Source organism: Quercus lobata, chromosome 6 (genome assembly GCF_001633185.2).
Source record: "Quercus lobata isolate SW786 chromosome 6, ValleyOak3.0 Primary Assembly, whole genome shotgun sequence".
Classification (NCBI taxonomy): Eukaryota; Viridiplantae; Streptophyta; class Magnoliopsida; order Fagales; family Fagaceae; genus Quercus; species Quercus lobata.
In genome coordinates, this window is record NC_044909.1 from 35,479,972 (window position 1) to 35,552,060 (window position 72,089).

The following is a 72,089-nucleotide window of genomic DNA, read 5'->3' on the forward strand; positions in this document are numbered from 1 at the left end:
TCTATCGAGACTTAATGAAGTAAGCTCGACAGAAGCTGAATCTGTCGAGATCTACGAAATCAGAATTTCCAAATCTGATTTTTGGCTCATGCTGACATTTATGTGTAGGGTTTCTTTTCTTATAACCTAGACATATATAAGGCTTATTTTAAAGGTCGTTATACATAGAGAACACATGCAGAAAGTGACCTAGTACCGTATTCTCTCTACAAGAAGTTACTGCGTCTTTTGCACCTTAGGGTTTTGTAACCAAGTACTTCTTGATCTTCATTGTTGATGAAGTGAATAACTTTGCAGCCAACAACATCTTCAAGTTGCTGGAGTTAGTCATGTACTGGGAGTTGTGCATCTTTGTTTAGTCACATATTGGGATCCATGCAAAAGGGTGGCGTTTATATATTGAAGAGTTCAGAAGTTCTGAAGCAGTAGAAGGTGTCTACTGTAAGTTCATCTATGGGGATTGTAGAGTCTAGGGACAAAGGTTTTGTACTAGATCTGAAATTTCTCTGTACTATAGTGAATTGCTTTTCGAGAAGGTTTCCCCCTAGATTTTTTACTGTGAAACTAGTTTGTTTTATTGGTTTTCCTGTGTCATCATATCTTGTCTTATTTACTATTCCGCTGTATATGATATTGACATGATATTGATATTTGTTTGTTTTAACAAGGCTTACTCATAATAAATCTAATTAACAACTTCAGTTTAAAACTTGTTAATTCTATCAACCGGGGTCTAAATTTCCCAACAAGTGATATCAGAGCAAGTACACTTTGATTGGATTAATTTCTTGAGTGTGATCCTTGACCCCGTGATGTCATAAATCGTGGACAATCTCTTTTAATTCCTCCTTTATTTTATGGCACTAATTATGCGTACTGGGAAATTCGTATGAAAGTTTTTTTGCAAGCTCTAGGTGAAAAAGTATGGCAAGCTGTTGAAGTTGGCTGGATTAAGTCAAAGGAAGTGCCGATGGATTGGGATGAAGCAACAATCAAAGCAGCAAATTTCAACAATAGGGCCTTGAATGCTTTGTTTAGTGGGGTGACCAATGAGGAATTCTAGAAAATATTATCCACGAAAGTTGCCAAGGAAGCATGGACCATTCTTGAGACAACCTATGAAGGTACCAAGGCAGTAAAGATTGTGAAGTTTCAAAAACTCAATAGTAATTTTGAAGAAATAAGGATGGAGGAGGATGAAACCTTTGATGAGTTTATGCTAAACTCAAGGATATTGTGAATTTTTCCTTCAACCTTGGAGAATCTATAGCAGAATCCAAATTTGTTAGGAAAATCCTTAGGTCCTTACCTGAAAGATTCCATGCCAAGATCACTGCCATTGAAGAAGTGAAGGACATTGATCAAATTTCTTTGACTGAGTTTGTAGGGAACCTTCAAACCTATGAGATGGGATTAGATTTAATGGGAAAAGGTGGAAAGAGTAGAAACTTGGCTCTTAAGGGTATAGAGGAAGAGATTGATGACTCTGAAGATGAAGATAAAAGCGAAGATGAAGATGATGACGAGGATGAGGATCTAACCTTCATAGCTAATGAGATTATCAAGCTTCTTTAATATGGGAAAAAGGATAAGAACAAATCTCCTAGAAAATCTAAATCCTCTAGGAAGGGTAAGAATGAGAAACCCTTCATCCAATGCCATGAATGCAAAGGTTTTGGTCATATGAGGATAAAGTGCCCAAACTATCTTATGAAGGAAAAATCCAAAAAGTCAAAAGATAAAGGGTCGGTTGCTACCTAGAGTGATACTGAGAATGACTCTTCTGATGAGTATGTAGATGAATGTGGTCACTTTATGGCTTTTTCTTACACAACTGATAAGGTGATTGTGGAGAGTGCTAGTGACAGTAAGGATTCTTTTGATGATGAAGTACCCAAGAAGTTGACCATCCAGAAAGCCTATGATAAGCTATGCACTGAATTTATAAAATCTGAAAAGACTTCTCATCTTTGTAGAAAAGAGCTTAATGAGGTAAAAACTGAAAAGGCTGAATTGTTAGTCAAGCTAGGTGAGACTATAAGGTTAGTTGAAACTCTTGTTGTGGAGAATACCTCATTAGAAGAGAAGGTCAAGAATCTTTAAGTTGAGCTTAGTCAAGCTAGAACTCAAATAGAGAGGATGTCTAGTGCAAAGCTTGATAAGGTATTGAGTGCTCAAAAGCCTAGTTCCGATAAGACTGGCTTAGGATATGTTGTTTCCTCTGGCCTCTCCTCTTCCACGGCTTTTGGATCAAAGACTATCTTTATGCCCAAATCTGAGAAAGGTGATAAAAGTATGAAATCCAAAACTGATTTGGCTAATTCTAAATCCTTTGTTAGACCTAATGTTTGTCACCATTCTGATGTTTCTGGACACATTCCTCCTAATTGCTTTAAGTTATATCCTTAAAAGTAAGTGTCCAAACGGTCACAGGTTTTCTCTCAAAGAACTATACCTTTGTTTGGAGAGTTATTAAAAGTTATGAGCTTTTTAACTCAATTTCAAGAGAATTCTAATACTTCTATGTCCTTTAGTAGACATACTCGGACACGTGTCTTTTCATCTTCACGGCCAAAGACTCGTGTTGTGTGGGTGATAAAGGAGCCTAAGACTTAAATGTCTTTTTTGTTGTCCTCTGCTTTAATTCTTTCTATTTAAAGTATGACTCTCTTTGCTTGATTTCTTATCTACTTTTGGAATCATGCTTTCATGCATTTGCATCTATCTTTATTCTTTCATATTGTTTGTCTGTTTTTATTTGGTTGTTTAGTTTTTTTTTTTTTCAAAATAAATAAATAAAAATAAGAAAAATACAAAAACAACATGTGTTTGTGTGCATTGTTATTTGTTTACCTTGGATGGCCATTGAAACAAAGTTTTCTAAATTTTATATCTCTTGTAGCTTAGATGAGCATCTCAATGCACAACTAAGCAAGTGAGCTTTGTGACTCGCGTTTGTGATGAGTACGATTAAGTAATCTCTTATACTTAACACTCATATCACTCTTTTTGACGGGAATGACTAAAAAATACTAAGAGAAATGCATAAATAACCATCTCTCCACTAAAGCCTGCCAATCATCTATAACATATGTATGCTTCGACATAACAAAATTGTGATGTTTAAGCTTACATAATTGGGTATTTCTTCTCTCTCCCTTATATGCCCATGCATGATATGCTCAAAAAGAAAAATATGCAAAGAAAAACAAAAACAAAAAGAATCAAAATGCTGTTAAATATGATTGCAAGCGTGTTTCTAGGAAATGTGGGAGTTATAGGATGTACCTCGAAGATGATAGTCTCCATCAAGCAGTTATGATTGTGTGTGAGTGTATTTGGTTTTCTCATTTCTCAAATTGTCGTAATATGAGACATTTATGCACTCTTGCTATGTTTTCACACACAACACGCAAATTCTTTCTACTTTTGATACATGTGAAGGTACAATGTGATTTGGCCATATGAATACATGTGTTAATGTATGCTCACTTAACTGTCATAACTTGTTTTTGAAATATAAAATTGGTTAGACTTGTTTAGTATAAGTGTATGTTTTGGATTTTTTGAATGCTTTGCATACATGTTGAGATATGTTTTGAGAGCTTAATATGTTGATTGGATCTTTGTTTGAGTAGCTTGCTTGTTGCATTAATCTCTATGTGTTTTTTTCTTCTTGAAAAACCTTTTTTCTTCAAGCTCGACAACTTCTCGACAGATCCTCGACAAATTCACTTTTATCGAGCCCATTTTTCTTCTTTTTTCAGAAGTTAACGCAATTTCGATCCATCGAGATTTCTAGAATTCTTCTCGATAGAATCTCGACAACTTCTTCGATCCATCAAGAAACTTTCTGTCTGGCTGATAGATCCTTGATAGATTCTTGATCCATCGAGGTTGGCTTTTGCCCGATAGCAACTCGACAGCTTCTTGATCTGTCGAGACCCTCTTGCATGCATTGTTTTTCACATGTTTTGCATCTTTCTATTATCTTGTCATCCATAACATCTTGTTTCATTACATTCGTGCATTTTTATGGATTCCTTTTGCCCCCTTGATCTCTTTGATCATCTTTATGTTTCTCGGGTGAAGTTTTATAGTTTCTTGTACCCTTTGTCAATAATGACAAAAAGGGGGAGAAAATGTGGTTTCTTTTAAAGATTCTACATGTTAGGGGAAGAAATACATGCCTTTGTAAGGGGGAGTTGTGTTTCATTTTGTTAGAGGGAATGTTTACCTCTTTTGTTGTTATAGGAGGTTCTTTTAGCTTCTTGTACATTGGTCTTGTGACCATTTTTACATTTATTGTGCTTATCTTTGATATATGTATATATTTATGATGATGATGTATATTTCTTCACCTACCCCTATATGTGTTGTTTCTTTTCTATCTTTATACACATGTTTCTTTATGTACGCAATCTTTATTTCTGTTTCACACATGATGCCTTGATGAGTTTTGTTTAAGTGCTTCAGAAAGATAGGTAGTGAAAGTCTACCGTGCCATGAATTCTCTTCTTGCAAAGTTTTTCAAGAGTTTATAGTAGGGTTAGATTTGTTTTGTAATCCAACAAGTGGTTATGAGTCTAATGATTTAACACTTCTCTTATAATTCATTTGTTTGTTGTGGTTTTGTCATAAATTGCCAAAGGGGGATATTTTTAGGGACATATTTTATATAATTGGCTAAACCTTTGACAAAATGCACTTTACTTGTAATTGGATAGATCTAGGATGTGTTTAGTACTTCAAGAAACATGTTGTTCAAGCCAAGTATTAAAGCCATGAAGATTGGACCAAGAAACAAGCGAAGAAAAGCTGTTCATTAAAACTCGACAAATACCACGACAGAATCTCGATAGAAATAGTATCTATTGAGACTTAATGAAGTAAGCTCGACAGAAGCTGAATCTGTCGAGATCTATGAAATCAGAATTTCCAAATCTGATTTTTAGCTCATGCTGACATGTATGTGTATGGTTTCTTGTTTTACAATCCTAGACATATATAAGACTTATTTTAAATGCCGTTATACAAAGAGAACACATGCAGAAAGTGACCTAGTGCCTTATTCTCTCTGCAAGAAGTTATTGCGTCTTTTGCGCCTTAGGGTTTTGTAACCAAGTACTTCTTGATCTTCATTGTTAATGAAGTGAAGAACTTTGCAACCAACAACATCTTCAAGTTGCTAGAATTAGTCACATACTGGAAGTCATGCATCTTTGGTTAGTTACGTACTGGTATCCATGCAAAAGGGTGGCGTTCATATATTGAAGAGTTCAAAGGTTTTGAAGCGGTAGAAGGTTTCTATTGTAAATTCATCTACAGGAATTGTAGAGTCTAGGGACAAAGGTTTTGTACTAGATTTGAAACTTCTCTTTACTATAGTGAATTGCTTTTCAGGAAGGTTTCCCCCTAGGTTTTTTTTTACTGTGAAACTAGTTTGTTTCATTGGTTTTCCTAGGTCATCATATCTTGTCTTATTTACTATTCTGCTGTGTATGATATTGACGTGATAGTGATGTTTGTTTGTTTTAACAAGGTTTATTCATAATAAATCTAATTAACAACTTGAGTTTAAAACTTGTTAATTCTATCAACCGGGGTCTAAATTTCCCAACAAAATTCATTGATGAAGGTCAATTATTTGCAATGTATGTACATAATGTACATTACAACTCATTCAAATTCTTTGCTTGGACTTTTTACAGAAAACAGTAAAATCTATGACCAAACCCATCGCAGAGGAAGCTATAACCAATCTCTATTGCAGCACTTTGCCAAGGAGCCTAGCCATTGCAGACTTGGGTTGTTCTTCTGGACCAAATACTTTATTTATGGTTTCTGAACTTATTAAGGAAGTAGACAAGCTTGGCCAAAAGCTTGGCCCTGAATCACCTGAATATCAAGTGTTTTTGAATGATCTTCTAGGGAATGACTTTAATACCATTTTCAAGTCATTACCAAGCTTTCAGAAAGAAATAATGAGCTATCAACTGGGGCCTGGCGCTGGTCCATGTTTGTTTTCAGGAACTCCTGGTTCCTTCTATGGCAGGCTTTTTCCAAGCAATAGTCTGCATTTTGTCCATTCTTCTTTTAGTCTCCACTGGTTGTCTCAGGTAACTTATTCTTTAAACACAAAAGGATTAATGTGATTAATTATATCCATAATCAAGTGATATGTGGTTAAATCTCACTTCTATTAGAAGTGATTATACAATACACCTACTATTGTGTGAGAGGAGGAAATACAACATTATTGTACTATAGAATTATTGTTATAATTTTCCTTATCTCAGACTAGTGAGGGAACCGGGATTTTAGTTTTGGGAGATCAAAGTATGAACTATGAATCATTTTTTTTAAAAGAAAAAAATTTAATAAAAAATACTAAAATTCAAGACTAAATATACTATGAAAAATCAAAGTTGTATCTTTTCAATTAAGAAAAAGGAAAAACCTCATTGTTAACGTGAAGAGGGTAATTTATATTTCAACCACACAAATTTGACCTTTGCATTACATTAACCTTAAATATATATTGGAACACAAGACCTTTTTTTTTTTTGAGGCCGCTTGATAATTATTTGCATGCCATTAACACTTGATAGCTTTTTTAGGTCGCTAGAGATAGGTATTAACATTTGCATTCCATTAAATATAATTAAAAATGTATATTAAATTCTTTATAATGAAATATGTGTATTATAAAAATTATATATATTAAACTTGATAAATTGTGTCAATGTTTAACAAAAGATTTGATATTTTTAACCTATGTCTTTAATAAAAAATCATTTAAGCAATAGAAAATATGCAATAATTTAAATAATTGATATATAAAACTTGTCACTAAAGAAATTGTGACTCGATGTATTTAAATGAATATAAATATCCCCAAATTTTCTTATAAAAACCATTTTTTAAAGAAATTAATAAAAATTTTAAATGCTTAAATTTTAATTAAGATTTAAGATGTCATAAGCTTAGTTATTTTGCTCATTCATATTCATAAGCATGTGTGCTTAAAATTTTATATATAATTAGTTTTTTTTTTTTTTTTTTTAAAGAATACATACATATAATTTTTATTTTAAATTTTGGGGGCTACACCTACATACTTAATATTTCTAAAAAATTTTAGACCTAACATGGCTTTGCCATTGCCTGCAAGTGGATTGAGTTATTGCAACAAAAGTGTTGTTTTAATGTTAACTGATCCATGCAATGATAAATTGATATGGGTTCACACTCAATTTGCATCACATTAAAAAACACATTAATAAATGTTTATCTTATTGTACATTTGGTTCCGGAAAGGTCGGATAATAACAAAGGAAACATTTACATGGCATCTACAAGCCCTCCATGTGTACTTAAAGCGTATTACAAGCAATTCCAAAGAGATTTTTCAATATTTTTGAAGTGTCGTGCAGGGGAGTTGGTGGCTGGAGGGAGAATAGTATTGACACTGTTGCGAAGAAGAAGCGAAGATCCATCTAGCAAAGAATGCTGTTACGGCTGGGAGCTTATGGCTATGGCACTCAATGACATGGTCTCAGAGGTAACATTAACATATGCTACTATAAATCCAACTCTAGCTAGTAAATGATGGAAATGTTATTATTAGTTGCACTTAATTATGATTGGTAAACATATAACTAATTATTTCCTAAATTTTGATTACCTAATCTAAAATTTGATAAATTGATCGAAACTAAATAACAAAATTAGATTCTTCTAAGCAAAACGGATCATTCACCTTCAATAAAATATGCTTCATAATAAATTTAATATATAATTAATCTTGCTAAGAGTCTTGTAACTTAACTAATTGACACCTTTTGCAACATAGACATCCCAAATTCAAATCTACACTTTCCCAACTATCAAATTATCAAAAAAAAAAAAAAATATATATATATATATATATATGATTGATTTTCAAAAAATATGTTTTAGACCAATAGGAGTTTCTTAACCATGAACTAACAAGCGATTGACTACTAACTAGCTATCTTTTTTTCTTTTTTTCCTTTTTTTCTTTTTCCTTATAACAAGTGAGAGAGGAGGGATTGAAACCCAAGGTTTTCTCAATGGGATCAGACAATACTAATGACCCATACGGCCACTAACAAATGATCTTGGATTAAGATCTGACGCAAAGATGGGAGATTCAAACACATCTTTTCCCAATGGGATCAAACAGTACTCAAAAGTCTCTTGGCTACTAATTAACAAATGATCTTGTACTGCGATCCAGTGCTAGCTAGACCTCTCACCCCTTTCATGAAAATTTCTTTACTTGTCATCCTTCTACATTTTGTTTTTTCTTTTTATTCAAAGGCTAAAATTAAAAGTTAACTTTTTAACTTTTAATCTCATTCCTTTAAAAATATTACACTCGGTGAAATTATACCCTAGCAAATTTTGATTTATTGCGTCCAATCTTAATCAAATGATATTTCTTCTTAACGATCAATATATTTTGATATATTATAAGTTAAAAAAAAAGGTCTTGGATTGAGATCTAGGAATTGCACCTAGTGCAATACGCCTCATCCCTTTCATAATATTTTTCACTTAATTTTGATTATTTACCCTTTAACTTTTTGCACCTTTTTCCTTGTTTAATGATTGAGATTAAAATTTAACTTTTAACTTTTAATCAAAACCTTTAAAACTATTGTATCCGGTGTAATTCCCAAGCAAATTTGATATATTGCTCTAGATCTTAATCCCATGATCGATCGTTCTTTTTATCCTTATATTTTGATATATTAATTATAAGTGATAGGCCAAAAATGAATTGACCCCCTTGTGATTAATTAATTGATTAATTAGCCAAGTTTATTAATTAATCAAATTAATATGCAAACATGTGGTAGCACAAACAAATCACCAATAAACTAATTATGCAGCGGAAAATAAATTTGACACGGTAATTTGTTTACAAATGGGGAAAACCTAACGGCAAAAATCCCATCGAATGATTTTCAGGTCACCACTACCGAAATTTCACTATTATCAAAACAAATGGTTACAAGTAAAGGAATTTCAGTACCTTATACCAACCTACAATTAAACCCTTACCCCAATACCCAATTGGACTTGTTTTATAGTGACAATTTCCCCTTTTGATGCACGGCTTCCAAGTACGTTGTTAGGTTCTAAAGACTTAGGATTTTATGTATTTAGAACTCTAATTTGTATTGTTAGCAAACCATGATCAAAACAATGTGTTTAGAAATGTTTTAGTCTAGCTTAAAGTTGTGCATTTATGTAAAGTTGGAATCGAGTTAAAGTAGGAAAGCATTGTGCCTTTCGGCCTGGCTCGATCGATCGAAGCTCGGGCAGAATGATTTTCTGCAGATTTTTCCAACTTAGCCCTAGGTGTTTTAAAACGTTTTTAGGGTTTCTTATTTGTCCTAAGTATAAAAGGTAAACCCTAGTCACGTTTTAATGTTGCTCATATTGCGGTTTGTGTAAATCTCTTGTGAGATCTAGAGGAGCTTTCCTTTACACAAACTTAGGATTTTCAAGGAGAAGATTTATCTACACCTTGATGATCAATTCAGTTGCTGCCATTGAAGCTTAAAGAAAACACAAGCGGGTGTGCTTGTATCTGGTGGTGAATCCAAGAAAGAAGGAGTCCGTGGATTCGAAGCTTGCACGTGGTCGTGTCAGTAAGTTCTACTGGTTGGTAGCAATAAGAAGTCGAGCGTGGGGGCTTGTAAGTTTTATTGTATGAACTTCAATTCTTTCAAAATAGTGGATTCAAGTTTACCTTGAGGATAGCTAGGTCAAATCCTCCCCAGGTTTTTACCGGTTTGGTTTCCTAGGTGATTATATCTTGTATTATTTATTTTCCGCTGCTTTGCATGATTTGATCTTTGTTATTGTGATAACCTAATCTTGTTTAATTGGACTAAGTAACAACTTGGCTAATTACCTAGGTTAAATTAATTGTTTAAGGGGTCTAAAAACTATCATACTTGACTAACCAATGCGCGGATCCCAGTACGCGACTTCAATCACTAACTAGAAAAGGTTGTTGGCTGCAAAGTTCTTCAGTTTATCCCAACGATGAAGATTAAGAAGATGTTTGGTCACGAAACCCTACAGTGCACATACATAACAACTTCTTCATAAGAATGATGAACTAAGGCAAAACTTTGTTTTCGGTTAAAAATTTTTTGAACAAACTTTGCTCAACACTTGTGCAACTTGTGTACACTTTGAAGGCCCTTAAAATAATCATTTTATATGTCTAGGGATAGAAGAAAAGAAAACCCAAACACATAATCACGGATTAGAGTCAAAACAGAATTGGAATTTTGTTTTTCATAAAACTCGATAGATACCTATTTGTCGAGATGTTGTCGAGCAACTGTCGAGCCATAGGGCTGGAACAGCTTCTTAAACTCGATGGATAGCTAGTTGTCGAGTTTTAATGAACAGCACTTCTTTAACTTGAATCTTGAACAGACTTGCATGTTCTAAACACCTGATCTTGAAACACAGTTTTTTGAAGTACTAAACACATCTTAGATCTACCCAAATACAAGTAAAATACGTTTTGTCAAATGATAAGCCAATTACATAAAATAGTGACATATGTTCCTAATACGTGAATCACATATGTCCTAACAATCTCCTCCTTTGGCAATTTGTGACAAAACCACAACAAACAAATGAACATATGAGAGAAGTCATAAATCACTCAACTCATATTCACTTGTTGAATACAATAAAATCGATCCTAACACAAACTCTTGAAAAATTTTGCAAGAAGAGAGTTTATGGCAAGTAGACTTTGACAACCTGTATTTCTGAAACACTTTAAACAAAACTCATCAAGACATCTTTGTGTGAAACAGAAATAATAGATTGCATACACGTAATAAGAGGCATGTGCATAAAGAGAGAAAAGAAACAACACATATAAGAGTAGGTGAAAGAAACATAAATCAACATATATAAAGAAGATAAGTACAATGTATGTCAAAAATGGTCACAAGACCCATGTACAAGAACAAATGTATCTAAAATAGAGAAAAGAAAAAGATACAAGTAATCCTCACTACATCCCTCAGATATCAACACTGCCCCTAATAAAATGTCCTATACTAACTCTACTCCTAGGAATGACTACTCTCATATCCAAAACTACTCTCCCTTTTTGTCACGAGTGACAAAGGATAAAAGTGTCAAGTAGACATCTCATCGGTAGAGCTAGCATCTCCATTATCATCATCCGAAGCATCATCATCATCACCATCACCATCATCCTCATCCTCAGAATCAAAAGCCACTGGAGGAGGTAGTGGAAGAGAAGCCTCAAGAGGAGAAGCCTTAAGAGTATAACCACCCATGGTCGCCTGTCACCGTGCAATATGATCGACACGAATGTTCACTTGATACAACTCTATAGAGAGTGCATCAAGGTGAGCATCCATGCGCTGCAGCTACGCCATGATGTCTCCTAGAGTCACATCGCCTAAAGAAGAGGAGAGAGCAAATGTGGTGGAGCAGAACGAGACAGAGCTGAACAGGAGGGAGGAGCTACTGAATCCAACTGTCGAGACCTAAACTACGCTTTGCTACATTTAACGATAGCGTAGTCTATGGCACACATGACAGAAAAATGGTCGGAAGAGGAAAAGGGAACAAAAAAATGGCATAGAATCCGCATGATAGCCGAAGGGAAAATGAGCTTATCACAGGTAGCCGAATCCCTATACACATCTAAGATAGAAAGAATAAAATGTGAAGGAAAATCTATAGTTAGATGCTCTAATAAAGAAAGCAAAAATCGAGCACAAGGCTCTATGATAGAGTTATAATAAGAGAGTGGGTGCAAAATAAAAGTCATCACCATGTTTATGAATCTAGGACCTTTAGCAAAGGCTTTACATGGTGTAAACTGACGATCACCCCAATCTGCGGGACGCTCACAGAAAGCGGAAATCATCTCGTCTTTGGACACAGTCCTCAGACGCTCATAAACGGGGTAGTTAGGATGCTTTACCCTCGGAACATAAAGCACATTCGCAACAAGCTATGGTGTGACTACAATGCGCGTACCCCAAACGCTAGTAGAAAAGAGAGGTACTGAAAAATCGAATCCATGTATGTTAGAGTAAAACTCCTAGATCAGCACGGATGGACAAGTGACCGGGACGTCACACAGTGACTCCCATCCCCGACTATAAATGACAGTGGAAAGGTCAGTGTCAGCGAAGTCTGCCAAAATGACTCGGCGTTCCGAATGAACACCTCGTCGAGAAAAGTTCTCCGAAAAGTCCTTTCGGGCGTCCTTATCATAGAACCGAATATGAGAAGGAGTAGGATCAAAAGAAGACGATGCCCTAGAGCGCAAAGGGTTCTGGGACGGAGCTAACTTACACTTAGGTGCCATAGACAAGATTAACGTAAACAGAAAGAGAGGGAGAGAAAGAAAGACAATCAGAAAAATCCCAAAGCAAATCAAATATAACAAGTATATTGAAAAGAGAGTATGTATGCATGGGGAATGCATAAACATGTGATATGCAAAAGAATTTGCATCATGGGCTTAGCCCAATCTAATCCTACTAGCATACAATTAATTTGCACACATCTAAATGCATGATAATACAGTTATAATGCACATGGAATGCAATGCATGAAGTTTTTAAGATTGAATCATCAAAACCCATCCCAAAAATTACACAAAAACATCTTTGATTTGAAAAACCCCAAATTTTGCAAAAATCCCAAAAGCTTAGGTTTCAAAGAATGAAATGCATGAAAATGAGAGAATCAAAACTTACCAAGTGAAGAAAAGCTTGATTAATCTCGAAAAAAAATGCTTAAGGAAGAGGTTAGAAGTGAAAGAGAGAGTGTTTAGGAAATGAACAGGTGCGAACAGATCGAGAGAGATCGAAGAAATGAGAACCGGATTGCGAAGAACGAATATATAGATCCTCACTAATTCTCGAAAGATAGAGGTGTCGAGCCATCTGTCGAGGAAGGTGTCGAGAAAAACAACATCGACAGATACAGCTATTGAGAAGGTGTCAAGAAACATAGCAAAGACACAAAAAGAGAAGCTCAATTGATCCACCAGCTGTCGAGAAGCTATCGAGGGTCCAGGAACTTTTTCGATCGATCCACTAGTTGTCGAGAATCTGTCGAGATTGTGATAAGAAAACACCTTAAGATCTCGACAGATAGCAAGGTGTCGAGGAGGTGTCAAGATTGCTTAAAAACCGTTTTTCAAGAAGGGAAAAACACAGATATGAATGCAATCAAGCATACAACTCAAGCAAAGATCCAATCAACATTTTAAACTCTCAAAATCATCTCTCAACAAAAAAAATTTTAAGCACAATGATCCCAAAAACACACACACACACACTAAACAAGTCTAACCAATTTTATATTTCAAAAACAAGTTAAGACAGTTTAGTGAGCATACATTAACACATGTAAAATCTTGTGATGGCCAAATCACATTGTACCTACACATGTATCAAAATATTGCGTGTTGTGTGTGAAAAACATCGCAAGATTGCATAAGTGTATACATGTTATGATGATTTAAGATATGAGAAAATCACTTTAACTCACACACAATCATAACTGTTTGATGGGGACTATCACTTTCAAGGTACATCCTATAACTTTCACATCTCCAAGAATACACACTTGCAATCATATTTAAAGCATTTTTGATCTTTTTGCTTTTCATTTTCTTTGCATATTTTTATTTAAGCAAATCATGCATAGGCATATAAGAAAGAGGAAAGAAATACCCAATGATGGTAAGCATTTGACATTCCAATTTTGCTATGCCGAAGCACACAAATGTCATTGACACTGCACTTTTGCTATGCCGAAGTATACGTGTGTCATATTATGATTGGCAGGTAATAGTGGTGAGATGGTTATTTATGCATTTCTCTTAGGATTTTCTAGTTCTTCCTGTCAAAAAGAGTGATACGAGTGTTAAGTAGAAGAGATTACTTAATTTTACTCATCACAAACACGAGCCACAAAGCTCACTTGCTTAGTTGTGTATAGAGATGCTCATCTAAGCTACAAGAGATATAGAGTTTAGAAAACTTTATTTCAATGGTCATTCAAGATACACAAGTACCAATGTATACAAAATACACACTGTTTTTGTATTTTTCTGATTTTTCAATTTTTTATTATTTTAATATTAAAAACAAAATAAACAAAACTGAAAACAAACAAAAACATGTTAAACAATGCAAAGTCTAAAAACTAGACTGACTCAAAACTTGAAAGCAAAACACACAAGTAATACACACACAAAAACAAGAAAAGAGAAAGAGAAAAGTGATGGAATCACTTGGAGCCCTTTTCCTTCCACACCTTAGAAGAGCCTTTCCTTTGATTAAACCTTTGAATCAGCGGTGAGGGGGGAGAATTTAAGGTTTTGAGAAGATCTCCAAGGGGAGCAAGAGAGGATTAAAGCTGATTCTAGCTTCCAGATGTTATCATGCCATTCCTCTGTTGCATGGCTAACCACTTATAGCGATTTGGTCGAGTATGACCGGCAGCTCCACAATGATGATAGAGATGCTGCCTCTTTTGTTTAGACTTTTGAGAGTTAGCCTTCTTAGCCCTAGGGTTCTTAGCTTCCTTCTTATCTTGCTTAGGGGGTGCTCCTAAGATAGATTTGCCTTTGTCTAAGTTCTCACTAGCTAAATCAGTTTTAACATCATTGTTCTCAATTTCAACATTATTACTAGGAGGAACAAAAACTATAGTACTAGTAGAAGCAGTATTAGAGGAAGAGAAACCATACCCTAGAACTATTCAATCAGAAGCAGATTTCTGAAGACTGAGCATCTCATCAAGCTTTGCACTTGAAGTCTTCTCCAATTGAGCTCTGACTTGAAACAGCTCCGCTTCAAGTTTCTTAGTCTTCTCAACCAGGAAATTATTCTCGAACCTCAGTGCTCCAATAGTCTGATTAGCTTCATCAAACTTTGTGGAAAGCTCCTCACGATCAAGTTCCACATCACTGAGCTTCTTGGTGGTCAGCCTATATAGTTTCTCATACTTCTTAGAAAGCTTGTACAGCTTCTGATAGGCTGTATGGATGTCATCCTGATCATCCATCTTCTCAAACTTGGACTCTACCAATTCCTCTTCTTCATCCACATCTTCAACAATCCCATCAGTAGGATTGACAGTGGCAGTGAAGGCATTCAAGATTCTGTCATCCTTATTTTTGGAATCATCCTCAGGCTCGATGTCGCTTAAGGTAGCTGCAAGTGCCTTGCTCTTCCTAATGCTCTTGAGATATGTAAGACACTCTTGTTTTATATGACCGAAGCCTTGACAGCCAAAGCACTTAGGTCCTGCGAGAATGGTATACTGACCGCCATCCCTTGCATCCTTCTTCCCTTTGTCTTGGATCTTGAACTGAGAAGAACTAGATTGCCTACGGTCCTTGTCGAAGCCCTTCCCATTGGCATTCTTTATGAACTTCTTGAATTGCTTGGCGATGTAGGACTTCATCTTAGAATCTTTATCGTCTGAAGACTCATCTGTGTCACTGCTCTTGGCTTTCAAAGCCATGCTCTTGCTCTTGCCTGACTTACCAATCCTTGTTAACCCTAACTCGTAAGTTTGCAGATTTCCAACCAGCTGTGTCAAAGGAATCTTGTCAATGTCCTTTGATTCCTCGATCGTCGTAATCTTGGCATGGAATCTCTCAGGTAAAGATCTGAGCACCTTTCTCACAATCTTAGGTTCAGGAATGGTTTCCCCAAGATTGAAAGCTAAGTTCACTATGTCCTTGAGCTTGGCATAGAACTCATCGAATGACTCATCATCCTCCATCTTAATCTCTTCAAAGCTTGTAATGAGCCTTTGAAGCTTTGAATCCTTAACAACCTTTGTTCCCTCATAGGTTGTCTGGAGGATGGTCCATGCTTCCTTAGCAGTTTCAGTGGAGGATATCTTTTTGAACTCCTCATTGATGATCGCATTGACTAAGGCATTCAACGCTCTGCTGTCGAAGTTTGCTGCCTTGATCTTGGCATCATCCTAGTCGGTCGGCGCTTTTGTAGGCTTAGTCTAGTCTATCTCCATAGCTTGTCATACTTTCTCATCTAAAGACTACAAGAAAGCTCTCATGCATACTTTCCAGTATGCATAGTTAGTGCCATCAAATAAATGAGGTATAATTAACGACTGTCCTCTATCCATGACAAACAGGGGTTAATGGATTAACACAGCAAAGACTAAACCCTAATCAGAGTGTGTCTGTTCTGATACCACTTGATTGGCCAAAAACGAATTGACTCCCTTATGATTAATTAATTGATTAATTAACCAAGTTTATTAATTAATCAAATTAAAATGTAAATACGTGATAGCACAAAAAAATCACCAATAAACTAATTATGCAGCGAAAAATAAATTTGACACAGTGATTTGTTTACGAATGGGAAAAACCTAACGGCAAAAACCCCACCAGGTGATTTTCAGGTCACCACTCCTGAAATTCCACTATTATCAAAACAAGCGGTTACAAGTAAAGGAATCTCAGTACCTTATATCAACCTACAGTTGAACCCTTATCCCAATACCTAATTGGACTTGTTTTGTAGTGACAATTTCCCCTTTTGATGCACGACTCCCAAGTACGTGACTAACCAATGTGCGGATCCCAGTACGCGACTTCAATCACCAACTAGAGAAGGTTGTTAGCTACAAAGTTCTTTAGTTCATCCCAACGATGAAGATCAAGAAGATGCTTGGTCACAAAACCCTACGGTACACATACACAGCAACTTCTTCACAAGAATGATGAACTAGGGCAAAACTTTGTCTCCAGTTACAAATTACTTGAACAAACTTTGCTCAACACTTGTGCAACTTGTGTACACCTTGACAGCCCTTAAAATAATCATTTTATATGTCTAGGGTTAGAATAAAAGAAAGCCCAAACACATAATCACGGATTAGAGTCAAAACAGAACTGGAATTCTATTTTTCATAAAGCTCGACAGATACCTGTCTGTTGAGATGCTGTCGAGCCATGGGGCTGGAATAGCTTCTTAAGCTCGATGGATAACTAGCTGTCAAGCTGTAATGAACAACACTTCTTCAGCTTGAATCTTGAAAAGACTTGCATGTCTTCAACACTTGATATTGAAACATAGTTTCTTGAAGTATTAAATACATCCTAGATCTACCCAAATACAAGTAAAGTGCATTTTGTCAAAGGATAAGTCAATTACATAAAATAGTGACATATGTTCCTAACAAGTGAATCACATATGTCCTAACAATAAGTAAAACAAACTTATAAAAAGCCAATTTGTACTAGGAAAAAATTAATCTTCTTAAATTTGCATGTAGTCTATATATTGTGCTAAAGCATAGAATGTGCATTTTCAACATTCCTACTTACACACTATCCCCTTCTGAATTGAAATTTGAAGTTTTAAAATGATGAGATTTCTCTATTGATTTCCTAGAGGTTTTTGAAGCCAACTGGAACATTTATGATGGTGAATTCGACACATCTAATGGATTTCGTAATGATGGATACGGTGTTGCAAAGCATGTGAGAGCTATGGCTGCACCCTTGCTTGTTACTCACTTTGGAGATGCAATAATTGACATGGTTTTTCATAGATATGGAAAAATTGTTAATGATCACATTTCTAAAGAAAAGACTTAGTTTATCAGTCTGATAATTTTAGTGTCAAAAAAATGATGACTTCTATATTTAGGGAGAGGTTCACCTCCAGTTTAAATATCTCCAGTTTTCTCCCATTTTTAAGTAGATGAGTGATACGTGGAAAAATAAAACATCTAAAGGCTTAAAAAAGACATGCCAACCATAGTTTTTTTTTTTTTTTTTTTTTCTCTTTCCAGTTTCCGACATCACGTTCTACTCTCTCTCTCTCTGTCCCCAATATAACCACCGACAAAACATAGGAATTTTTCAGAGACGAAAAGTTAGAAGCACAAAACAAATAGATCCAGGCGCCTCAGTGGTGGAGATTTACCATGGCCATTGTTGGTGAACGACGCACTGAAGCAGTGGCTAAGGGCGACGACAAGTGGATCGGTGGTCAGAAAATTCAAGTGGCATGTGGTAGTGCGTGAAGTGGAACATGGGGATCAGATTCCTGGGTTTTGCATATCGGAGGTTGGTTGAGGGATTTGAGGTGTTGGTTTTGTGAAGGGATTTATGAAATCTCATAAATCTAAAGGGAGGCTTGAATTGCTTATGGTTTTGTACTTGCAACGGCAATCGCTTTTAATGGTGGCGAGGCAACGGCAGAGACTTGGCGGCTTCATGGGTCATAGTGGAGGATTTGTGTTGCCAGTGACTATGTGATTTGTTGTGGAGGAAAGAGGCAACAAAAAAAAATGAGAAAGTTTTTTTTTTTTTTTTTTTTTTTTTTTTTTTTCTCTAACCGTTAGATTTTTATTTTTCCACGTGTCACTTATTTACTTAAAAATGGGAGGAAATTGGAGATACTTAAACTGGAGGTGAGCCTCTCCCTAATATTTATATATATAGCTAATCGAATAAGGTCATTTCCTAATATGAATGACTTAAAAGCACTAGCATTGGGGGGTGTAAACACCCCCCCCCCCCTAATTGCTATTTTACAACCAAAATCCCAAAAAACATGCTCCATCCGGGTTGGCATATGTAAAAAATTATGCCACTCGTGAACATTAAGTTTCTACTTATATAACCCTACTGTTCACGGGTTGTATACTTAAAATCCATTATTTTAATCTCACTCCCTCCCTTCTCTCTTCTCTGACTCTCCCTCTTTTCTATCAAAATTCTTTGTCTATCTCTCTTTCTCTGTCTCTCCCCTCTTCACTCTATATTTGATTTCTTTTTCCTCTCTTCTCTGTTTTGTTCTTTGCTTTCTCTGTCTCTTCCCTCTTCAATCTGTATTTGATTTTTTTCTCTCTTCTCTATTTCTTTCTCAGCTGTTTTTGGTTGGTTTGAATCGGTGATTATTGGGTTTAAAATGGTGGGTTGTTTCAATGGTTGATGGGTTCGGATTGGTGGTGGTGGGTTTCGGTGGTGGTCGTTTAAGTGTTGGCTGGGTTTCACGGTGGAGATCTGGTTTATGTCACAGTGGAGATTGGGTTATAGGTCACAGTGGAGATCGGGTTTGAAATTGGGTTTTTGGGTTTCAGTTATTTCTCGATCTCAGCTCCAATGGTGGTCGATATGGAGAGTAGTGGAGGTGTGGCTTGAATTGGTTGGGGCTGGTTTTGTGTTTCGGTGGTGTGGATCAGCGGTTGGTTTTGTGGGTTGATTTTGGTGTTTCGATGATGGCTGAGTTTCAGTTTCACGGGGGTTGTTGGCAGCGCTGGGTTTGTTATGGTGGTGCTGCGGCAGGTTTGGTGGTTTTGGGTTATTTGGGTTTGTTGTAATTTTTTTTTTTTTTGAGTGATTTTGGAATGGGTTTGTTGGGATTTTGCTGTGTTTATTTTGGGTCAAGCTTCTTGTTGATTTAGGTATAGATTTAATTAGTTGATTTTGGTAGGGAAGGATTTGGTTACTAGGAGCACGGAGAGGAGAGGAAGACTCTCTGGTAGGCAGTAGCAAACTTGAAAAAATAAAGAGATAGAAAGGAAGAGAGAGAATAAAAAATAGATAAATGAGAAAGAGAGAATTGATTGGTTTATATTATTTTAAAAAGTTGTAGTAAAAATAGAAATTGGGATGTTGGGTGGATTGTAAAATGAGATAGTATAATAGATAAAGTAGGTTTTGAGGGTGTAAAATTGTTGGGAAATTTAGGCCCCGGTTGATAGAATTAACAAATTTTAAACCCAAGTTATTAATTAGATTTATTATGAATAAATCTTGTTAAAACAAACAAACATCAATATCATGTCAATATCATGCACAGTGGAAAAGTATATAAAACAAGATATGATGATTCAGTAAAACCAATGAAACAAACTAGGTTCATAGTAAATAACCTGGGGGAAACCTTCTCGAAAAGTAATCCACTATAATAAAGAGAAGTTTCAAATTTAGTACAAAACATTTGTCTCTAGACTCTACAATCCCCGTAGATGAACTTACAGCAGAAACCTTCTATCGTTTCAGAACCTTTGAACTTTTCAATATATGAATGCCACCCTTTTTGGACAGATCCTAGTATATGACTAACCAATGATGCACGGCTCTCGATACGTGACTAACACACCAACTTGAAGAAGATTATTGGTTGCAAAATTCTTCACTTCATCAACAATGAAGATCAAGAAGCACTTGGTTACAAAACCCTAAAGCGCAAAGATGCAGTAGCTTCTTTCAGAGAGAATAAGGCACTCTGTCACTTTTTGCATATGTTCTCCTTTTATTCTTATCTGTGACAGCCTTTAAAAGAAGCCTTATATATGTCTAGGGTTGTGAGAAAAGAAACCCTACACATACATGTCAGCATATGCCGAAAATCAAATTTGAAAATTCTAATTTTGTAAATCTCGATAGATACAGCTGTCGAGCTATCTATTAAGACCTCGATAGATATATCTGTCGAGCAGCTGTCGAGAATCTATCCAGCTTTAATGAACAACTTTTTTTCATTTGTTTCTTGCTCCAATCTTCATGGCTTTAATACTTGGCTTGAATAACATATTTCTTGAAGTATTAAACACATCCTAGATTTACCCAATTACAAGTAAAGTGCATTTTGTCAAAGGATTAGCCAATTCTAAATGACATATGTTTCTAACATGATTCACATATGTCCTAACAATCTCCCCCTTTGGCAATCCGTGACAAAACCACAACAAACAAATGAACATATGAGAGAAGTCAAATCACTCAACTCATACTCACTTGTTGAATACAATAAAATCTAATCCTAACACAAACTCTTGAAAAACTTTGCAAGAAGAGAGTTCATGGCAAGAAAGACTTTGACAACCTGTATTTCTAAAACACTTTAAACAAAACTCATCACGGCATCTTAATGTGAAACAGAAATATAAAAGATTACATACAATTAATAAGAAGCACGTGTTTAAAAAGGAAAAAGAAAACACATGATGAGATAGTTGAAAAAGACATACATCATATATATATGTGTGTGTGTGTGTGTGTGTGTGTGTATTTATATCAAAGATAAGCACAATGTATGTAAACATGGTTACAAGACCGATGTATAAGAAGCTAAAAGAAGCTTCTAAAACAACAAGAAGGTAAACACTCCCTCTAACAAGATGAAACACATCTCTCCCTTACAAGGGCATGTATTTCTCCCCCAAACATGCATAATCTTAAAAAGAAACCACATTTTCTCCCCCTTTTTGTCATGATTGACAAAGGGTACAAGAAGCTATAAAGCTTCACCCGAGAAACATGATCAAAGATGATCAAAGGGGTACCAAGAATCCATATAAATGCATAAATGTAATGAAACAAGATGTTATGAATGACAAGATAAAAGAAAGATGCAAAACATTTAAAAAACAATGCATGCAAGAGGATCTCGACAAATCGAGAAGCTGTCAAGCAGCTATCGAACAGAACCCAACCTCAATGGATCGAACAGCTATTGAGCAGACAGAAAGTTTCTTGATGTGTTCGAGAATCTGTCGTGAAGCTATCGAGACAAAGTCCAGAAAGCTCGATGGATCGAGATTGCGTTAACTTCTATCAAGACAAGAAGAAAAAGGGGCTTGATAGATAGCAATCTATCAAGAGATGTCGAGTAGCTGTCGAGATGTTCAAAAACAGTTTTTCAAAGAAGAGAAAAACACAGACATGAATGCAATTAAGCATGCTACTCAACCAATGATCCAATCAACATTTTAAGCTCTCAAAAACATCTCTCAATAAGAAAAATGCAAAGCATTCAATGTCCAAAACCCACACACACACACACAAAAAAATTCTAACCAATTTTATATTTCAAAAACAAGTTAAGACAATTTAGTGAGCATACATTAACACATGTATTCCTTGTGATGGTCAAATCACACTGTACCTGCACATATATCAAAAGTTGCAAAGAATATTGCGTGTTGTATGTGAAAAACATCGCAAGATTACATAAGTATGAGAAAATCACTTTAACTCACACACAATCATAACTGCTTGATGGGGACTATCGCCTTCAAGGTACATCCTATAACTCTCACATATCTTAGAAGACACGCTTGCAAACATATATAAAGCATTTTGATTCTTTTTTATTTTTATTTTTCTTTGCATATTTTCTTTTGTTAAGCATATCATGCATGGGTATATAAGAGAGAGAGACAAGAAATACCCAATGATGTTAAGCTTTTGACATTGCACTTTTGCTATACCAAAGCATACAGATGTCATTTCATGATTGGCGGGCAACGGTGTGAGATGGTTATTTATACCTTTCTATTAGGATTTTCTAGTTCTTCTCGTTAAAAAAAGAGTGATACAAGTGTTAAGTAGAAGAAATTACTTAATCTTACTCATCAGAAACATAAGCAACAAAACTCACTTGTTTAGTTATGCATAAAGATGCTTATCTAAGTTACAAAAGATATAAAGTTTAGAAAATTTTGTTTCAATGGCCATCCAATGTACACAAACACACGCTGTTTTTGTATTTTTTTTTAATTTTTTTTCTTCTTTTTTTTATTTTATTTTTAAAACAAAACAAAATAAAAACTAAATAACCAAACAAAAACAAACAAACAACATGAAAGTATAAAGATAGATGCAGATGCATGAAAGCATGATTCCAAAAACAGATAAGAAATCAAGCAAAGAGAGTCCTACTATAGATAGAAAGAATTAAAGTAGAGTAAAAATGGAAAAGACAGTTAAGTCTTAGGCTCCTTTCTCACCCACTTTAACTGTGAAGATGAAAAAGCATGTGTCCTAGTATGTCTACTAAAGGACAAAGAAGAATTATAATTCTCCTGAAATTGAGTTAAAAAGTTCAAAACTTTTAATAACTCTCCAAACAAAGGTATAGGTCCTTGAGAAGAAACCTATGACCATTTGGACACTTGCTTTTGAGGATACAACTTAAAACAATTAGAACGACTGTGTCCAAAAACACCACAATGGTGAAAAACATGAGGTCTAACAAAGGATTTAAAATTAGATAAATTAGTTTTGAATTTCATACCTTTATCATCTTTCATAGATTGGGGCATAAAGACAGTTTTTGATTCAGAAGCCATGGAAGAGAAGGGGTCGGAGAAACAGTATATCCTAAGCTAGTCTTATCAGAACTAGGCTTTTGAGCACTCAATACCTCATCAAGCTTTGCACTAGACAATCTCTCTATTTGAGTTCTAGCTTTACTAAGCTCAACCTCGAGATTCTTGACCTTCTCTTATAATGAGGTGTTTTCCACAATAAGAGTCTCAACTAACCTTATAGTCTCATATAGTTTGACTAACAAATCAGCTTTTTCAATTTTTACCTCATTAAGCTCTTTTCTACAAAGATGAGAAGTCTTTTCAAATTTTATAAATTCAGTGCATAGCTTATCATAGGCTTCCTGAATGGTCAACTTCTTGGGTACTTCATCATTAGAAGAATCCTCACTGTCACTAGCACTCTCTACAATCACCTTATCGGTTGTGGCAGCAAAAGCCATAAAGTGACCACATTCATCCACATACTCATTAGAAGAGTCATTCTCAGTATCACTCCAAGTAGCAACCAACCCTTTATCTTTTGACTTCTTGGTCTTTTCCTTCATAAGGTAGTTTGGGCACTCTATCCTCAAATGACCAAAACCTTTGCACTCATGGCATTGGATGAGGGGTTTCTCATTCTTGCTCTTTCTTGAGGATTTAGATTTCCTAGGAGGTTTGCCTTAATCCTTTTTCTTAAATTGAAGAAGCTTGATAATCTCATCAACTATGAAGGTTAGATCCTTATCCTCATCATCCTCTTCATTTTTGATTTCATCTTCATCTTCAGAGTCATCAATCTCTTCCTCTATACCTATAAGAGCCTCCACCTTTTCCCATTAAACCTAATCCCATCTCATAGGTTTGAAGGTTCCCTACAAGCTTAGTTAAAGGAATTTAATCAATGTCCTTCACTTCTTCAATGGCAGTGATTTTGGCATGGATTCTTTCAAGTAAGGACCTAAGGATTTTCCTAACAAATTTGGATTCTGTTATAAATTCTCCAAGGTTGAAGGCAGAATTCTCAATATCCTTGAGTTTAGCATAGAAGTCATCAAAGGTCTCATCCTCCTCCATCATTTTTTCTTCAAAACTACTAGTGAGTCTTTGAAGTTTCACAGTCTTTACTGTCTTGGTACCTTCATAGGTGGTCTAAAGAATGGTCTATGCTTCCTTGGCAACTTCCGTGGATGATATTTTCTTGCATTCCTCATTGGTCACCCCACAAAATAAAGCATTCAAGACCATACTATTGAAATTTTCCATTTTGATTGTTGCTTCATTCCAATCCACTGACACTTCCTTTGGCTTAATCCAGCCAACTTCAACAGTTTGCCATACCTATTCACCTAGAGCCTGCAAAAAAACTTTCATACGAACTTTCCAGCATGCATAATTAATGCCATCAAATAAATGAGGAATCAAAAAAGATTGTCCATGATCCATGACAATGGGGGTCAAGGATCACACTCAGGAAATTAATCCAATCAAAGTGCACCCGCTCTAATACCACTTGTTGGGAAATTTAGATACCGGTTGATAGAATTAACAAGTTTTAAACCCAAGTTGTTAATTAGATTTATTATGAATAAATCTTGTTAAAACAAACAAACATCAATATCATGTCAATATCATACACAACAGAAAAGTAAATAAGACAAGATATGATGACCTAGGAAAACCAATGAAACAAACTAGGTTCACAGTAAATAACCTGGGGAAAAACCTTCCTGAAAAGCAATCCACTATAATAAAAAGAAGTTTCAGATCTAGTACAAAATATTTGTTTCTAGACTCTACAATCATTGTAGATGAACTTACAGCAGGAACTTTCTACCGTTTTAGAACCTCTGAACTCTTCAATATATGAACGCTACCCTTTTTACATGGATCTTAGTATGTGGCTAACCAATGATGCAAGACTCTTGGTACGTGACTAACACACCAATTTGAAGAAGATTGTTGACTGCAAAGTTCTTCACTTCATCAATAATGAAGATCAAGAAGCACTTGGTTACAAAACCGTAAGGCGCAAAGATACAGTAGCTTCTTTCAGAGAGAATAAGGCACTTGGTCACTTTTTGCATATGTTCTCCGTTTATTCTCCTCTATGATAGCCTTTAAAATAAGCCTTATATATGTCTAGCGCTGTGAGAAAAGAAACCCTACACATACATGTCAGCATGTGCCAAAAATTAGATCTGAAAATTCTGATTTTGTAAATCTCGATAGATACAGCTATCGAGCTATTTCTCGAGACCTCGATAGATATATCTGTTAAGCAGCTGTCAAGAATCTGTCCAATTTTAATGAACAGATTTTCTTCACTTGTTTCTTGCTCCAATCTTCATTGCTTTAATACTTGGCTTGAACAACATGTTTTTTGAAGTATTAAACATATCCTATATCTACCCAATTACAAATAAAGTGTGTTTTGTCAAAAGATTAGCCAATTTTAAATGACATATGTTCTTAATATGATTCACATATATCCTAACAAAAATAAGAACTTTTTTGCATCCCCAGATGCTAATGCTCTAAATAGTGTTGTTGTCCAATAATAAGGTGGTAGGAAAAGTTTGTATTTTATCTTTTCTAATTCTAGTATGAAGGATTGATATGTTATTCACATGTGCTTTTTATGTGCTAAAATAACGCTTATGAAAGTTTGGCTTGGATTGTTCTTATTGACTGACAGTGCCTACAATTTCTCCTTAATTTCTAGCAATTTGACATGAAAAATGTTCAGAATCAATCATTGAGAAACTTGTGATATTGACACACACACACACCAAATTACTAATAGTCCATTCGAGGCCAAAGGATCAAACAAAATAATACCCCAACAGTCTAAAATAGGTTCCAAACCTCTTTTAGCTACTTGAAAAACACCTCTATTGGTTGCTATTCTCTAATGATTTCTAAGCACTGAAAATTGCTAGTGTAACCCAAGTTAGTGATGCATACTCATAAGGAATTTGATGAATATTTAGATGCCTTTAGCTACGTGAAACATCCACATATATAAAAAGTCTTGCTCTCATCAAGGTTGTTAAACCCGGACCGGACCATACAGTCCGATCGGGAAACCCGTGAACCGTTCAGTTTCACGATTCGTTTAAGGTGAGGAACCGTTCCATGTGAAAAAAGCATGGACCCGTCCGGACTGCAGTCCGACCGTCCGGTTTTGTGAACCGTGATTGGTTCACACATTTCGAACGATTGCCTTGTTTCAGCCTTAAAACGGCGTCATTCCACCTCTTTTCCCCCCCTATACGGCGTCGTTTAGAGCATATATTTAACCCTCTCTCAAAAATCACTCTCGGCCTCTTCCTCACTCTGAAACCCTCTCTCAATCACTCTCGGCCTCTTCCTCACTCTCTCAAAAATCACTCTTGGCTTCTTCCTCACTCTGAAACCCTTTCTCAATCACTCTCGGTCTCTCCCTCATCGTCGTCGCACTGTCGCAGCTCAGCCCATATCACAGCTCAACACAGATCTCTTCCTCACTCTCTCAAAGTCTCAATCACTCTCTCGTCTCTGCCTCTCTCCCTCGTTGCCATCGCAGCTTAGCCCAGATCACAGCTCACTCTCTCGCGCTCATCTTTGCCTCTCTCCCTTGTCGCTGTCGCAGCTCACTCTCTGCCTCGTTGCCGTCGCTGTCGTTTGGTACTTTATTACCTCTAATATGCTTTTTCTTTGTTAATATTTGCAAGTTGATTGTGGATGATGATATTGATCTGAAGTGTTGGTGTGTAAATTGATTTGGGTCAATTGAAAATGTTTATTGTTGAATCTTTTGATTGTGGACTTCTTGGGGGTGTGGGTGAAGCTATATTATTAATAGAGTTTTACTGCTAATCTTTTTTAATTATCTATGTCCGATAATTTTATCATAGGTTTGAAGGTTTGTAATTTTAACTCTTGGGTTTGAAGGTTCTGACATTTTGGATATGATCATTTGAAATTTACTTCGTAAATTTTTTTTCCTCTGCTGGTAATTTTATAATTTACATCTGATTCTCTTGCTACTTGATCGATGTTTTCTTCTGTGTTTTAAAGTGTCTCTCTTATAAAATCTATCTGCTATTTGATATGGTGATTAATTCATCAAATTGTGTATGCGAGCTATGTTTCTTAAGATTTTCCATTTTTTCTAATTAAAAAAAAAAAGTGACATTAACTGGTACATTACTACAGGGGATAGTGATTGACATGAATGATAGAGGTTTTACAAGTGGTAAGAATGGAGTTTACTCTTGTGGAAATTGAGAACATGGAAACGCATTCAAATTGGCATGTATCATCTGGATTCTAGTTGTCTTACTATTGTATCTTTTCTATGTTATGTGCATATGTGGGAAAGTGGGGAAGGAATGGGAAATTATAGTTTACCAACTTGTGGTTTTGATTGAGTTTGAATTACTAACCTATAATTTAAAAGTTGCACTCACTTGTCACAAAAAAAGAAATAGATAATTAAAATAGCTACTCAGGTGTTTTACTGCTAATCTTTTTTAACAGATTATCTATGTTCAATAAAGCCTTCCGAGGCTTTGTTATGTTTCCTCTATAAAATACTGATTGTTCCATTCCCTTCCAAATCTTCAAAATTACCAGATAGTAACTCATCCAAGATTTCATTAACATTTTTCTCTAACTCGTCCATTGAACCTATTTAGAATGCAATTAATCATGATATTACAGGGTTGCATATTTATCGTCATGTCCATATCAATTGTAAATTTATTGTTGATTATGGAAAGCTTTTTGTTTTTTGTTTTTGTTTTTTTTTTTTTCCTTCTTAATCTGTATTTTCATGTTTGTCTTGGTTGTTTGTCAGAATAGGTTTCTAATTTGTATATTACATTATTCTCAAATTTTTTATGTGCTTGAAGTTTATGATTCTCTCTATATCAGCACCTATAGATCAATTTGTGATTCTTTGACTCTATGACTTTGTGTATATTAGTTTGTCAATTTGACTCTGTGTATGAAGTTGTGATTCTTTGACTATCTGTACTTCAAAAATTGATGGGTGTATGCGTGTTTGATTGGTTGTTTAGTCTTTTAGATTAAAATGGAAACAGAGACCGAGTCTACTCCATCACATGAAGTTGATTCCAATGTAGTGGAGTCTAGCTCAAGAGTAAGAGAAAAGGTTGATCCGGCTTGGGAACATTTTAGCCTTGGGGCAGATGAGAAGGGACGGAATACTTTTACATGTGTGTATTGTAGGAAAACATATAAAGGTGGGGGTATTAATAGGATGAAAAAACACTTTGCGAGGATTAAAGGTGATATTGGATCGTGTCATGATATGAGATACCAAATGTTGGAATATGTGAAGGAGGTTGAGTTGAAGAAAAAAGCTGAGAAACAACGTCAAGAAGAAATGTTTAGTGTGGCTTCCACAAATAGTGATATGCAAGAAGATGAAGATGTTCAAAAAGTATTTAGTCGTGGGTTGCCTAAAAAACCTGTTTTAGGTAAAAGAAAGGGTACAAATCTAGTGGATAATTACTTTGCTCCAAGAACTACTCCAGGATCTCAACCTGGTCTTAAAAGTGTGTTCCAAAGTAAAGAAATGGTGAGGCAAGCTGATATGGCTATTGCAAGGTTTCTGTATGACAATTGCATTCCTTTTAATGTAGTGAATTCAGTGTACTACCAAAGGATGATTGACGCCATAGCTACTGCTGGTCCTAGTTACAAAAGTCCATCTTATCATGCTATACGGGCCCCTTTGTTGAGGGACCAAAAGAAAGAGGTTCAGTTGTTGGTTGAGTCACAATTTAGGCATTGGGCAGAAGTTGGATGTACACTTATAGCTAATGGTTGGATAGATACTAGACATAGGTCATTGATTAATTTCCTTGTTTATTGTCCTAAGAGAATGGTATTTGTAAATTTAGTTGATGCCTCAGATATTGTGAAGAGTACCAGAAACTTGTTTAAATTGTTTGATGAAGTAGTTACATGGGTTGATCCAAAAAACATAGTTCACATGGTTACTAATAATGCTTCCAATTATGTATCTGTTGGTAAATTGTTGTGTGAAAAGTATAAAACTATTAGTTGGTCTCCTTGTGCAGCACATTGCCTGAATCTTGTGTTGCAGGATATGGGAGACATGCCTCATGTGGAGAGACTCAAAAAACGTGCATCCAAAGTTACAATTTTTATTTATAATCATGTGGCTTTGATTGCTTGGTTGAGGAAGAGACCTGGTTGGACAGATATTGTACGTGTAGGAGCAACAAGATTTGCTACTACTTTCCTTTCATTTGGAAGTCTTCATCTGCATAAGCATGACTTGCAAGCCTTAGTGACTAGCAAGTTCTTTGTGGACAATAGATTGGTAAGAGAGTCAGAGGCAAAAGAAGTAGTTTCTATCATTTTAGATAATTCTTTTTGGGATGATATTAATGTTCTTGTCAAGATTTCATCGCCACTCATTCGTTTGTTACGAATTGTTGATTCTGATCAAAGGCCTGCAATAGGATATATGTATGAAGGCATGCATAGAGCACGGTTGGGAATCAAGAAGATCTTCCGAATGAAGAAGCAGTTGTACAAGCCATACACCTCAATTATAAAAAACCGTTGGGACAAACATTTGCATAAAGAACTTCATGCTGCTGCATATTGGTTAAATCCCGATTTTCAATATGATGAGAAGAATTTTTGTCGGAAACCAGCAGTACAAATGGTTGTTTTGGACTACATTGGGACAAAATATGATGGTGATAAAGAAAAGATAATTAAGGAAGCCCAATATTTTCGAGACCGTATTGGGAGCTTTGATAGAGATCTTGCATTGTCAACAAGCACAACCACTCATCCAGGTGAGAAGTAATTAGTTTACTTTAATACTATAAACAAATCTTAGTTTTTTTTTGTTCATGTTGAAAGTTAGTTTTGTCACTATAGTTAGAATAACTGAAGTGATTATTCAATTGAAAGTTTGTTTGTTTATGTTGATTAATATTAGATTATGTTGTGTTATGAAAATTAGATGAATGGTGGAAGTTGTTGGGTGCTGATGCTCCAAACTTGCAAAAATTGGCAATTAGAATCCTTAGCCAAACTTTCGCCTCTTCTGGATGTGAGCATTGTTGGAGTTTATTTGACCAAATACATTCTAAGAGGAGAAATAGGTTGGAGCATCAAAGGCTCAATGATCTTGTGTTTGTTCATCATAACTTGCAATTGAGACATAGGTAACTAAATGCTATATCTTGTCATTATATTAATTTTTAAGAAGTCATTTATATAATGTAATTGTTAGTTACTAATTATGTTCAAATTCCAATAATGAGCATGACATTTTATGATGCAGGCTTTACAACAAAAAGTTTAATTTTGACCCAATTGATTATGCAAATATCGACAAAATTAATTTTTGGGTATTTGTGGAAGAGGAAGACCCATATCTTAATTATGAAGAGTTGGAGAATGCAATTTATGAAGAGGGTGCATATCCAACAAGTGCAGGGCCTTCTTCTAATATTGAAGGTTAGTTTATATGTAAACAATTTGATAACCTATAACGATTTTTCTTTTATTTTTTTAAAACTTGTATAAACGTTATAATGATTTTTCTTTTTATTTTGTTCAAACTTGTGTGTAGAATCTGTAGATGATAGTAGTGAGGTTGAAGGAATTGATTTGGGAACATTTGGACAACCTGTTGGCCCTTCTCCTGGATTTCCAGGGAATGATGATGAGCATGATAACTATCATGACATTGATGATTTATGATCATAATAATTTTGTTTGAACTTTGAAGTTCTATTTTGTATTTTAGAGATAATTTCTATATCTTTTTGTAAGACACAGTGTGTAACTTGGAGTTTGAAGTTTTATTATTGTTTTTTAGAAATAAGTTTTTATGTATTTTTGTAAGAAACAATGTGTAGTTGTGTTTGTGTACTATAACTTGGAAAACATTATTATGAGAAACAAGGTTGTACACAATGTGTAGTTATATTATGAGAAACAATGTGTAGTTGTATTTTGGATTAACAAACACAGTTAATGCACACAGTTTATGCATACAGTGTTTGTATAGTTTATGTTTGGATTAACAATGTTTTATGCACACAGAATATATTAATCCAAACACAAACAAAGTTTATGCACAGTTTATGTTTGAATTAACATTGTTTTATGCACACAATTTATGCATATAGTTTATGCACACAGTGTGTAACAATGTGTAATTGTGTACTGTATTTTTGTAAGTTTTATGTATTTTTTAGAAATAAGCTTCTCTAAATGAATTAGATTATTTTAGTTAATTTTTCTATTTTTTATTAATTTAATGTTTATATATATATATATATATATTTAAAATAATTATTAAATTAATTATGATATCATCATGGTTCGACCCCAGTTCGACCTCGGTTCAACTTCAAAACCCTTGAACCTCTCCCTTTTATGGTTCAATAAACAATCCAGATTTGAAAACCTTGGCTATCATTACTTTCGCCTTGAGTTAGCCCAAAACTGAAATATACTTCCACTTGTTGACTTGCATATATTTGAATATACATGGTTTCCGTTGGGCAAGTTTTCTGAACATCTCGAAATAAATGATCACAGTATAATGCGAATAAAGAAACAGCTAAAATAAGCAAGCTAGATCAAAGACCTTATTGGTCATCCATAAGATCTGCTTCATCTAAAAGGTCTGGCCAAGACTCTTATTTTTCTTGAGCTCATCCTTGTGCGGTGCATGTGCCCGTATAGTCGTATACTGATTGTAATGGACATTGACAAACTCAAAAGGAAACGGCCTTCTCGCTTCGGCTTTTGTCCTTCCTTTCTTTGGCCTTTTTTTTTTTTTTTTTGATAAGTGAGAACAATATATTAAAAGAAGACTACTTCATGCACAATGGACACGAAGTAGTCAAAAAAATTACAAAAGAATCATGTACAAAAGGACAGAGACTCTAAAAACAATGGAGTGGAATCCAAGAACAACTTATTCAGCTTTACAAAGCCAATCAAATTGAAGATGAAAGAATCTATTATGATGTAAAAAAGTGAAAAGTGGTCCAGACAGGTTGCCAACTGAAAAAGACCAGGGCACTGTCATAATCTGTATTGGTTCAACTTCAATTCTCTTTGTTTCCCAAATGGGAATGAGGATAGTAATATAATAACTAAGAGGGTAATGAACCATGAGACCTATCCTATATTATGAAGCTGAGCAATTATTGACAAGCAGAACAATATTAACAGGGCATAGTTTGGATACCCAAGAACTATTTTTTCCAATTCCTCGTCGAATACCTTTTGTACTGTCTTGGAGTTTATAAAGGAATATATAAACAGGAATTAGATGGGGTAAAAAGGATTGGGTTGTTTTAGTAGTCTTTTCTCAGCACTTGGCTTCTCCATCTTTAATTTATCTCTTCTGAAATAAATGAAATTAATATTTGATCATAGATAATTTTAAATGATAGGGTTGTAATTTGCAAAGCCCAATTTTTCATGCAAATACAATTTTTTTAACGATGGAATTGAAAACCCCCCGTCATTTTAGTTTTTCCATGCAGACATCAATTATTCCTTGATCCAAAAACAATGTTAATTACTAGTTTGACCTCTACTTTGATTTTTTTTTTTTTAAATAATAAAAACACATGAATAAAAGGTGAAGAGTATATATAAATTTCTTCCTTTTATTATGAACTTCCAAATAAACGGTATAACATTAACAATAGAGACGCCCTTGTCCCTGAGAAAGAGCGTAATCAAACGAGTGTGACATTAGTGTTAGACAGAGCATGATAGTCTACCTCAATATTCTATCGAGCAACAGTAAAGGACTTCTTGCTTTGTTAAGAAATCAATTAACCCCCTAATAAGAAGCAATGTGTAGTGGAACGACACTAAGAGCAATCACATCTGGGAATTCTATCTCATCCTATTTTATCATCCCAAAAAACTACTTTATCAATTATATCATACCATTTTACAGTACACCCAATATCCCAACTTTTATTTTATCATACTACACATTAAAATATTATAAATTATACAATAAAAAAATAATATAAAATTATCTCCCTCTTTCCTTTATCCCCAATTTCTGTCACTTTTCCTCGTTGCCTCTCTCTCTTAGTCACACCGCCACCAACAACAGGCACCACTACACCAAAACCCATTATTTAACCACCAAGAACGCAGCTAAGATTTTTCTCAAAAGAGAAAAATAAATAAATAAATAACAGCCAAGAACAAAGCAGCAACAAATCCACCAAATCACCCAAAAATAGTCACTGCCATTGCCATCACTCCAAACATAAACACTGCTTAGTGGGTCCGGCCATGGGTGGCTCTGGTGATGGTGTTCATGTGCATGGGTTTTGGGTTTGAAGAAAATGTGTTTGAAGAGAAGATTTAAGAGAGAGGAACCCACACTGCTGACAACCATCACTCCAATCTCCCTGACAACCACACCACCACACTGATCAATAAACCCGCCACGTTGATCTCCACCTCACCACGCCGATCAGCGCTGAGAGAGAGAGAAAGGAATTGATATACATGTGGATGAAAAAATTGGAAAATTTGCAATTGTAAAAAAAAAAAAAAAAAAAAGGGGAGATGAGAGTGTGACCGGTGAGAGAGAGAGAAAGGAATTGATAAAGTTTGAATAAAATATTAGTTTTTTTTTTTTTTTTTTTACAATTGAGCTACAGGGCAATTCTACCTTTAGAATTGCACTATAGTACAATTGCAAATTTTTTTGCAATACTGCCCATTTGGTGAGTTCATTTGAGTAATGTTGTTTGAGTGTTTTTGATATACATGTGGATGAAAAAATATGTGAAAATGTGTGTTATGTTGTTTAAAATGTGTAGTTTTGTGTTTGAGTAGGATTGCCAAACAGGCCGTTTTTACAAGTCTGAGTGTTGGGGGTCTTTGGGCTTCAATGCTAAATTTGTCATACATTTAGCATTTGGGGTCTCCTATTTAGTCAACATCAGAGTAGGCACGTAATACTGGGTCATTGGAGTAGAGAAAGAAGCCCATAAACTGATAGACAAAGATGCACAACATGTGAAATGTAGGACAAGTGATTGTTAAATATACAAAATTGCCAACTAATTAATTGTCGTCTCTAGAGAGTGGCATTGTGAAGCGTCTCCCCATCTGTGGCATGAGACATAATTTTGGGGTATGGTCCAGTGACCTAAAGCAAACTTACAGTTAGTAAGGCTCAGCACAAGAGATGAGATGTGAGTCATCACTCATCATGACAGGGAAAGGAAATGACCTCGGAATCAAGAAAGTAACTAAGTGTACTCTATCCTTCATTTCAAAGTGGCGACTAAAAGATCATTTGAGTTGCCTAATCCCATAAGATCATTGCAATGATAACCATGTCATATATATATATATATATATATATATATAAGAGCGAAAGAGTGGCACCATTATCTAGGAGAAAGTTAAAAAGGATAGAGTTGTAAAGGCCAGAGGAAAAGCCTTGCTGTGAGATTGTAGTTTGGAAATTTTGGATTGAAGGGCATGTTTGAGGCCATAAAGAGCTTTGCAAAGATGACAGCCAATGTGAAGCAACTCAAGTAAGTGCTCAAAGCCATAAGGAGGTTGTATTTAAACATCTTTGATGAGGGAGAAAAATGGCAAAATACCATTTTATTTTCTGAATATTTAGCAAAATAGCAATGTTTTTAAAATATCTGACAAAATTAATACCACTATTTTGGAACTTGATGTTGTGAAAATTGAGTTCTATACAGAACTTGATTTTCACAATATTGATCCATGCTTGTTTTGCCATGATGATTGTTTGATTTTAGACCCCTTAAAACACAACTAGATTAACCTAGGTAATTAGCCAAGTGATTACCTAGTCAAATTATCAAGTCTAGGTTAAAACAAAACAATCATATCATGCAAAGCAGTGGAAATATAAAGAACACAATAATATGATGGCCCAAGAAAACCAAATTGGTAAAAAACCTAGGGAGGATTTAACCTAGCTATCCTTAAGGTAAAAAGCAAATCCACTATGAAAGAATTGAAGTTTGTACAATAAAACTTAGACCACTAACATTCTCTTGTTACCCACCAGTAGAAAACTTACTACCACGACCCCATGATAGCTCCAAGTCCACAGACTACTTCTTTCCTTAGCCTTTGCAAAACACAAATACCCACATTTGTGACTTTGAGATCCCACTCAAAGGTTTAGCAACAAAAACTCTCATGTTTGTGACTCCAAGACACCTTTGAAGGTTTAGATCATCAGCACCTTTGATGACTAGAGAAGGCAGCAACTTCTACAACACCGGATCTTGAGATTCTTCAAGTAATAACACTGGTAGAAGACATAAGAGAGCTTTTGGGTACAAAATCCTAGATCTACAAAAGAGGCACACTCTTCTCTTTCTTCAAAACCTTATAAAAACGTACGTAGGGTTTCCTTTATATACTGGGATGGGTTTCCTTTATATACTGGGAGAAGTAGATCTGAAACCCTAATCCTTAATGGGCTTGAACTGCTGTTTGGGCTTAATTAAAATTCTGCAGATACAACTTTCAATCGGTTAAGTCTATCTTTTGATCGATCGAACCAGGCAGATTATGAAATCTTCTTCCTGTAGCTTGTATATTCTTATGTGTTCACGATTTGCCAATTGTTCTAAACTTTTAGAACCTAACAATAATAGGTGGTTAGGTGCTAATGTGGCTTTAACTAAATAAAAAATGCCACGTTGAACACGATATTAGAAAAATTGAGTTCTATACAATTTTTTTTTTTTTTTTTTTTTTTAAGTGGAACTCACTATTACTAGTATCAAGTTCTTTGCATTTTTTTTTTTTTTAATTAAGTGGAATTTGATATCCATAATATCAAGTTCCACTGCAAATAAACCCAAAAGCAAAAGATTCTATGAGAGAAAGGTACTTGCAATGCTACTTTTGTAAGACAAGAGTACAAGTCAGACAATAGAAAAAAAATGATACAATAAAAGTAGGGCCAGATAAATTGAAACTAATTTATTGTGGAAATCAAACAAAACACGCACAGTTCATTAATAGCAAAAGAGACTATGTTTTCTCTTGCTCTCTTTCTTGTGCAATCCGCCACATAAAGGCATATATATTGATCAAAGGTTCACAAACTTCAACAACTGATTTCCAGTGCATGTGTTAGCAAGCAATATTGTGCAGCAGGAAAGTCAATGTTGGCAAGCTTGTTCCTACAAGAAAGTCCTTAGGCTTGATCAAAAATTTGATGGCTAGGCTTGATATTTCAAGCCACCTATTCTGTTAGGTTCTAAGTACTTAGGAACTAATGTATTAGAACTCTAATGTGTATTGTTGGCAAACCATGATCAAAACAGGTTGTTTAGTTTTGTTTAGACTTGCTCAAAGTTGTGTCTTTTATGTAAAGTTGGAATCGAGCTATTGCAGAATTAAGTATGCATTTCGGCCTGGCTCGATCGATCGAAGCTTAGACTCGATCGATTGAATCTCGGGCATAATGTTTTTTCTGCAAAAGTTTTCTAACTCAGCCCTAGCCTATTAAAATACGTAAGGTTTTATATTTTGCCATAAGTATAAAAGGAAAATCCTAGCCACGTTTTAGAGGTTGCTCTATTTTGCTCTGTGTGTGAATCTCTTGTGAGATCTAGAGGTGGTTGCCTTCCACATGCTTAGAATTATCAAGAAAGAGATTTGATTGAGAGCTTGATAATCATTCAGTTGCTGCACTAAGGAGTTTAAAGAAACACAAGTGGGTGTGCTTGTACTTGCTGGAGAATCCAAGAAAGAAGGAGTTCGTGGTCTCAGAGCTTACTCGTGGTCGTGTTAGTAAGTTTCTACTGGTGGGTAGCAATAGGATGTTAGTGGTCTAAGCCACTATTGTAAAATTTCGATTCTTTCATAGTGGATTCATGTTTACCTTGAAGATAGCTAGGTTAAATTCTCCTCAGGTTTTTACCGGTGTGGTTTCCTGGGTCTTCATATCATTGTGTTATTTATATTTTTGCTGCTATGCATGATATGATTTTTTGATTGTGATAACCTAGATCTAGAATTTAGACTAAGTAATAACTTAGCTAATTAACTAGGTTAATCCAATTGTGTTTTAAGGGGTCTAAAAACATACATATTCTATGTAGGAATGTTACAAGAATCAACTTGTGTTGAAATTGCATGCAAAAAAGAGAGAAATGCAATTAAGGCTTGAGAAAAAGTCAAGCCATCTTCTGACATATCACATATATCACCACGAAGACGATAGGAATTAAACTGTGAATCCTCAAATCAAGCAAAACTTCTTTAAAAATCTCTACTGTCATGTTACCATTGTTTTCACACAGACTTCTCAATTAAAACAAAACTAACTTGGATGTTAGTTTCATTTTTGTTTACATGAAACTCAATATTACGGATACGAGTTCCACTTAATTACAAAACTGGTTGTAGCTTAAAACTACAACATTACTCAATAAAATAAATATTACTACATATTTTGAAAATCTAACAATTAAATTACATGTTTTTTACATTTTTAATACACATGTCAAATTTTGTGTCAATCAGATATTATTTATTATTTGATCTATAAGCTTATATTTTATGTATTATTTCAAATTACAAAAATTTGCAGTTTAAACAATTTATTGATGACATAACTAGTGATCTCTAATTTTCTAGAAATTTTGTAAGTATGAAGGATATAATAAGAAGATATAATCTAATAGTGCATTTGTCAAAATTCACTTCCAATAAAAAGATATTGAGTAAGGTTGTAACATAAGGCTACAACCAATTTTGTAGCTAAATTTTGTCATTTTTACATGTCACACTGTTAAATAGTTTTTGTGGGGACGCAGGCCCAAATATATATTGGGCCATGGGCCTTGTCCAAGGAGGCACAGTGGTTCGAGAATAGATCAACAATAAAGAAGGAGTAAGGCTTTGAACTTCACAAGCGAGCTATGACTGTAAAGGCTGAGAGAGGTAGGCCAAAGAGGAATATCTCCTTAGCTAAACAAAGAAAGGGTCAGTAGGTGAGTTCAATTATCCAAAGTGACATTCCAGGGAGTTCTGTTGATAAGGATATGCACTGTGAACGTACAGGACAAAGTGGGAGCTGAAAAATATCTAAGAAAAAACTGTTACCACTGCATTGAATGCTATGCAGCTAACTCTCTGGTAGCATTTATGTAGAGAAGACCCCTGAACAGTGCTGCTTTGGTCGCCCCAACTCACAGAGGGCTTGTGAGGGTGTCCGATGGGACAAGCATTCAAATAGTGGTTTGGTCGAATGACAAGTGGAGGGTCAAGATCATTTAAAGAGAGATATATAATGTAAGAAACCCCTGATGAAAGGGGGGAAGAAAAAGGAGAAAGAAACACTATAACAATCGAGAACTGAACTTGTAATCAAACTTGAGAATCAATATATAAGAACTGATCTCTTCGAATTATGCCAATGACGATTTTATTTAGAATAAGCCAGTCTATCTTCATTTGCTTGTCGTCTAAATCCACTTTACTCGTTGTTTGATTTATTAAAACCCAGTTTTTCAACCACTCTATACAAATTCATTGTATTCGACTTTTTAGGCCTAAGTCCGTCCACCTTTTGGGCTAGGGACCCAAATCTATTCCTTACAGTTTTATATGTGCTTTCGGGTTTGTTTGTATTTTTTTTTTTTCCCCTTAAATAGTGGAAGATTAAGAATTTGAACACATCTTTTCACCATAATGGATTAGGCAAGATTACTAAGCCATAGATCTTTTGTCTATTGACAACGATGATTTTTTCTTCTTCCTTTTTTTCTTCTTATATTTCAATATATTATAAATAAAACAAACTTTCATACAAGGAAGGAAAAACTCTTCACAATTTTGCTTAAAGTCTATTGTGCTAAAATATATGACATATATTTTAGGGACTCACAGAAGAAGATAAAATGGATTCATTCAACATCCCTCAATACACACCACCCTGTCATAAGTCAAATTCAAAATTTTAAAAGGAGGATACTTCTCCATTGATAGTCTGGAGGTTTCTGAAGTCAATTGGAACGTCTATAACAATGAATTCAACCCATCTGATGCATTTTGTGATTATTAATACAATGTTGCAAAGTGTATGAGAGCTGTGGCTGAACCCTTGCTTGTTAGTCATTTTGAAGATGCAATAATTGACGAGGTTTTTTTTGTAGGTGTTAGGAAATTATTTCTGATCACATTTCTAAAGAGAATACTCAATTTATCAATGTGACCAGTTCTACGACAAAAAGAGGATGGTCAAGATATTTATATATATATGGTTGATTGTCATTTCCTCGTTTGAATGACTTAAATGGTGTTGTTGTCTAATAATATTGTGGTAAGTCAAGATCTTGAATTTTGCTTTTCAAATTCCAGTACCAAGGGTTGTGATGTACTAATTATCTGCTAGTGCTTTTTTATGTACTCAAATTACGTGTATGAAAATTGGCTTGTATTGTTCTTAGTGACCTGTATTGCTGACAATTTCTCCTCCTCTCTAGCAATTCAATATGAAGAAAGTTCAAAACTAACCAATGGGAGTTTCTCAACCAAAAAAAAAGAAAAAAGAAAAAACCAATGGGAGACCTGTGACACACACAAACACAAGGTTATTCACAATGTTACCAATAGCCTGTTCCTTGGGATTTTGAGGCCAAATTAAGGACGAAAAAGAAGCAGAGATAATCTAATGAAAGGTTCTAAACCTCTTTTAGCTACTTCAAACACCCCTTGACGACAGCTCAATTCATAAAGCTTTGTTTTAATGAACCTGATATGTAATATTTTGAACAAACCCCTTTGCAATTGACTTGATACCCCTACAGGACATTTGGCTTTTTGTAAAGGCGAAAACCACGCAAAAGACCAAAAATAAGAAAACTACTGGTAAAAATTTGGCAATACTGAGCTTGATCATTGCTAAAATTCTGTAGATAGGCTTATAGTAGCTGCTTTTTCGAACCGTTGGAATAGATTTTCTTACCAGGCGGTTCATTTAGCAATGGTTGAAAACTGCTGCAACAAGTGTTAACAAATTTTACCTCCGGTTTCAAAACCGCTGCTGTAGGTATTTTATTGCAGCAAATTTAAAAACCACAGCCGCTGTAAGTTTTTTTTTTTTTTTTTTGAGAATCAAGTCAATGAATTTTATTAATCAGATGCACAAAGTCTATCAGATATAACATAAGGACTAATGTCAGGAGGAACAGACTCCATCCAGACAGTTAAAGATGAGCCAAACTTAGCTTTCTCAGCTAAAACATCAGCCACAAAATTGCCTTGTCTGAGTACATGGGAGAAAGTGCATCTCTCAAGAGCTTCTACATATGCTAATGTATCATGTATTGGTTAGGGAGATTAAATCCGAAGCAATACCTAGGTGCTATACCTCACATTTCTCTTGCAATTTTTTTTCCTCACTTTTAACCTTTTTTTTTTCTTTTTTATTTCCTACTTTTTAAAATCAAGAGTTGAGATTAAAAGTTAATTTTTTAATCTCAATCCTTCAAAAGTATTGTAGTGCAAAATCTATTGTATTGTGGATTATATTTTAATCCTTGTTATGTAATTGGTAAAACATTGACATAAGAGTGCTTCCAAAATTATTTTTAACTTATTTTCAAAGTAATCTTTTTTCGAAATAAACTTTGTTTAAATTGGTATCCAAAAATCCTATTAAAGGGAGAATTGCTTCCCAAAGGGCCATGAAACTCATTATTATCTTGAAAAATGATTTTCTAAAAATCATGATATTTTTCATCCTTGAAAATACTTACCTGAAAATACGTTCCCAAAAATCCCATGCATTCTTCCCTTTAAAAATTATTATCCAAAACCCTGGGGTTTTTCACTCTTAAAAATTCTTTTCCAAAACCCATGTGAGTTTTTCCTTTAAATTTTTTTTTTCCAAAATCCATGGGATTTTTTTTTTCTCTTAATTGTATTTCCAAAACTTGATGAAATTTTTACCCTTAAAAATTGTTTCCTCAAAATCTATGGAAATTCATCCTTTTTGAAAACAAACTACTTTCATTTTTCAAAAAAGAATTCCAAAATTGGTTTTCCTCTAAAAAAAAATTCCAAAAACAATTTTCATGAATAAGTTTCTTTAATAAATCATCATTTTTCAAAATCCATATGAACAAAATGCTTTCATTTTGAAATTTCCTTATTTCCCAACAAATCACTCTTATATATTTTCAAAAACTCTAAATGCTTTGTCCATGGCTTAATAAAAACCCATGGAGTCCATCAACTCCAAAATCAAGCCAACAAACCCCTCCCCCAAAATTTAACCATTGTGCTTCTTGTTGTCTTTTTGCACAAGAAAATTACATTGGAGAACAAGTTGCAATTTAAGCCTTGCTATGCTTTCTAAAGGAGAAAGGTTAGCCATAGTTAATTCAAATGCAATTTACTTTTCTAACAATTAGTTGATTAAAGCATTTATATCTTACTTTCAAAGAATTTCCAAAACTAAATTTTTTTTTTCCAAGGATCCAATGCCAATTATTTAAGTTACTTTTCAAATAATTAGCCAAGAGTGAATCAAAAGAAGGTACCATCAAAATATGAGCATTGTGAAGTGCCTAACACCTTTCCTACACATAACTATGTTTCCAAGTCCAGGTCACTTACTTTGAGACATGTTATTGTTTTTTATTTAGTTTTGGAACCCTTAAGACCTTTCTTAACTAAATTATGAAATAAAGTTTAATTAGACATAAATGATTAATCACAATTTAAGAAAGATAAACTTAGCAGTAATAATATATAAAGAATAAAATAAACCTATTTACCTTAAAGGTAACTAATGAGAATAAGCTTAACAGTAAAAAGGTAAAATAGTGGGTTTGATAATGACTGGTGCTCAAGAGTTCAGATACTTAGAGAGAAAGGGAGCAAAAAGAATATATGGATTTGTTCCATTTTCAATTAGTTTGACAAATTTTCCAAGATTTTAAAATAATAACTAGCCTCATCACATGTGTTTCGCGAGTGCGATAAGGCTATTTTTTTTAGTGGTCCTATTTTGTAGAAAAAAACTGTGTTTTTTTAATTTTATATATATATATATATATATATATATTTATAGTTTGACAAATTTTCCAAGATTTTAAAATAATAACTAGCCTTATCACATGTGCTTCGCAAGTGCAATGAGGCTATTTTTTTTAGTGGTCCTATTTTGTAGAAAAAAACTGTGTCTTTTTAATTTTATATATATATATATATAATTTTTATTTTGAAAATTTAATTTATAAGTGGATAAAAAATTTTGAAAATTAACAAGATAGTGGTCCTATTTTTTAGGCAATGTTTTAGTGGGAGTTAGAGTTGCATTTTTACCGGATTGTCCTTTAGTTTTGTCTCTACTTAAATATAGGGATGTAGGGGCATTATTGAACTAAAAAAAGAGGAATCTAAACAAGGGAAACCCCTTAAATAATAATACTAACCTCATCACACGTGCTTCGTGCATGCGATGAGGCTTTTTTTAATTTTAGTTTAGTGGTCCTATTTAGTATTTTGTAGCAAAATAAAAATTTGTGTTGGTGGGTGGTGGTGGTTTACACGGCGAGCAAAGTAGCGAGGTACGGTGAGGAGAGCAGCTGGTGAACTCTCTCTCTCTCTCTCTCTCTCTCTCTCTCTCTCTCTCTCTCTCTCTCTCTCTCTCTCTCTCTCTCTCTCTCTCTCTCTCTTAAAGTTACACGGGTTAGGGATTTGGGTCCTTTGTTTTGTTTTGATTCAGAGGAAGGGGAACAATGAAATTTTTTTTTTAGATTTTTCTTATTTTCTTTTAATTTCGAATTTAAAAAAAAAAATAAAACACACATGCAAAATGGCATCGTTTCAGTGGTTCTAACGGCAGCACTGAGCTGTAACGAAGTCTTGTATTGACAAAAATTGAAAATTAAAGGACTGAATTGACAAAACTGAAAGTTAGAGGACTGAAATGAAAAAATTATGAAAATTAGAGGGTCAGTTTTGCATTTTTGCCTAATTTTTATTTTCAGGATCTAATTTATAAGTGGATAAAGCAATTTGAAAATTAATAGGAGTTTCCAAAAAAAAAAATAACAGGAGAGTAACTCAATTTTTTAGGCAATGTTTTAGTGGGAGTTAGAGTTGTATTTTTACCAGATTATCTTTTAGTTTTGTCTCTACTTAAAGAGTTGTATTTTTACCAGATTATCTTTTAGTTTTGTCTTTACTTAAACATAGAGGTGTAGGAGCATTTTTGAACCAAAAAAATGAGGAATCCAAACAAGGGAAGCCCCTTAAATAATAGTAATAATAGTATAGACTAACCTCATCACACCCACTTCGCGCATGCGATAAGGCTTTTTTTAATTTTATTTTAGTGGTCCTATTTAGTATTTTGTAGCAAAATAAATATTTGTGTTGGTGGGTGGTGGTGGTTTACATGGCGAGCAAAGCAGTGAGGTACGGCGAAGGACAGCGAGGAGAGCAGCTGGTGAACTCTCTCTCTCTCTCTCTCTCTCTCTCTCTCTCTCTCTCTCTCTCTCTCTCTCTCAAAGTTACAAGGGTTAGGGATTTGGGTCCTTTGTTTCGTTTTGATTCAGGGGAAGGGGAACGACAATTTTTTTTTATATAGATTTTTCTTATTTTCTTTTAATTCTGAATTATAAGAAAAATAAAAAAACACACACACACATGCAAAATGGCGTCATTTCAGTGGTTCAAACGGCAGCACTAACTAAGGTGTAACGGAGTCCTACATTGACAAAAAGACTAAATTAACAAAACTGAAAGTTAGAGGACTAAATTGACAAAACTAAAAGTTAGAGGACTGAAATGAAAAAATGTGAAAGTTAAAGGGTCAGATTTGCATTTTTGCCTAATTTTTATTTTGAGAATCTCATTTATAGGTGGATAAAGCAATTTGAAAATTAATAGGAGAATTTTCAAAAAAATAATAATAATAGGAGAGTAACCCTATTTTTTAGGCAATATTTTAGTGAAAGTTAGAATTGCTTTTTTACCGAATTGTCCTTTAGTTTTGTCTCTACTTAAATATAGGAGTATAGAGGCATTTTTAAACTAAAAAATGAGGAATCCAAATAGAGGAAACCCCTTAAATAATAGTATAGATAATAATTAATACGAGATATATTTTGTTTTAACTTTTAAGTCGCTATACAATTCCTTCTCCAAAAAAATGAAAAAAAAAAAAGTCGCTATAATAAATATAATATTACAACCAAAAAACAAAAGTGGCATAATGCAATTACCTAAAAATCCTATATAATGGAGTCGGAAAATTATTAGGTATTCTCGAACTACCATAAATGCATAGTCTCCTCTTTCACATGAATGGTGGATATCACTATGAATTTAATTAGTGAGATCTACCATTCATGTGAGAGAAGGAAGTGTGCATTTATGGTACTTCAGAAGTACACAATAATTTCCCAATAGAGTCAGCCCTGAGCAATATTGCATGCAGTACGATGATGTATGCTAGTTTGAGCTAACACCATTGATTATGGTGTCGTCAAATGGGGCATATTAGCGTAAGGTTTTTTTTTTTTTTTTTTTTTTTGGTAAATTAGCGTAAGATAATTAAGGGTGCTCACACACCATATAATATGGTGCATTAAGGTGCATTAATTCTCATGTATGCAATAAGGTCTAATTGGTGGATGATGTCACTTTATAGATATAGTATCTTTTTTGTGTGAAAAAGATACATTATTAAGATACGATATATATTTCCACTAATGAATATGTTCATTGCCAAGGGCACGGAATATATGAAAGCAGGCCAGGGTGACTCCACTTAGAGCGAGAGTTTAAATTATATAATATTTTTTTGAAAACTATATAATTTATATATATATATATATATATATATATATATAGTTTTGACCCTCCTAAAATAAAATCTTGAATACTTAGATTCTAGATTTTTTTAAACCCAGTTGAAATTAGTTTGAAAATGATCCTCTTATATAAGAATATTTTGACATTTTTAAATACAAAAAATGGCCAAATAACAAATTAATTTAATCTAAAATCTAGGAAAAAAAATTAATAAGCCCAACAACAAAAGTGGAAATTTGTTAATCTTAAACTTTAGAAAAAACTCATTTAGATCTTAACAAATTTGAAATAAACCAATCAAATGAAAAATCAATGGATGAATAATTGTTTGGCTATGAACATTGAAAAAGATGGAACTCGTAAGATTGATAATGAAGATATCATGCAACGATTTTAAAATATAAAATATCTTAGAAAGCAAATTGTAAAACTTTATTTATTTTGTTTTTTGATTTTTGTTTTTTGTAATGTCGATATATTCATGTTCTCTTTTAAAATTTTGTATAATATATATATATATATATATATATATATGATTCTTATTGACTCTCCCAAAAAAAAAAAAAAAATCCTAGAGGTATGAAAGCCTATAAATACGAAGACTCTCATTTGTTTTGGACACATCATCTCATCAGGAACATAGAACTAAATTTACGTCTGTGATAACCACCTTAACGGGATGACCATCCACGTTTGGGACCAACAAACATTACTAAGATACCACTTTACAATAGCATTATGAAGATTCAAACCAATAATAAGAAAGACAAAAGTAACTCAATAACCACACAATGAGAACATGAGAATTTTACATGCTTCAATAAGTTTCCTACATCTATGAGTATTAGAGGAGGAGAAGGTTTTACAATATATATATATATATATATATATGTGTGTGTGTGTGTGTGTGACAATAATAATATTATGTCATGAAGTATAAAATTGAACACACGTATAGGATTGGATATATGATTTTCATTCCCTTTTGAGCACATGGTGTTTATTGCATGCATTGGTCATGACGAGACAGACTTTTGTGAAACCCAATCCCACGTGATACATATTCTAGATCGACTAGCTAGCAATGGCATCAACATGCATGCACCACAAGCCATACATTTCAACACACGGAACACGTTCGGTATCGTTGTTGTGAAGATCATTTTGGCAAAGGTTGTTGTCACTCGATCACAGTACGCTCGTGCATCATATGTGAAGATCATTTTGGCAGAGGTTCTTTTAATTCTTGTTGCTACTTGGTAGCAAATTGATTGATTATTTATGGATTTTACTAACGTTTGCCTTAAGGGTACACAATAGTATATAATTTTTGAAAAAAATTTATTGAGAATTGAAAAAGCAGTCATGGGCTAAAGGTCGTGTTGATTACTACCCTTGAGAAACCAAAATGATCATGACCACCCATTCTTGATAAGAGGGAGATACCGGTGGTTATAAATTGGACCCTCTCCCTCAACACAATCAGCTCAAACTCACAGATCAACCCACATTATTTAAGAGAGAGAGAGAGAGAGAGAGATGGAAGTTGTTCAAGTGCTCTGCATGAATGGAGGAATTGGAGAAACAAGTTATGCAAACAATTCCTTGCTTCAGGAAAACTTACATTGTTACCAACCCCCTCCCACGAATATTTTCAAACTACATAAAGGTGGTAGATGGCTCTCCAACTTAATTGATTGCTCAAGTTAGTAGTGGTGGCTTCAAAAAATTTTTCTTGAGTGATCACTAAGAAACTTAAATATATTAACGTCACCCAAAAAAAAAGAAAAAAAAACACAAATATACATGAAGGATTCTGTTTGAGGAGCTAGAATTATTTTTGGAGTAATATTACATCTACACATTTTTAAAACAAATTTTATGCAATAATTTTTTATTAGTGGGCTAAAAAGTGATATCAATATTGAGTCTAAATTAGAATTAGTAATCACTTTCTACTTATCACATTTGATTTATTGTGAAATTATTGTAAAAATGTTGTGAATATAATGTTACTTTTATTTTTATTGAACTAAAATTTTTGTAATTTTCAAGTGAGGATGGTCAATATTTTTATTAAAGTGGTCAAAATAATGGGCATTTTGTGTGCCATATTTTGTTATAAATTACAAGAGGAAAAATGACACTCAAATATTTAAATTTAGGATACATACTCATCATTATGGCAATTATTTTTTTATTTGAGAAACACACACATATATGGGGGAAGAGAAATGAGATAAGGGAATACATTCACATGCCAACACTAAAACTGAATGCAACAGTTAGTGTCACGGAGCAAGTGATAAACCCCTTCTCAATATCACACCTTACCGATGTCGGCAATTATTAAGTACTTTAATAATACAGTATATGTGGCATTTGATATCAATAAAAGTGAATCACTTTAGTATAAAATTTAATTTTTTGACGTAAACAGTTTTATACATGCTATTTGTCTGCGAAAGAGGAGGAAAAAACAAAAGAATAATGTACTTTAGACTAATATGTGCACATAATTTTTACACTCAGTTCATCTCTATATTGTAATTAATTACTATGCTTTTAATTAGTTATGATAAAATTCATTGATAAAGGTCAATTATTTGCACTAATGTAGATTGCAACTCATTCAAACTCTTTGTTTGGACTATTTACAGCAAAAAGTAATATCTATGACCAAACCCATCGCAGAGGAAGCTATAGCCAATCTGTACTGCAACACCTTGCCAAGGAGCATAGCCATCGCAGACTTGGGTTGTTCTTCTGGACCAAATACTTTGTTCGTGGTTTCAGAACTTATCAAGGAAGTGGACAAGCTTCGCCAAAATCTAGGCCATGATTCACCTGAATATCAAGTGTTTTTGAACGACCTTCCAGGGAATGACTTTAATACCATTTTCAAGTCATTACCAAGCTTCCAGAAAGAAATGAGCTATCAACTGGGGCCTGGCGCTGGTCCATGTTTGTTTTCAGGAACTCCTGGTTCCTTCTATGGCAGGCTTTTTCCGAGCAATTGTCTGCATTTTGTCCATTCTTCTTAGAGTCTCCATTGGTTGTCTCAGGTAACTTATTCTATAAACACAAAAAGATTAATATGATTAATTATACCCATAATCACGTAATATGGGGTTAAATCCAACTTATCTTAGAAGTGATTATACAATACACCCATTATTTTGTGAGATGAGAGAATACAATATTATTGTACTCTTGGATTGTTGTGTAATTTTCCTTATCTTACAGCAGTTAGAGAGTTAAAATTTTAGTTTCAGAGGATCAAAGTATGAACTATGAACCAATTTTTCATATAAAAAAAATTAAGAAAAATAAAATAAAATTCAAGACTAAATATATTATGAAAAATAAAATTTGTTTCCATTCAATTATATAAACAAAAGGAAAAAAGCATTGTTAATGTGAAGAGAGTAATCTATATTTCAACCACACAAAATTAAAATAACCTTTTTGCACTGCATTAATCTTAAATATAGAAACACAAGACATAGTTTGTTTATTGTTTTTTGTGGTCATCACTCGATAGGTATTTGCATGACATTAACACCTGATAGGTTTTAAAAATGTCACTTCATAAGTATTAACCTTTGCATTCCATTAACAATGATTAAGGTATTTTTCATATATCATATTCCGAATATATGGCCTGTAGTGAAAAAGACTAATATAAAATAATTTAAAATGTAAATTAATTACTTTATAATGCAATACGTGTATTATAAAAATTATATATATTAAACTTGATAAATGTTTTCAATATTTTAAAAAATATTTGATATTTTTAACATATAATCAATAATCATTTAAGCACTAGACAAGTGCAATAATTAAAAGAATTAATATATATACAAATTATCACTAATGAAGTTGTGACTCTTTTTAAATGAATACAAATATCCTTAAATTTTCTTATAAAAACCATTTTCTAAAAAAAATTAATAATTTTTTAAATGTATAAATTTTAATTGAGATTTAAGATGTTATAAGCTTAGTTATTTTGCTCATTCATATTCATAATTAAGCACGTGGGCTTAATTATTATTTTTTTAATTTATATATACTTAAGATTTAAATAGGGTAAATTGTAAATTACACCTCTAAAGTTTGGGATAATTAAATTTTACACCCTAAAATTTCAGAATTTGGATTTTACTCCCTGAAGTTTTGTGATATTTGAATTTTACACCCTGACGTTTCAGAATTTGGATTATACCCCCTATATTTTAGAAATGTTTGGATTTTACCCCCTAAAGTTTAAAATTGTTTGGAATTTACACTCCAAATTCTGAAACTTTAGTGTGTAAATTCCAAACAACTCTAAACTTTAGGAGGTAAAATTTAAGTTTTAAAATGTTAGGGTGTAAAATCCAAACACTACATTCAATGGATAAAATCCAAATTCTGAAACTTTAAGGTATAAAATCCAATTATCCCAAACTTTAGGGATGTAATTTGTAATTTACCCCCAAAAAAAAAGAATACATATATATCATTTTTATTTTAAATTTTGGGGGCTAGTTACAAGCTTCGCCATTTCCTGCAAGTGGATTGAATTATTGCAACAAAAGTGCTGTTTTAATATTGTTATCTATTTAAGATCCATGCCATGATAAATTTATATGGTTCATAGTCTGTTGGCATCACATTAAAAAACACATTAACAAATATTAATATGTCTTATATATTGTAGGTCCCAGAAGGGGTGGATAATAACAAAGGAAACATTTACGTGGCATCTACAAGCCCTCCATGTGTATTTAAAGCGTACTACGAGCAATTCCAAAGAGATTTTTCAATATTTTTGAAGTGTCGTGCGGAAGAGTTGGTGGCTGGAGGGAGAATGGTATTAACATTGTTGGGAAGAAGAAGTGAAGATCCATCTAGCAAAGAGTGTTGTTACATTTATGAGCTTATGGCTTTGGCACTCAATGACATGGTCTCAGAGGTAATATTAACATATGCTACTACAAATTCAACTCTCGATAGTAAGTGATGGAAATCTTATTATTGGTTGCACTTAATTAGGATTGGTAGACACAACTAATTATTTCCTAAATTTTGATTATCTAAACTAAAATTAGATAAATTGATTGAAAATTTATAACAAAGGTAGATTCTTCTAAGCAAAATGGATCATTTATCATCAATAAAATATGATTCATGATAAATTTAATACATAATTAATCTTTTAAAGAGTCTTGTAATTCAACTGGTTGGCACCTTTTGTAACATAAACATCTAGGATTCAAATTTATCATTTTCCAACTGTCAAATTATTCACACACACAAAATCATAAAATTAATTTTTGAAAATATGTTTTATACCTGTGGGAGTTTCTTAACCATTTACTAACAAGAGATTAACTACTAATTAGCTGTCTTTTTTTTTATTTGCTTATAAAAAGTGAGAGATAAGGGATGGAAACACATGTTTTCCCAATGGGATCAGACAATACTAATGACCCATATGGCTACTAACAAATGATCTTGGATTGAGATCCAATGCAAAGAAGGATGATTCAAACACACCTTTTCCCAATGGGATCAGACAGTACTAATAACCCATAAGTCTCTTAGCTACTAACAAATGATCTTGGATTGATCTTAATCAAATGATCTTTCTTCTTATCCTTATATTTTGATATATATATATATATATATATATTATAAGTAAAACAAACTTATAAAGAGCAAATTTGTACTAGGAAAAAAAGAACTCTTCTCAAATTTGCATATAGTCTATATATTGTGCTAATTAAAGCATAGAATGTGCATTTCAGGGACTCATAGAAGAAGATAAAGTGGATTCCTTCAACATTCCTAATTACACACCATCCCCTACTGAATTGAAATTTGAAGTTTTAAAAGGAGGAGATTTCTCCATTGATCGCCTAGAGGTCTCTGAAGTCAACTGGAACATTTATGATGGTGAATTCAACACATCTAATGGGTTTAGTAATGATGGATATGGTGTTGCAAAATATATGAGAGCAGTGGTTGAACCCTTGCTTGTTACCCACTTTGGAGATGCAATAATTGACGAGGTTTTCCATAGATATGGCAAAATTATTGATGATCGCATTTCTAAAGAGAAGACGCAGTTTATCAATTTGACAATTTCCGTGACAAAAAAGGGATGATTATGATATTTAGATATATATGGCTGATTGAATATTGTCATTTCATAATATGAATGACTTAAGTAGTGTGGTTCTCCAATATAATAAGGTTATAGCTAGGCCAAGTTTGTATTTTGTCTTTTCTAATTCCCGTACGAAGGGTTGATGTGTTATTCGCAAGTGCTCCTTTATGTAATAAAATAATGCCTATGAAAAAGTTTGGCTTGAATTGTTCTCATTGACCGACAGTGCCTACAATATCCCCTCATTAATTTCTAACAATTTCACAGGAAAAAAATTCAGAACCGATCACTGACAAACTTGTGATACACACACACCAAGTTACTAATAACCCGTTCATTGGGAGTTGGGACCTTAAGGCCGAAGAATCAAAATAATAATAACAATTTGAAAAAGGTTCCAAATCTCTTTTAGCTACTTTAAAAACACGCATCTCTGTTGGTTGCTATTCCTTAATGATCTCTAAGCACTGAAAATTGTGTTCCTTGCTCTTGTAACCTAAGTTTGTGATGGCATACTCATGAGGCATTTGATGAAGATTAGAGGCCTTAATAGTTACGTGAAACATCCACATAAAAAGGCTTGCTCTCATTAATTTCGCCGTGAGGTGGCCAAAACCGAAATATACTTCCACTTCCTGACTTGCCTTGTACTTGGAAGGTTTTCTGAACATGCAAGATTGCCAATTCCATATGGCATTTTTTGCGTTTGGTTAGAGATTTAAATGTTGCGTTTTGGGCCCGAAAAAGTGAATTTCGAGTTGGATCAACAATACAAAAATGCAGCAAAAGTTCTGTAGAAAATACTCTCCCATATTTATAAATTAACCTTATATTTTTTTCTATAAACCCAAATTTGCCCTTTCGGGGTCCTTTTTTGGGTATGGATGTTATTTGATTAGAAAAAAAAGTTAAATTTTGGAAGAACTAAGAGAGAAAATAAAAAATCATTATTAATAATATATTTTGTACTTTATGGTAATTTACACCTCAAACGGCAATTTTGACAAGCTCTTGCCAAACACTTAAGAGTATATTTGGTAACTGTTTTTTCTCCTTATTTTCTGTTTTCAAAAACAATTTTTTATTTTTGAAACTAAAAAGCTTGTTTGGCAACCCAAAATTAATAGAAAACAAAAACTGTTCTCAAAACTCAATTTGTAAAGAAAACTGAAAACATGCAAAAGGCTGTCTTCAGTTTCTAATTTTCAAAAGTTAATGAAAATACGCATTTAATTTAATGAATCATGCTCATTTAATGAGTTAGCATTAAAGTTCAAATCCTATTAACAATATATTTTAGTATTTTTTATTTTTTTTCCTTCAAAAAACTATCTTTTTAATTTCAACTAACCAAACATGTTTTTTATTTCAAAAATACAAGAAAATTGTTTTTTTTTTTTATATTTCCAAAAACAAGTTTTTGAAAATAGAAAATAAAAACTGTGGGGCCCAACAATATTTGGGCCAGCTCCATTTATTCGTTGGAGCCCAAAGGCCCAAGCCGAGGAAGGTTATGGCCCAGGCACGGTAATGCAAGTACAAAATAGCATTGGGATACAGCCGAGGACGATTCAGTCCTCGGCCTGTCCAAAGTCTCCTCGGAAGGAAGGGCAAAAATGGTATAGAAACAACTTGGGAAAAAAATCTAAAATATCTATGCCAATAGAAAAGGGTATGCTGGAAAGTGTAACGACCGGGGAAAGCTGCCCTTATTGCCATTCAATACTCTGCACCTAACAGAGCCATACTCTCCAGCTTTTTCAACCACCCCCAACCACTCCGGGTATGGGCTGATGGGACAAGTATCAGTCTTGGAATGTCGATCCTACACGTGGACGAAGGATAAAAAAACACAGGCTAGTATAAAAGGAAAAGTAAGTAATTCAAAGAAGAGGCTGGGAAAAATGGCCAAAAACCAGAGCCTCCCAGCCCGCCTCCAAGAGAAAGACTTCAGGGGCGAAGACGACTTAACCATGTATGGGTATCACGAAAAACCCACCGTCTGGTGACCAAGGCCTAGCCTTTCAAACCCATGCTCTACAAATGATATTGTTTGGGCCTTTTTACGAGCGAGCCCGACACTGTTGTGGTTCGTTACAAATCGTGTCCTTACAATTGGCGCCGTCTGTGGGAAGGTTTGTGTGTTGGCATAGGCAGTAGGTCGAGAGAGTTCCTTTGTCGTTTCTAACAGCTGGTTATAGAGTTCTAGCGTAAAGTTCCGCTAGGGGTTATGATTCTTGACTAGGGGCTACGCTTGGTAGCTTCAATCGCTTAGATGGCTCTAGGGGCTTGGCCGAGGAGCTAATTCCCCTAAGGCCAAGGTCCCACGCCAAAAACTAAGTTTTGGACAGAACCAAGGTATTGTATGGTCCTCGGACTCAAACCTATAGGGAAACCAACTACTTAGATGAGAAAATTGAGTTTTGGACAGAACCAAGGTATTGTATGGTCCTCGGACTCAAACCTATGGGGAAACCAACTACTTAGATGAGAAAACTGAGTTTTGGACAGAACTAAGGTATTGTATGGTCCTCGGACTCAAACCTATGGGGAAACCAACTACTTAGATGAGCTCAAACCTGTGGTAAGGTCAGCTACTTAATAAAGATTCTAAGCTGCTCATCCCCGGCTCAAATACCATAAAAGGTTAAAGCTATTAAGTTTCTTAGGAGGATGATAAAACACCCTATTACTCAGCGACCTGGGGGGGCTGTTCGTTTCCGGGTTATATGTCTTCGGATGATTACCTCCTGCACCGCACATAGCATTCAGTTGTCATCTCGGCTATTTTGGGGTAAGTGTTGTTTTCACATGTCGGCAGTGTTGTGCCAAGCAACTTTGATTAAATTCGTGATAATAACTTTTCCTTAGCAAAAGTTTTTGATCCTAAGTATCATTAGTTCAAGTCTGCATTATTGTGCCGAACAGCACTCGTAAAGTCCATAACAGCGCCTTTTTCCTTGATAAGGGATTTCAGCCCTAAGTCTTGTGCTCTAAGGTCGGCGGTGTTGTGCCAGGCCGACTCAATAAGCTCATCATAATGTCCTTTCTTTTTCTTCCTAATAGGGGTTTCAGCCCTAGGTATCACTTGTTCGATTCAGTATTATTAAGTCAGATAGTTTCTATAAACACAAAACAAGATCTTTGTATGAACTAGGATTTCGGTCCTAGACGTCGGTCAAAGTGTAAAAATAAAAAGAATTTACAAGATTGTATATCTATTCACGGCGTAATCATTTCGGAAATAAAGAGATAGAACATATGAAGCAAAGCAATAACAATTTTTATTACTATAAAGAGGTATTACAACGTACAAATAAGGGCTTAAACAAGCCTATACAGAAGGTGGATTACAAAAATAATAAAAGGAAAAACAACAACAATATAACAAGTAAACAGTCCGATGTCCTTTTCTCTTGTCTTCAAAGTCCTTCCGAACTCTGCCCTAGTAGCGCCCATATTGAGAGGAGGACCTTCTTCAGAAGAAGATGGAGGAGATGAAGAGAAAGAAGGAGGAGAAGAAGAGGAAGAAGGAAAAGCGCCAGGATGGATCTGGCGGTGGAAAGAAGAAGAAAGAGAGGCAAAAGGAGGCACCAGTGAATGAAGAGAGGAAGAAGCAGGGGCACTTAGTCCCTGCGTCAGTCCTGACTCCTAACACACTGGTGTCATATTAGCTATACTCATGAGAGAGCGGCCGGTACTGATAATGGGTGTCCTCGGCTCAGTCACGCCGAAAGTTTGACGTGACGAGCCCCTGCTTCGGATTTTGGCTGAAAGGAAGGTGAGACAGATCTTGAGTCTCCGCCATCCCTGCCCTGACCGAACCATTTCGAGTTTTATTAGAACATGGTGTTTTTGGGAGGGGTATGGTTCCTTCATTACTTATTATTATGGTGAACGTATCACAACTTACTATATAACTAACGGGTAAAGTAAACTCTAGAGGAGGCTAAGGATTTCAGATCTTAGAAGGATAAAAAGGGTCTCTGTACAAGAGCAATAGCCTCCTACTTTTCTTCTTATATGAAGAGCAAAACGGAAGGTATTTAATTTATCCAGATTTCCAAGAGAATCTGTAAACGAGGATATACCCGTTCCACTTCCCCACATCATCAAACAAACCATCGAATTTAAGTAGTATCGTAAATAGAAGTCATTAAAGACGCGTTTCGGATAATCAAACGGCGAGAACGCGCCAGGAGTAAATTCAAAAGAATGTCTCGTAGACCAGTACATTTCCTAGGCAGATGGAGAACCGCCAACATTAATGAAAAGCTGAATTAAATGAGCCATAATAAAGGCTTGATATTACCAAAACCCTCCTCTCCAACCAAGAGATCGGACAGCAGGGTTTTGAGGGGCTATTGTGGAGCCCAACAATATTTGGGCCAGCTCCATTTATTCGTTGGAACCCAAAGGCCCAAGCCGAGGAAGGTTATGGCCCAGGCACGGTAATGCAAGTACAAAATAGTATTGGGATACAGCCGAGGACGATTCAGTCCTCGGCCTGTCCAAAGTCTCCTCGGAAGGAAGGGCAAAAATGGTATAGAAACAACTTAGGAAAAAATCTAAAATATCTATGCCAATAGAAAAGGGTATGCTGGAAAGTGTAACGACCGGGGAAAGCTGCCCTTACTGCCATTCAATACTCTGCACCTGACAGAGCCATACTCTCCAGCTTTTTCAACCACCCCCAACCACTCTGGGTATGGGCTGATGGGAAAAGTATCAGTCTTGGAATGTCGATCCTACACGTGGACGAAGGATAAAAAAACACAGGCTAGTATAAAAGAAAAAGTAAGTAATTCATAGAAGAGGCTGGGAAAAATGGCCAAAAACCAGAGCCTCCCAGCCCGCCTCCAGGAGAAAGACTCCAGGGGCGAAGACGACTTAACCATGTATGGGTATCACGAAAAACCCACCGCCTGGTGACCAAGGCCTAGCCTTTCAAACCCATGCTCTACAAATGATATTGTTTGGGCCTTTTTACGAGCGAGCCCGACACTGTTGTGGTTCGTTACGAATCGTGTCCTTACAAAAACTATTACCAAATATAACCTAAGGTTTTTTTTTTCCAAAAATACTATTTAATTAATAGCTTTTATCAAACACTCTACTTTAAAAGTTAAAAACCAAAACCAATTGTATACCGCACTTTTTGAAACCACACTTTTTCACCCCTAAACTAAATGACTATAGTATAATGCGAAGATAGAAATAGCTAAGAAAAGCAGCCTAGATCAAAGGATTAGTCATTTAGAAGATCAGCTTCATCTAAAAGGTTTGCTCGTATGCATGACTTTTTTTTTTAATCTTTTTTTCTCTCTCTTGCATGAACCCACAATGGTGTCCAATAAATTATAGTACTAAATTCTAAATATAGTGTACATGTCAAATCATTACCCACCTTTTTATCTAAAAAGACACTAATACCAAACACATAATTGTATTTTTTTGGGTAAACTACGTTTTTGGTCCTTATCTTATACACCATATTTCAATTTGATCATTAACCTTTCAAATGTGTCAATTCGGTCCTTAACCTTTTAGTACTGTGTCAATTTAGTTCCTTTTGTTATCTTTTGGATGAAAATTAATGACATGTCTAATGGCCAAAATGAACAATTAGCTTCCGTTGATGTGAGAATAAACTAAAATTTTATTTTGGCCGTTTTCCATATCATTAATTTTCATACAAGATATAATACTACAAGAATTTTGGTCTTTTGCGGCCAATGTTTTAGCGACGACCAAAAAGTCGTCACTATTAGGCATACATTAGCGACGAAAATATATGGTCATCGCTAATGAGTGTATTGTAGCGACGACACTAAGGTAGTCACTAATAAGTCATCGCTAACGCCATGGAGGGAATTTTATTTACTTTTGGAAAAATGTAGGGAAACTTTTAGCAATGACAATAAATTTTATTGTGACGACATTTATGTCGCTAAAATAAGGTCTATTTTAATGACGACATCTATTATCGCTAATAATCGTCTTTAGTGACGACCTTATATTTCGTCACAGATATGTGGCCAAAAATATATAGTATATATATTATATATATGCTTTATTTATCAGTGATGACACATTGGTGGTCGCTATTAGAATGCTATTAGTGATGACATAACATGTCGTCGCAAATATATCTACCTAAATATAATGGAGGGTAAAATTTTCACTCTCAAAAAGTGGTGGGATTTATTGGAGGGAAGCAGATTTTATATTAGCAATGAATTAGATCGTCGCTATAAGGGATCTTTTAATGAAGACAAAGATTGTCGTCACTAATATGTGGCCAAAACAATTTTGATATAATACGATATTTTTTTATTTATCAAATCCTCCAAATGCTTCTTAAAATATTAAAAATGACATAAATTCCTTTAAAATGTTTGAAATGATTAAAATACCATTAACTTCGTTAAAATGACCAAAATACCCCTAAACTTATATAATGACCAAAATAAACTTGAAGCCTCCAAAGTAATTTAAAACTTTCAAATCCGTTAAAAAAAAAGAAGAAGAAAATATGAGACAACGGAGAGCTTGTTGCTTCAATATACTCTCAAATCATAATGTTACCCATTTGAAACTTGAAATTGATAAAATAATAAAAATTGAGAGAGTTCTGATTCCACTCAAAATATTGACTAATTCTCATAGTTATCAAAATGTGAATCGTATCGGAAATCAATTTTTGATTTTTCTGTATCATGTGTCATAAGAAAGGTATTAGTCAATATTTACCAAACTAATAAATTCATTATAAATATATGAAAGGTATATTCATTATAAATTCACAATATATTCAACTAATAACCAATTCAATCATCAATTATGTAATGATATTTACCAAAAGTAAGTAAATAAATCAAATTAAAATATATTTATAACATACATATTCAAATTAATTAAAATCAAAAGTGATAATACGTGATAAATGAGCCAAAATAATAAATTTTTTTATGATTTTGCCTAATCAATTTTATCTAAGTCAATGTTAACAAGATGTTCATCATCTTTCAAAATAATTTCTTTATTAACGTTTTCTAACAACTACTCCAATTTCCAATAATCCACTGAAAACCTTCCTACTAAACCTAATTTCACAAAGTTTAGTGGTCTTGAGATCATCTATTAAGTTTGATCGGGTTTGACCAACTTTAACTAAACTTTAACTGTGCCTTTCTCTAAATCTAATAGTTTGATTGTGACCATAATTTACTAAATTAACCTTTCATTAGACTCTTCAAGTCCAACGGTTAGATTTCAAATTTAAGTACGGCGTGAGATGGATATGTGTTGTGTATCTATATGGCTATGTTCTCTTAATTTGACTATTGAATTGGTCTCAAATTTCACCAACACCAATATGTCACCATACCCTTCAATCCTAATGATCAAGATTTGAATATAAATTTCACCAAGTCCAATGGTCACAGGACCATCTATTAAGTTTAACTGGATTTGACCAACTTTAACTAAACTTTGACCGCCTCTTTCTCTAAATCCAACCGTTTAATTGTGATTATAATTTACTAGAATTAAACTTTCATTACAATCTTCAAATCCAACGTTTAGATTTCAAATCTAAGGATGGCGCGTGATGGATATATGTTGTGTACCTGTATGACTATGTTCTCTCAATCTGACTATCAAATTGTTCTCAAATTTCACCAACACCAATATGCCACCATACTATTCAATCCTAATGATCAAGACTTGAATATGAATTTCACCAAGTCAAGTGGTCTCGGGACCATCTATTAAGTTTGACCAGGTTTGACCAACTTTAACTAAACTTTGACTGCACATTTCTCTAAATCCAACCATTTGATTGTGACCATAATTTACTAGAATTAACCTTTCATTGCACTCTTCGAATCCAACAGTTAGATTTGAAATCTAAGGATGGTGCGTGACGGACATGTGTTGTGTACCTGTATGGCTATGTTCTCTCAATCTGACCATCTAATTGTTCTCAAATTTCACCAATTCAATATGTCACCATACTCTTCAATCCAATGATCAAGATTCGAATATGAATTTCAATAAGTCTAGTGGTCTCGGGACCATCTATTTAGTTTGACCAGATTTGACAAACTTTAACTAAACTTTGACCACATATCTCTCTAAATCCAACCATTTGATTGTAACCATAATTTACTAGAATTAACATTTCATTGCACTCTTTGAATCTAACGGTTAGATTTCTAAGAATGGCGCGTGATGGATATATGTACCTGTATGGCTATGTTCTCTCAATCTGACTATCCAATTGTTCTCAAATTTCACCAACACCAATATGTCACCATACTCTTCAATCCTAATGATCAATATTCGAATATGAATTTCACCAAGTCCAGTGGTCTTGAGACCGTCTAATAAGTTTGACCGGGTTTGACCAACTTTAATTAAACTTTGACCGCACATTTCTCTAAATCCAACCGTTTGATTGTGACCATAATTTACTAGAATTAACCTTTCATTGCACACTTCGAATCCAACGGTTAGATTTCAAATCTAAGAATGGTGGTGATGGATATATGTTGTGTACGTGTATGGCTATGTTCTCTCAATCTGACCGTCCAATTGTACTCAAATTTCAGCAACACCAATATGTCACCATACTCTTCAATCCTAATGATCAAGATTCGAATATGAATTTCACCAAGTCCAGTGGTCTCGGGACCATCTATTAAGTTTGACCGGGTTTGACAAACTTTAACTAAACTTTGACCACGCCTTTCTCTAAATCCTACCATTTGATTGTGACCATAATTTACTAGAATTAACCTTTCATTGCACTCTTCGGATCCAACAGTTAGATTTCAAATCTGAGGATGGCGCATGATGGACATGTGTTGTGTACCTGTATGGCTATGTTCTCTCAATCTAATCATCCAATTATTCTCAAATTTCACCAAACCAATATGTCACCACACTCTACAATCCCAATGATCAAGATTCAAATATGAATTTCACCAAGTCTAGTGGTCTCAGGACCATCTATTAAGTTTGACCAGGTTTGACCAACTTTAACTAAACTTTGATCGCACATTTCACTAAATCCAACCGTTTGATGGTAACCATAATTTACTAGAATGAACCTTTCATTGCACTCTTTGAATCCAATGGTCAGATTTCAAATCTAAAGATGTCGTGTGATAGACATGTGTTGTGTACCTGTATGACTATGTTCCCTCAATCTGACCATCAAATTGTTCTCAAATTTCACCAACACCAATATGTCATTATACTCTTCAATCCCAATTATCAAAATTCGAATATGAATTTCACCAAGTCTAGTGGTCTCGGGACCATCTATTAAGCTTGACCGGGTTTGACCAACTTTAACTAAACTTTGACCGCAAATTTCTCTAAATCTAACCGTTTGATTGTGACCATAATTTACTAGAATGAACCTTTAATTGCACTTTTCGAATCCAACGGTTAGATTTCAAATCTAAAGATGCCGCATGATGGACATGTGTTGTATACTATATGGTTATGTTCTCTCAATCTGACCATCCAATTGTTCTCAAATTTCACCAACATCAATATGTCACCATACTCTTCAATCCCAATGATCAAGATTTGAATATGAATTTTACCAAGTCTAGTGGTTTCGAGACCATCTATTAAGTTTGACCGGGTTTGGCCAACTTTAATTACACTTTGACCGCACATTTCTCTAAATCCAACCGTTTGATTGTGACCATAATTTACTAGAATGAACCTTTCATTGCACTCTTCGAATCCAATGGTTAGATTTCAAATCTAAGGATAGTGCGTGATGGACATATGTTGTGTACCTGTATAGCTATGTTCTCTTCAATGTTATGAATGCTATTTAGGATCCCATTTCGATTTGTCCAATGGATTGAAATATTTCAATACCAACCAATTTCAATGTACATTTTCAAGACATTTCGGATTTCAAAATATATAAAACTATTTACTTTTAAAAACATATTACTTATATATATACTAGTTTTGAAGCATGTGCTAGCTAGTAAAAAGATTACAATTATGGATATAAATAGAATTTATTTATAGTTATTTAATTATTGGACTGCCTAGAAATTATAGGATTAAATGTTTCAAAATATTCAGATATCAATATTTTAGCCTTGTTCCGTTACTTTTCTCGTAAATGCTATTTTTTATATTTTACTGCCAAAGATCACATACATAATTAAAAAAAAAAGTAGTATTTGTTATATTAAGTAGATAATATAATTTTTTATGCTATATTTTATATCAAAATCTAAATACAGGAATTTCTTTTTATATAAATTAACTATAATAATAACGTAAATCATATTAGACTTTATACAAAAAAGAGCTTCAATATCACAAGCATAGTTTATAAAGATGAGTATATATTGTGTACAAAAAGAGGTCTAAAAAAAACAAATGTATCCATATCTACACCTTAGATCTACAAAAGGGAAGACAAATTGATACATAATTGAGTAATAATTATGTCTCTATCTGGCTTTCATGATTTTCAAAATTTCGTTTTTTTCTGATTTTTAGTGAAGTTTTCAAACACATATACATATTAATTTACTTGTCACAGTAGCTTGTATTCATTCACTTTCATTTTGCACATCAAAGATGGAAACAATATTAAATCTATTGTGCGTTTCTCCACGAACGTCATAGCTTGCAAATATGAGATGAATAATGAACTCTTGGTCAGAAGAAAGCCTTGCCTTGCAATGTTTTCTAAATTTTATATTCCATCCTACTATTAGAGCAATAATGTGAGAATTTCATATATTTTCAAACATATTCAAAACAAGAGATTTATGAACTATTAAACTATATCTTCATAAGTTTAATAAACAAATAAATAGAATTTTATAAGTGTGCTTGTATTATACCTCAGTGGTTGCTAGCATCAAAGTTTTCAATGTGCAATTTAAGAAATTTTCTGCATTGTTTCCATACATGCTTGTATTATACTCTTTCTTTTCTTTCTCTATCAATTTGGTCATGGCTGATTTTTTTTTTTTTTTTTGACCTCCATCCTATGTTTGTGTTCATCCATAGAGAGAAGTCTAACTATTGTGTTCGTGTCCATCAATAGAGTAGGTGGCTGACCAAAAAGGTTAACAAAGGGATAAAATCAAACAAAATAGAAGCAAGAACTAGCACAACTAAAAATAAAGGTACTGTATTGTGTATTGTGAAAATGTCGTGACATTTTGTTGTTATCACAATATTTTCATAATTATTGAGGTGTAAGTTCCTTATAGGTCAAAATAATCTAATAAAATATTAGATTAGATTGTGTTCCTAGATTTTTTTTTTTTTTCTTTTCTTCATTTAGTGAAATTTGGTAAGCCAAAATTCACATTTTCAAGCACATTTTTCTTGGGTTGATTTTTTTTTGCACACCATTTAAAATTTAAAGTAATAAAATAAAATAAAAAGACAGTTTTACACCAAAAGAAAATTAAGTTTGGGGTAATTTTATTCCTACCTAAACTTTAAAACTGAGGAAATACCCCTAACTGTTACCCTCTTAGTTAAACCATTTTGAAATCTTATGATTCTTAAAATATTCTATTGTAGAATGTCTAAAATAACCTTACAAAATTTTAATATCCCAAAACATTTTCTATGTATTTTGAGTTTTTTGTGGTAGTCATACTTGGAAAGTTGGAATGGTGATATGTGCAACACATGCCATGCCACCCAAATTAATTGATGGAAAAATAGTAAAACGTGCCACCCAAATTAATTGATAGAAAAAAAGTAAAAATTGTAAAGTATACTTAAAAAGTAAAGCCATCTGCCATCTCTACTTTGTAGGCTAGACTAGGCTTTATTTATATGGATATGGTTTTCAACTAAACTAGACTAGGCTTTATTTATGTGGTCGTGGTTTTCAACTAAACTAAGTAGCATCTAAGCCAAACCAAAAACCAATGCAACTATCTAACCTACACCCTCTGGGTCTTCGTCTTCCTCTTCTCAAATTTTCTACACGACTACACCCTTTTCAGATCTTCTTAAATCTCAATTCTACCGCTCTCAATTTCCATAGATTTCCAATCCCACCCCTCAGATTCAATTCCCATTTTAATTTCAATTTCTAGGGTTTCACTAATCACACCGGTGAGTGAATGCAAAAAAAAAAAAAAGGACCTTCCTCTTCCATCTCGTATGATCCATTCAACTGTCATAGACTCCGGCGCTGATCAGGTACACTCTCAATGTTGAACAGTTTGGTCTGTTTATTTCCTTCGGCTTCTTTGCCTTCAACCCTTGAATTCGTAATTGGGAAACATAATTAAGCATTGAGAGTGTTTTTTTTCTATTGTATTTTGTAGGTTAGTGATTTGGGAAACGTAATTGGGTTGCCGCTACAAAGCGTGTAAAGGTTAGATATTCGTATTGTTTTTATCTCTATAGTTATTTTGTGGTTGAAGGAGTTCAATTACACTAGTTGGACTGTCTTATATTTATTATTGCTTTTGATATTGTTTCTAAAATATTGTCAAATATTTTGATATTTGTTTGTTTCTAATCCTAAAATTAACATAAAGTAGACCTAAAATAGTTAATTGTCGCTTCCCTACAATATCCTCTCCTAGTTTTTGAAGAACTGCCTATACTGTGTCCATATCTTTATCATACTTCTTTTTTAATATTATGAGAAGCTTAGTTACTTTGAGAAGCAATCCTTGTGCTGCTTCTCAAAATTAGCAAGAGGCTAAAGCACCTTTGATTTATCTAATGAGATGCTTCTATTCTTTAAAATGACGAAACACCCTATAAAAGCCCCCCATCAAATGGAGTTTAAAAGGTTCACCTGATAGAACCATCCAGTAATCAAAATTAGGATTTGGAATTCTGTGAGTAATACACACAACATTTATAACACAACAGTATATTGATCAGAAAAACATGAGCTAGGAGAATCACATCTCTATGTTGGTTACAGATGATAAAAAGGCATTCACATATACAAAAACAATCTCAAGATTAGTTATTTTGTACCTAAGTAAAAAAGATAAAACACTATTTAGACAAGACTTGAGCAGATAGACTTCAACCACTTTATTTGGAAATAAATACAATCTGAACCATACATGAATATTGATAACCATAAAGGTTTTGAAGTAAATGTAATCAAGATTGGCATGAGTTCTTAATTAAGGTCAAAGCCATGTACATGGTTGTATATAAGGATTGCTTAGTTTTGCGTTGGTGCTTTCTAGATGGAATGACTAAATGCATTTCATTAAACTGATCAAATACATGGGAAAAAGGCTTTGTTGAGGAAAATCTCATGCTCTCTGTTTGTTTCTGAATTGTTGAGTTGGTAGTCTCAGCTTAAAGTTTTGATGCATAACTGAGGCAATTACAAAGAATTGGGTATGAGTTTTGGCTGTCACATTATTTTAAAACCATTCTCAACAGAGAACCAGATAGAGTGACTTCTGGTTTTGTGGTCGGATTAGAGTTTGATCAATGGTTGTATCATCTCATAAATAATAATAAAAATTTAATTAGATATATATTTCTCAATTTATTATTTTGTGAGTCCAAATATTTTTAGAGATTCTTTTCCATTTTGATCTGAGGAGAGGGATTTATAAAAATAGAGAAAAAAAAATCAAGACTGGCCAAAACCAATTTTGGTACATAGTTTTGGAGATTGAACCTCCTATTTACTAATTTTGACTAGTTTTTGAATTTTTTCGGTTTTAGGGTAATCATTGGTTTGGTATAGCTATGGCTAAACTAGTTGAATCAACTGATCAAGTCTGGTTTTGAAACTATGGTTGTCACCCTGAAATTTTATAAATTTAGTATGTACAATGTACATATTCATTATAATTATTATTTTTACTTATCAAAAATATTAATTTGTTTTTGAGGCACTTGTAGTCTTGTACAATGAATTGGTCGGACTAGTTGAAAATAGTCTATTATGATTGTTGTTGTTTCAATAACAAGCAATTTTGTTTATATTTTTTAATTGATTTTATTTCTGAAGAAAATTGGGTTATACTTGGTAAGTAGTTCACTTCTTTTATATTTATGAATTATGATAGAGACATCATAATAGAGAACTTGTTTAACTCATCGACCCACTTCATCTCCAGTAAGAATGTGTTTGTTGAAATTATGATAGGGACATCAAGATGGATAAAAGTTGGATGCATGAAACTGATAGAACTAGTACACGATATAGTGAAGGTGTTAAGCAGTTCATTAACATGGTACGTGGTCATGCAGATCGAGTTGGTAGGATTAAGTGTCCATGTCGTAAATGCACAAATCGATATTATCAACATATAGATGCGGTGGAGACTCATTTGATTTTGAATAGATTTGATTTGAATTACACTGAATGGATATTTCATGGGGAAGAAGATCCGTTTTTTAAACATGTGCAAGCTGAGCATAATGATAATAATTCACAAGCAGAGGACATTGATGATGTTGGAGAAATGTTAGATGACATTTATAGGGGGACATTTCCAGATGCAAATATAGGTGAATCCTCCACTTCTCTAGGTCTATCAAACAATGATCACAAAGCAAGACCTTTTGATCAGTTGTGGGAAGATGCCCAACGTGAGCTTTATCCAGGTTGCAAGAAGTTTTCTAAACTCTCTTTTTGTATGAAGCTACTTCATATAAAGACACTTTGTAATTGGAGTGATAAGTCGTTTGATTTGATGATTGACTTGATAAAGCAGGCACTCCTAGATGGGGAGTCATTGCCAAAATCGTATTATGAAGCAAAGCAGTTTAGGCGAGACTTGGGTTTTAGCTATGAGTTGATACATGTATGCAAAAAAGTCTGTACACTTTTCTGGAAGGAACATGCTGATAAAGAAGAATGCCCAAAATGTCATACTTCAAGATGGAAAGAGGACAATGGTAAAGGTAAAAAAATTCCTTGGAAGGTATTAAGATATTTTCCAATTAAACCAAGGTTGCAGCGATTGTTTATGTCAAAAGATATAGCTAAAGACATGAGGTAGCACAAAGATGAGCGACTTGAAGATGGAGATTACCTTAGACATCCTGCCGATTCAATAGTGTGGAAAGAGTTTGATAAAAAACATGCTTGATTTGCTGTAGATTCCCGCAATGTGCAACTTGGTTTAGCAAGCGATGGGTTTGATCCATTTGGTAACATGAGTACATCATATAGCATGTGGCCAGTAGTACTTATGCCGTATAATTTACCTCCATAGAGGTGTATGAAGGATCCGTATATAATTTTGTCCTTACTTATTCCTGAACGTAAGGCACCTGGAAACAAAATTGATGTGTACTTGCAGTCGTTGGTGGATGATTTAAAAGAATTATGGAATGAAGGCATCAAGACGTATGACGCATCAACACAACATTCATTTAAGTTGCATGCAGCGTTATTATGGACTATAAATGATTTTCCTGCATATACGAACTTATCTGGGTGGTCTACCAAAGGAAAGTTAGCATGTCCCATATGTAATGAGAATACAGAGTCGAGTTATTTGAAGTCTAGCCACAAATTGTGTTACATGGGTCATCGTCGATTCTTACCTCAAAAGCATAACTGGCGCCAAAAAAAAGAATTTTTTGATGGAACTAAAGAGCATAGGATAGCCCCTAATGAATTATCAGGAGATCAATTGTTACAACAACTAATGAATGTTCCAAAAGTGCAATTTGGAGATGATGAAACTACAAGAAAAAAAAAAGCGCACGAAGATCGAGTTGAATTGGACAAAGAAAAGTATTTTTTTTTTTAGTTACCTTACTGGTCAACATTGAAACTGAGACATAACTTAGATGTCATGCATATTGAGAAGAATATATGTGACAGTGTCTTAGGTACACTGATGTATGATAGTGGAAAAGGGAAAAATAAAGACACTTCTAAAGCACGAAAGGATTTAGAAGATATGGGCATACGTAAAGATTTGCACTTACAGAAAACTGGTACATCTACAAAAATGCCACAAGCAAAGAATACAAGATTCTGTGATTGGCTGAAAAATGTGAAGTTTCCTAATGGGTATGCATCTAACATTAGTAGATGTGTGAACACCAATGAGGGTACAATTTCAGGAATGAAAAACCATAATTTTCATGTACTCTTTCAACGATTACTTCCTGTTACAATTCGTGGATATTTCAATGATGATATACATACAACATTGACTGAATTGTGTTTATTTTTTAAGGACTTGTGTTCACGAACATTGAAGTTAGATGTCTTAAATCAAATGAAGGAAGACATTGTTGTGATTTTATGCAAAATGGAAATGATATTTCCACCTGCTTTTTTCGATATAATGGTACATTTAGCTCTTCATTTACCTCGAGAGGTAGAGCTTGCAGGCCCTATTCAATTTCGTTGGATGTATCCAATTGAAAGGTTTCTTGGTAAATTGAAGCTGTTTGTGCAAAATAGAGCACATCCAGAAAGGTCAATTGCTGAGGGATATTTATCTATTGAATGTTTGACATTTTGCTCCATGTATCTTTGTGAGATTGAGACAATATGGAGTTGTGAGGAGCGGAATAGCGATAAGTGCCAGATGGAAAGGGATGTAGGCTTGTCTGTTTTTACACAACCAGTACGTCCTTTAGGAGCAGCAAAATATTTAAGACTTGATGATACGCATCTCACACGGGCTCGATGGTATGTGCTTAGCAATTGCTCAAAAATTGATTCGTACAAAACATAAGTGTTTCATTGAATTTTTTTTGGCGTAAATGCACTTTTAGTCCTTACATTTTGACTTTTTTCCATTTTAGTCCCTTACATTTTATTTTTTCCACTTTTAGTCCTTAAATCAATTTACGCGTTTCCATTTAAGTCCTTGAAGCTACTTTCCGTCACTAATCTAACGGGCAAACTAACAGATGAATAAAATAATAATAAAAACTTTACTGTAGCATGCCACGTCAAATTATAATTTAAAATATTTATTTTTAAATTTTAACAAAAGAAAAAATATGAGTTAAGAATTAAAATAAATAAATAAAATAAATAAAAAGAAGAAGAACACACCAGAAACATAACAACAAGAACAGAAGGTGGAAAAGGGGATCTAGTCTGGTCAAGCATGTTCCATTTGGGTTGGATGTCGACGGAGGATTTCAATGGCTCTCGGCGCATCATGTTGTTGTGCGCCCAAACCCTAAACTCTTCACAACCCGATTTCGACATGTACAGGAAGTCTCTTTCCACGTTCAAGGTCTCGCGGTTATCGTTCATGGTGATGACTTTGCCGCTGGCTTTCACCGCTTGCCATTGAAGTCTCTCGAGAAAATAGAGTATTTTAATCTCAACGCCGCCGCGATCGAGTACATCGCCGACTTGAACCACGGTCATTGACCCGCCAGTCCAGTCGCCGGAGTCGTTTATGTCGTAACTCTTGCTTCGACTTCTCCAAATCGCCGTGGAGATCTCCGATTGCGACGAGTCGACCCGTTGACACGTTGAGCTTGTTGTGGGTTTTTCCATTGTGAGATTTTTTTTGTAGTTTACGTGTTTTTTTTTTTTTTTCTTTTCTGGAGAGACTATGGAGACGGAATGGACTTTGATGGTGCTATCCAAATTTTTATTCTTTCATTTTCTTGGCAACCAAACAATGAATGAAAAAGAACTGAGAAATGATTTTGCTTAGGTTTGAGGGTTTGAGGATGGGGGGCTTCGGAATTTATGATTTTTTTTTTATGCTGAATTTTCTGGGTTTATGAATTTGGTTTCTGCGTTTATGAAATTTATTTGCTGGAGATTTCGTTGTTGATTGAAAGATGAGAAAATCTGGGTTTGAGTTGAGATTTTGTATATCTGGGTTTTGTGGTTTGAGAAAATCTGAGAAGATCTGCTGCTAGGTTTGTGTTTGTGTTCTTGCTGGAGATTGATTCGTGTTTGTGTTTGGTTGACAAGAAAGGGCAAGAAAATGCAAGAAAATCTGGGCATGTGTTGTTATGTTTAAAATCTGGGTTTGTGTTCTTTGGTGTTCTTGATGAAGATGAACCTAGATCTGGGCAACTCATATTTTTTCTTTTGTTAAAATTGAAAAATAAATATTTTAAATTATAATCTAACGTGGCATGCTACAGTAAATTTTTTATTATTATTTTATTCATCTGTTAGTTTGCCCGTTAGATTAGTGACGGAAAGTAGCTTCAAGGACTTAAATGGAAACGCGTAAATTGATTTAAGGACTAAAAGTGGAAAAAATAAAATGTAGGGACTAAAATGGAAAAAAGTCAAAATTTAAGGACTAAAAGTACATTTACGCCATTTTTTTTTTCAATTTACATGTTACTTAGCAATAAAATGAAGTGCTTATATGTTTTTATTATGTAGTAAGTATTATTTGAAGATCCATTGATTTTTTTTAAAGAAAATTTTCATGTTACTTGAAAATAAAATGAAGTGTTTTTATGTATTTATAATGTAGTGAGCATTATTTGGAGATCCAGGAGGAAGGCATCATTGACATTGATCATAAGCATAAAATTGAATTCGAAAATTGGTTCAAAGATCGTATATGTGGGAGTAATGTGACAAATGTGTCAAAAGAATTATATAGTCTTGCATGCAGATCTGATGCTCTAGTTGCAGTTTACCAAGGTTGCATTGTGAATGATGTTAGGTTCCACACAGAAGATCGTGAACATACTCGTCGTACTCAAAATAGCGGTGCCTTTGTTTCGGGTGAAGATGGTGGAACAAAAACTAACTATTATGGTGAGTTGAGGAATGTTTTGGAGCTAACCTATATGGGCAATAATTGTGTATATTTATTTGAGTGTGATTGGTGGGACACTAGGGATGGAACAGGAATGCAAAGGGATGAGCATTGTACAAGTGTGAATACATCTCATACATGGTATCATTCTGACCCATTTATCCTAGCATGCCAAGCTTCACAAGTTTTTTACTTGAATGATACCAAATTGGGCAATAGTTGGCGAGTGATGCAACATATGACGCATAGAAACATGTATGATATTCCCACAGGCACAGAGAAAGTGCATGAAGAAAATTAAGAAGATAACGGTGATGCGGTATACCAAGAAAGTGAATGCATTGGGGTTAATGCAACAGTTCAACAAGAAAATGATGAAGACTCAACTTTGTTACATAGAGATGGTGTGCCAGCAATAGATTTGGAGGACTTAATACTTGTTGATAATGTATATGTGCAACTTGATGAAAGTATGTTCATCAATGATGACTTGTCCAATGAGGAATGGGATACAGATTCCAAAAATGAAGAAGAAACATATAGTGATGACGATGTTTCAAGCTTAGATCAGGAAAAAGATTTATCTAGCAATGACGAATCTACCCAGTGTACCTAAGCCCTCCAATCTTCTTGCTCCAACGAGGTTGCGCTGAACCTATTTCTTTTCTAACTTCCCGGATTCCGCTACTTGACCATAGCATCAACCAATGTAAATTGGTTCCTTCCTAACTGCTTCCAAGAACACCAAACAGCCCTCTCACAGTAATGGATATGGTGAGAAAAGGTTTTGGTAAAATGCCTCTCAAGGGTTTAACAATGGAGAGGAAGAGAGTTGAGGAATTTGAAGAGACTCTTATGTAAAGATTGTAGATGAATCAATCTTGTTTTACTCTAGGGTTTCTCTCTCAAAATTCTCTCTGGAAGCTCTCTTTTTTTTGTGGGTATAATGGGTATTTATACTGAGGTGAGAATGGAATGTGAAGAGTCAGGTTTTTCAAAATAGGGGTGGCTCGCGGCTTGGCCTTGCGGCTTGACTGAGTCGTGAGATCCAACCGCGTGATAACAGAACGGTCATTTGTCCTATTTTGTCCTGTAGTGCTCTAGCTAGCATGACGCTTCAACTTCTGGCTTGCTTGGCACGTGTGCTGCTTTTGGCCGCTTGCAGCCACGAGTCACTTGCAAGATCCAGCCGCGAGACTCTGTTTTCTTACACACTCTTGAGCATTCAACACTCTATCTCACTCACTACACTTACAACAAACCCACCTAAATACAGGGTTACTAATTGCTGAAATACAAGCAAATTTGGCACGGAATAAAGCCAACAAGATGGTTGAATAAATTCAACCTTACAATCTCCCCCTTTGGCTATTCCGTGACAAAACCCTAAAACAGACTCTAGACTTAACATGTGAGTTGGGAACAGTTGAGCAAAACTCACTCACACCTAATTCTAGAAACTGTGAGGCACTTGAATCATATGAACATGAAACTCCTGAAACACAACAATACACCATGATCATTGTATGCAGAAAACATGAAATGCATATGAAACAAGCATAAAGTGATCAAGCAAAGATGAAGTTAAGAAACAAATCATGGCTTGATCAAACAAGTAATCACTACAAGGTAGTGATCACAATGCTTGTTCACACTTGGAATGAACACTTGAACATACAAGCTAACAAGAACAATGCAAGTTACTTGTATGCCTAACACTCAACCAATGCATAATACACTAAGTATATGCATCTAGGAACAATCCTACAAGGGCACAAGAGTGACAGAACTTAACAAGAAAATGCATGACATATAGTTAACAGTACTGATTTAACAAAAACATAGAGGCTACATAAAGCATGGTACAAACCATAAAGCCTACAAGTAACCCTAAAAGCTTACAAGAGCAACATGGGTACAAAATACACTATATACTGAAAAACAACTTAAACTGAAAAACAACTTAAAGTAAAGTATTGAAACTGCTTGTAGAAACACTCCCCCTTAGGTAATTTCCTCCCCCTCTGATCAAGCTATCACTCCCCCTTTCATTACATTCCCCTCCCTTATGACATCATCTCCCCCTTTTTGTCATGGAATAGCTA

General features: G+C 34.3%; 1 protein-coding gene and 2 pseudogenes across 1 annotated transcript; all 3 read left to right on the forward strand.

Moving 5' to 3' along the window:
• The first annotated feature begins 5,726 nt into the window (after nt 1-5,726).
• LOC115950188 lies at nt 5,727-17,716 on the forward strand (annotated as a pseudogene).
• A 10,533-nt stretch (nt 17,717-28,249) lies between these two features.
• Nucleotides 28,250-30,933, forward strand: LOC115950189. Its single transcript, XM_031067427.1, has 3 exons — nt 28,250-30,017; nt 30,592-30,687; nt 30,803-30,933. Exons 1-3 carry the CDS (start codon nt 28,250-28,252, stop codon nt 30,931-30,933), a joined length of 1,995 nt encoding a protein of 664 aa, XP_030923287.1.
• Nucleotides 30,934-46,608: 15,675 nt separating this feature from the next.
• Nucleotides 46,609-51,236, forward strand: LOC115993605 (annotated as a pseudogene).
• Nucleotides 51,237-72,089: the final 20,853 nt, after the last annotated feature.

Excerpts from the sequence above, each read along its gene's own strand:
- LOC115950189 (XM_031067427.1), top strand. The coding sequence starts at position 28,250 with ATGGAAACAGAGACCGAGTCTACTCCATCACATGAAGTTGATTCCAAT. Across the intron at positions 30,018-30,591 it reads AAGCACAACCACTCATCCAG|AGGAAGACCCATATCTTAAT; the intron begins GTGAGAAGTAAT and ends TATTTGTGGAAG. Across the intron at positions 30,688-30,802 it reads GCCTTCTTCTAATATTGAAG|AATCTGTAGATGATAGTAGT; the intron begins GTTAGTTTATAT and ends ACTTGTGTGTAG.